This window comes from Hypanus sabinus, chromosome 21 (genome assembly GCF_030144855.1).
Source record: "Hypanus sabinus isolate sHypSab1 chromosome 21, sHypSab1.hap1, whole genome shotgun sequence".
Taxonomy (NCBI): domain Eukaryota; kingdom Metazoa; phylum Chordata; class Chondrichthyes; order Myliobatiformes; family Dasyatidae; genus Hypanus; species Hypanus sabinus.
In genome coordinates, this window is record NC_082726.1 from 57,782,001 (window position 1) to 57,838,832 (window position 56,832).

Below are 56,832 nucleotides of genomic sequence, written 5' to 3' on the forward strand. Positions count from 1 at the left end.
CCCCATCCCAGAGTGTTTCCTAGTCGATCTTTGAAATGTGGTCACGGTTACGATGCTGGAACTGCAATAGGCAAACAAACTCCTGCACAGAAAGATCTCACAAGGTGATAATGACCCGGTAGACACAAGAAACTCTGCAGATGCTGTAAATCCAGAGTAATATACACACAATACTGGTAACTCTGCGTGTTATGATGATTTGATCATCTGTACAATAACTATCTGTTTTTTAACAATAACTATTGGGGGATTTTAATGTTGTCCTTGCTCTTTCTGAATATAGTAAGTATTTATCTTAGTCTTTGCTGCTGAAAGTCCTCCGGTTGACGCCTCTTGTCCCAGAAGCGACAGCTTCGACAATGCAACACCCCTGTGCTGCATCAGAGTAGCGACTTGGTTTTTTAAAACTCAAGTCCCTGTAGTGTACCTTAAACTCGGCACTTTCTAACTCGAGTTCAGCCATTGGGTTGTTGAATCAACCGTCACAACCCTAATCACTAGTCTTGCATCAGTTTGATCTCTTTGCACTAAAGTGGACTTTTTGTTCTAAACATATACTGTATTATAAAAATTATTTATGTTTTTCTTTTGAATGTTGCTTAGATGATGTTACGTGCCTGTGATGCAGCAGCCACTGAGCCCCCCCCCCCCCCATGGTCCACTCTCTTCTCTTATCGGATTGCTTCTTCTTTTCTGGCCTATACCGCTAACACCTTTCACATCTCACCTTCCCCCTCACCTATCATCTGCTAGCTTGTATTCCACCCCTTCGCCCCACCTTCTTACTCCGGCTTCTTTCTCTTTCCTGTCCAGTCATGATGAAGGGTCTGGGTCCGAAACGGCGAATGTTTTTTTTCACCCTTCGTATATGTTGCCTGACCAGCTGATTTCCTCCAACATCTTGTGTATTTTGTTCCAGTTTCCATTGCCCCTGTGCAAACATGAGATAGTAAGCTCGACTTTGACTTTAATCTTTGAGAGAGCTGAGTCTATCCACGAAGCAACAGAAGAAGGAAGTGGTGGTGCGGAGCCTGGGCCTGTCCAATAGCATCAAGAGGAGATAGAGACGGGACAGTCTTGAAAGAATTTGAGGAAGTCGAAGGCCATTGGTATTGCTGGAAATTCAGCAGGCCAGGCAACATCTGTGGGAAGAGTTGGAACATTAGTTGTTTCTCTACACAACTGTTTGGCTTTTCCGCCATATTCTGCTTGATTTCGGATCATTGGTTTTGTTTTAATTTCTAGTTGTATTACAGTTATCAGTATAGTGGGTGGGGGCAATTGTCACTCTGGAGGAAGGGCGTAAAACACTCGAGGGCTTTAATGCTAAAATTTAAACAGAGCCAAAATAAATGCAGGCTAATCGGGCTGGAGCAGTGAGAGCACAGCGGAGACAGAGTCAGTTTGGGATGACTCTTCCTTAGAGGGAAGGACTCACATTGACAGCTCTGGTGGTGCCTGTACGGGACTGTGGATGGTCAGGTGGACGGGGATAAGGGTCCGTGAAGCTCGGGGAATATGTGCCAGTGACGTGGATAAGAGTTCAACCTCGAAAGTGCAGACAAAATGTTTAGTCCTGGAGTGGGCTGGTCTGGTCAAGGATGGAACTGGTGACATGGGATTGGGAGGACTTGCACTGATGTCCCATCCGGGAAATCCGGCGCAAGGTGCTGCAGGAACTCAGCAGATCGGGTAGCATATATGGAGGGGAATAAAGAGTTGTGATGGACTATTTATTTCTCTGGGAAGTTGCTGCCTGGCCTGCCAAGTTCATGGGCATTTCGCAAAGTCGCCATTGCAGAGCTTCATTTGGCACCATGGTTGGCACAGACATGGTGGGCCGAAGGGCCTGCTCCTGTGCTGTACTGTTGTCCATGCCAGGCGGGCACAGCAAGAGCCCATATGGAACTATGTGATGACGCAACAAGGTAAGAGCAAAGAGTATGGGGCTTGTCTTGCTGCCCATGCTTTGTCATGTACCCTGTTTGTTCTGTTGAGCATTGTGAGTAGGTTGGGCCGCTCCAGCTCATCTTCCGGTGTTTGTGAACGGAAACGACCGTTTCATTCAATGTTTCCATATATTCACCTGAATCTGAAGTTCACTTACCAACTGATTTTAGTAAAGGAATGAAAAATTGTGCACGTTAACTGCTGTTTGGAGCATTTCACTACATATTAAAACTCAAATTAGTGATGTTGTTTCTGGATAATTACAGGCGGAACACCACGGGGGTAAAAATAACCCTGCTTCACCGTCACAGCCCCCGTTGCAGCTTTGTGGGCAAGACTATGGGAAGTCCGTCTAACAAAAGTATCTGGAGCGGGACTTTCTGATGCACGGAAACGACTGCAGGTGCTGGTACCCGGAACAACAAAATATCTGCAGGAGGTATTCAGCAGATCGAACAGCATCTGTGGGAGTGCGGGAATTGTCAACGCTTTCAGGTCAAAACTCTATCGGGACTAGTTTTGACCCGAAAGGTCGACAATTCCTTCAGGAGTGCGAGGAGACACCGCGGGTCAGGCAGCGTCTGCGGGGGGAAATGGGCAAAATGACGTTCCAGGTTGAGATCCTTCATCCGGACTGGAAAGAAAGGGGGAGGTAACCTGTATTTAAAAAAAGGCTGATGGCGGGGGTGGAGTGAGTTGTCAACTGGTCATCCCCCTTTTTCTTTCCTGTCCAAATGAAAGGTCTGGACCTACAGATGTTGCCTCAACCGCTGTTTCCCCAGCGCTTCTCGTTTCGCACCAGATTCCAGCATCTGCAGCCTCCACCACCCCTACCCCCTTCCAACCACTCAGAGATGATGCTCGACCCAGTGAATGCCAGCAATTGCGAGATCTGATGTGAAAAGTAGGGAATGAGATGGGGCAACGATTCTCGTAGTGAGGCAATGCACTGCCGAGACGGAACGCCAGACGTGCGGCTCGATAACGGGACAATGGAGTGAAATGTGTCGGTGGGGGCGGGAGTATCTGATAGCCCGCGCGGACAGCGGCGAGGTGGGGAGAAAAAGAAGCAAAATGCAAAACCAATACGAAACCGTTACCCGGATTTATTTCCAAAATGCATTAGCTGTAAAACCATAAATAAAGGCAAAATGTGTACCATCCTTTATACAAAAAAAATCGTACAAATCTACAAGCTTTCCCCACCGTGGGTCCCACCTCAAAATCCACGTTTTAAAATCAACTTGAACCAACTGTACACGAAATTCCGGTTTTTTTTTGGTTAGATTTTGAATCGAGCCAAATCCCAGGGTCGATGTGAAGACGACTTATATGCTTTAAAAAAAATCGGTCGGCGAGTGAGGCCGAAATGGTAAATAATTAGATCTCACTCGTTCTGGTCAGCCTCGGCCGCTGCTTTGTAAACAATGAATTGCCGTGAGTGCGTGCGGAGAGAGAAGAGAGCAGAGATTGGAAACAAAACAAACAAACCTGCAAATAATTGTTTGCACAAAGTATTATAGAAACCACAAGCCCGGGAGCACGACGAGGAGCAGAGAGCAGCACGTGTGCGCCGCGGAGAGGTTGGACGCCGGGTCAGTTTGTTGAGGCTTCAGGTCCGTTCTGTTTATTTCATAATCGTCATATTCATAATTCTCATCGGAGTCCGGCGTGGCCGTCAAAAGCGAGTGGCCGTTGATGGAACAGAACTTCTGGATGTTCTCCTTAACCACCTCACAGAAAGGTCTCTCCACCCCGTCGCAGACGCAGGTGTTGAGTAGAATTCCGTTGGGGATGGAGAGGAGGTACTCTATGGTATTCCTGCACACCGGCGTGCACCTCCTCCCGTTGAACAGCTGCCCGCAGTTGGACAGGTAGTCCTTCATGGCGCCGTGACACACCGACTCCTCTTCGCAACGCTGCCTGGCTTTGGTGCAGCCCAGATCCGACTCGCCCCTGTACCTTCTCGGCATGCAAGGCTCGATCGCCCGCTTGGCCCGCCTGCACTGCAGGTCCTGGTCGCAATCACAGTTCTCCAGGTCCGGCCCGTTCTGGGTCTGGTTGAGTTTGACCAGGGCGCCGATGCAGTGACTGGGGCAATGCCTCCTGAAGCCCTTCAGGAAGGGTTCGCAGGCCGCGCTGTACTGGCTGTAAGCCCATTTGCAGTCCTTCTCCTGTTGACAACGGAGCAGAGCTTCCCAGCACACAGGCTGGGCCCCGGCCACCGACCTAAAGCAAGCCAGTATCGCCAACGAGTACCAACTTAGTCTGACTGTCCGGTGCATTCTTCAGGGAAGAGACCATCCGCACCCTCGTTTAAAGCGACCGGATTGAACGCATCCTGCAAAGGGGCTCCCAATCGGCCGGTTCTCTGGCTTTGCAAAGACCCCTCGCAGTTGCATAACAGCGAGGTTGGTGCACGGGTTAAAAAATATCTCCCCCCCCCCTCTCTCTCGCTCCCCTCTTCAATTCCCGGCGGTGTTAGTGATGAAGCGAGAAGAGGGGGGCGAAAAGACGCCGCATTTAAAGTTTCCTCCAAATTGTGCACTAGGTGGATCCTGCATACGAGTCTTCCAGTTGAAGTCAATATCTTCCCTTTGTTCTGAAGGCTCCGAATCCCAACATACAGCTGGGAACAGAGATTTGCCGCGGTTTTTATGAGATGCAAAGGGTTTCTCACAGCCCTTCTCCTTCTCCCCTTCTTTCTAAAGTACCAACTGTTCCACTTCACGCTTGATTTAACTTTCTTTTTCTGCCAAAAAAGGCTCAACTCGCCGAGACTCTCGCCCTCCCTCCCCAAACAGGGGTGATGGGAGAGAGAGAGAGAGAGTGTTAAGACTTAGAGAGAGAGAAAGAATCTTAGTTTCATCCCGAAATGGGATTGGTCGATTTTTTTGGGGATTGTATTGCCTGGGATTCGTTTCCATAGTAACCCTCAATTTTTTTGGCAAGCTACACGTCACATTCTGGATCAAATGTTTATATAAATTTATCAAAACGCAACATGTGTGGTCTTAATTTTATTTAAAAAAGCCGTGTGTAAAACACTAGGGGGAGCAGAGAGCTGGCGAGCGAAGGAGAATGCGGCGATTATATTCCTACATGTGAAACTCATTCGATCTGACACTCATAACAATCCCCCCAGCCACCTCCTCTTTACCCCGCCGCGGAAGTGTAACTGTAATTTTTAATTTGCCGACTGGTGTGAGCTTGCACAGTTCAACATTTCGAAGGACCGAGAAACAGCGACGCCCTCCCTTGGCACGGAATCTCTCCTACCCAGCCCCTCCACCCCCCCCCCCCCACCCCCGGAGGCTGTGAATAGCATTTTCTGGCCGGTTTGATCCCTTTGTGGACGAGCTCTGCGGCACCAAGTTTGTGCGCGGCTCGCCAGAGGGAATTGTTTACGCCTAGCGAGCTATGAATGGAGGCTGGCCGCGTGTGTTTTCCAACGAGGCCCCCTATTTAATAGCTGCCCGGCTCCTGCCATTCAACGGCACTTGAGAGTCGCGATTTGGAAAGCGCTTACAGTAGATTCCTTTCTTTCTTGCGATCAACCCCCACGTCTCTCTGCCATTGAGATGCAAAGTGCCTGAACTCAGGAGTAAATCGCGCGACACCATGACCAGGCGAGAAAGGGTGGGAGGGAGGGGGGTATTTTATAAACTTTTCCCTCCTCAACACCCCCCCCCCCGCCCCTATTGGCGATTTGTTACTGGAAAGACTTTTTTTCTTGACATACGTTTTCAATCACTTTAACAATTTATCCATACAGCTTTGTATTGTGACCTCTTTCTTAACTTTTAATAAACTTTAAAACAATTTCTCCCGCTAACCCAGTTAAGCTCTTGATTGTAATAAATAAATTATCGTTATGAAATAAATTACGAAAAATGCGAGGGAAACTCTGCAAGTCCAGCAGCGTCCGTGGAAAGAGAGACAGAACAACTTAAAATGCTGGAGGAATATAGACAAAAGAGATTCAACAGGTGCTGGAAATGTTGAGAACGCACAAAATGTTGGGGGATCTCGGCCCTTCAGGCAGCATCGATGGTGGGAAATGGACAGTCAACGTTTCGGGTCAGACTCCATTTACTGGAATTTACATTTCAGGTCCACGTGTGAGACAAGTTAAAAGGAGATGTGAGGGGCAAGTTTTTTTTACAAAGGGAATGTCGGGGTAGTGGTGGGAAGCAGTTCTGATAGTGGTGTTCCAAGAGGCTTCTTTTAGATAGACACGTGAAAATACTGGGACTGGAGAGATACGGATAGGTTGGTTTAAGCCGGCATCCTGTTGGGTGCCGACATTGTGGGCTGAAGGTAACGTTCGTGCGCTGTACTGCCCTATAACTTGGAAAGAACAATCTGAATAAAGAAGTAACAGTATTAGCTTTACCTGCTCGTCGCGTGTACATTAAAACATATAGCGAAATGCGTCAATTGCGTCAACGACCCACCACAGTGCGCGGGTTGTGCTGGGGGCAGCCCGCAATGTTTCTGGCGCCAACATATCATGCCCACAACTCACTGACCCTAATCCTTACGTGTTTGGAGTTTGGGAGAGTACCGGAGAACCGGGAGGAAACGCACGCGGTCACGGGGAGAACAGACGAACTCCTTACAGACCGCCGCGCTGTAAAGTGACTGCGCTAGCTGGGACGCTACTTTTAAAGTTCAAAATTTTGAGCACTTTACATGGTCACGGAGAGAATGTGTGAACTCACTAGAAAAGTAGCGGTGAAATTTGAACCCCTACTTTAGGCGCCGTAATGCATTACGCTAAGCATTCTGCTCCCGTGGCGTGCGGTACCACACCACGTTAAGTAACGTGCGACTTTGATGCAAAGCAAGGGAATGGTCAGTATATTTAAATTATCCAGCGTTGAATTACTAATTGCTTTACTTATTTGTGGTCTGTGTGTGTTCTTAAAGTAAAATACACATATTTTCTGAAAGTAGTGAGCTGTTTATCAAAGGTATTACATTGGGGCGTTCAGGGTATTTAACAAAACAATGATACGGATTTGAATACTTGAGCAATGCGCTGTGCCAGTGAGTGATACTCCACTGGGCTCGTTACTCTTTGGCAGCACTTCTCTTGGTCCAGGGTTTTGTTGGAGTTCAGGCTAATTTGCTTTTCTGCTTTGCAAAATGAATATTATCCCATTTGCTTGCAATATCTTTTGCCAAGTTAGTACAAATGACACCTCAGTTGTTTATAATTACACTGCCTGAATTACTTGTGGAATTTTCCCAGTGAGTGACTTTTTTTTAATAAACAAGCTCCAGTTCATGTTACAGAGTGGGAGCGGCGATAGGCCATTCAGCCCAGGAATCTGTTCTAGCCTAAAACCATAAGACATTTGAGCAGAATTAGCCCATTCAACCCGTCGAGTCTGCTCCAGCACGGCTGATTTATTATCCCTCTTGCCTTCTCCCGGTAACCCTTGATGCCAGTACCAAAAAGAACTACCAACAACATTTACAATTCCCTGAGCATAAATGTTGCTTCTTACTTCGTTTGCTTTTTAATTATTCATTTCCCGATATAACGCGGAGTAGGTTCTTCGAGCCACGCTGCTCTGGCATTCCGTGACAAACCCGATTAACCCTAACCTAATCACAGGACGGGACAATTTACGAATAGGTCTGTGGACTGTGGGAGGAAACCGGACGACTCGGGGAGAACGGCGCATTCAACGGCGATTCTTAAGTCCAGATCGCCCCGAGCCGATGCACTACGGAAGTGCCCTTGTAGCTGACCTCTCATTCTCAGACCACATCTTCCAGTCCGAAAGCTCACTGACAGTATACATTCTCATAGCATTTAACTTTCAAGCCCTCTCAGAACTTTTCAGATCTCAAAATCAAGTTTAATAACAATGGCATGCGTCGTGAAAAAATATATATCACACTGTATCTCTAAATAAAATTGTATACTATATAATTTATATTATTATATTATCATTATATAAGCTTTTTATTTATTTGATGCAGCACAGTACAGGCACTTCCGTTCCAATAAGCCCACGCTATCCAATCACACACACACGCACAGACACACACACAGACTGTGTGTGTATAAATAAATGAGTTGGCTCGTTGTCCATTCAGAAATCTAATGTCTGATGACGGTCGGGAAGAAGCTGTTCCTAAAACACTCTGAGTGTGCGTCTTCAGGCTCCCGTACCCCCTCGCTAATGAAAGCAATGGGAAGAGGACACGTCCTGGACGATGAGTGTCCTTAATGACAGATGCCGCCATTTGAAGATGTCCTCGATGCTGGGGAGGCTAGTGGACATGACAGCGCTGGCCGAGTTGCCAGCTTCTGCAGCATTTTCCCATCCTGGGCTGTGGCCCCTCCAGACCAGATGATGATGCAGCCAGTCAGATTGGTCCCTGCTGTGCATCTGTGGAAATTTGCTAAATCCACTCCAACTCCTAGTGAAATATGACCTCCACCGTGCCTCAGAGAGCTTACTAATTGCTCTTGGAAACTCTACAGACTGGAGACTGATAAGAGTGTTGGAAGAGTGTTTATCACTCCAGATTCCAACATCTGCATTATCTTGTGGCTCCAGATTGTAGGCTGAGCCTCTTCAACAGGTCAATCCATTGGATGTCTGTTGCCTGTCTCCAAGGTAAATACACTCAATGGCCACTTTATTAGGTACACCTGCTCATTAATGCAAATATCTAATCAGCCAATCATGTGGCGGCATTTCAATGCATAAACGCATGCAGACATGGTCAAGAGGTTCAGTTGTTGTTGTTCAGACCAAACTTCAGAATGGGGAAGAAATGTGATCTAAGTCACTTTGACCATGAAATGATTGTTGGTGCCAGACCGGGTGGTTTGAGTATCTCAGAAACTGTTGGTCTTCTGGGATTTTCACGCACAGCTGTCTCTGGAGTTTACAGAGAATGATGAAAAAAAAACCATCCAGTGAGCAGCAGTTCTGTGAGCGAAAACTCCTTATTAATGAGAGAGGTCTGAGGAGAACAGCCAGACTGGTTCAAACCAACAGTAACTCAACTAACCACACGTTACAACAGTTGTGTGCCTAATAAAGTACATATCCTTCCTTGAATAAATATGCTCCAAAGCCCTGTGCTCTGCAGCAAGACGATCTTACTTAAGTATTCACTCCCTGTGCTATAAACACCAACATTGCACTTATCTTTGAGCAGCAGATGTCAAATATGCAGTTTTGGAAATTTGCAGACCTCAGAAAATAAACTGCTGGAGGAGCTCAGGGGGTCAGTCACCATCTGTAGAGACATGCAAAACAAAATGCTTAAGGAACTCAGCAGGTCAGGCAAAAGAATAAAGAGTAAACGTTCTGGGCCGTGACCCTTGATCGTGACTGGAAAGGAAGGGGGTAGAAGCCAGAATAAGAAGGTGGTGGGAGGGGAAGGAGTACAGAGAGTCAGAGAGCAGTAGAGACCAGGGAGGGGGAGCAGTGAGAAAGGGTGTCACCGAACTCTTATCAAAGAGAAAACTTAAATTCCTTCGGGGTAGGCATCCCTCGAGGAGACTTTACAGTGGAATAGTAAGTCATAAAAACAAGAGATCATGCAGTTGCTGGAAATCCAGGGTAACACACACACAAAATGCTGGAGGAACTCAGCAGGTCAGGTAGCATTGATGGAAAAGAATAAAGAGCCAACACACTGGGCTGAGACCTTTCATCAGGACTGAAAGGAAAGCGGGAAGAAGCCAGAATAAGAAAGAAGGGGAGGAGAAGGAGACCCTCTCTTGCTGCTCCCCCTCTGTGATCTCTGCTGTCCCCTAACTCTTTGCCAGCTTGTACACCTTCTGCACCCCCACACCTAACAAAGTTGTTATACTTGCCTACTATAATTCTGTGTTTCTTGGAGAATTACACCTAGTCCATGGTCTCACACAGCTTCCTCCCCTTTGCCATCTGATTTTTGAACAGTTCAAGATGACGCTGGAGTGTAGTGGCAAATTGCAAACTTCTCTATGCAGCTCTACTTATTAATTCTATTAAAATGTTCTACTCTTTTAAACCTAAATTCTACATCTCTCAGAGTTACTAATATCATTCTTTTAAATCTTCCTACAGATCTGGATGTTCTTGCAGCTTATTGATTACCTGGATTGCACTTTTTCTGCAGCAGTTGCACTTTTATTCTGAATTCTGTTATTGTTACCACTTTACATTGAACTACCTCAACGCACTGAGTAGTGATTTGATCTGTAGGAATACTATGCAATAAGCCCAAAGACAGCCACTCAGTGTTTTAGGAACAACTTCTTCCCCTCCACCTTCTGAACAGACCATAAGCCCAAGTGCACTGCACTACTTATTTAATTTATATATGTACCTTATGGTAGTTTATAGTATATTTTAAGTATTGTACCATATTGTTGCCACACATCAACACTTTTCACAACATGTGTTAGTGATATTAAGCCTGATTCTAATTCTAAAACATTTTCACTGATATACTGTGGAGAGCATTCGAAATGGCTGCATCACCGCATCTGGTATGGGGGTGTGCGGGGGGGGGGGGGGAAGCTATAGCACAGGATCAAAATAAGTTGCACAGAGTTGTAAGATTAGTCAGCTCCGTCAAGGGCATGGGCCTCTATAGTACCACGACTTCTTCAAGGAGCAATGCCTCCAAAGGTTGGCATCCATCATTAAATACTTCCATCACCCTCTTCTCATTGCTACCACCAGGAAGGAGATACAGAAGCCTGAAGGCGCACACTCTACGATTCAAGAACAGCTTCTTTCCCTCTGCCATCTACTTTCTGAATTGACTTTGAACCCATCAACACTACCTCACTACTTTCTATTTTTATTTTTTTCCCCTGCTTATTTAATTTAGTAGTAGGGAGCCATCGATCACAGGGGATCGTGGGTTTGTGCCCCTGGTGGACTGTGCCCTCTCCAGGGTGCAAGCCTGGGTGGGAAGAATTGAAGAACCGGCTGTTGCCCATGCAGCGGGTTCCCCCTCTCCACGTCACTGATGTTGTCCAAGGGAAGGGCAAGCACCGATACAGCTTGGCACCAGTGTCGCCACAGAGGTTGCCAGAGTGAAGTTGTAAACAACGTCAAACTGCCTTAGTCAAGTCAAGTCATTTTAATTGACATTTCGACCATAACTGCTGGTACAGTACAGAGTAAAAATGAGACAACGTTTTTCAGGACCATGGTGTTACATGACACAGTACAAAAACTAGACTGAACTACATAAAAAAAAACAACAACACAGAGAAAGCTACACTAGACTACAGACCTACACTGGACTGCATAAAGTGCACAAAAACAGTGCAGGCATTACAATAAATAATAAACAGGACGGTAGGGCAAGGTGTCAGTTCAGGCTTCGGGTATTCAGGAGTCTGATAGCTTGGGGGAAGAAACTGTTACTTAGTCTGGCCGTGAGAGCCCGAATGCTTTGGAGCCTTTTCCCAGATGGCAAAAGGGAGAAGAGATTGTTTGAGGGATGCATGGGGTCCTTCATAATGCTGTTTCCTTTGCGGATGCAGCTTGTAGTGTAAATGTCCGTGATGGCGGAAAGAGAGATCCCGATGATCTTTTCAGCTGATCTCACTATTCAGGAGTTAGACTTGGCTGTCAGAGGCTGTTAGAGTCACACGCCATTTGGAGCACTTTATAGGTCGTGGGAGCTTATCCCCACTACCATCCCCGGCTATGACAACCTTAGGAACCTATTTAATTTAACTATTAAAAATACACTCGGTGTAAATCACTGTTTTTTTTTCTCATATTATATATTGCATTGTACTGGCGCCACAAAGACAACAAATTTTGTGACATATGCTGGTGATATTAAACCTGATTCAGAACTTTGATAACATATGACATTAGGAAACAAATTCCAATTCCACTTCCACCTCATTGACCTTGTTGCTAAACTATTTATTTATCTTTGTAATTTATAGTAATTTTTATGCCTTGCACTGAAAATATCACTGAAAAACAAATTTCACATCATATAAATAACTCTGATTCTGACTTAACTAATATTCTGCTTTTCAAGTCTTCCTATTGGAGTGGATGACTTCACATTCCAACCCCCCCCCCCCGCAATCTTCATTCATCATTTAAACTGTAAGTATCACGTTATCTTCCTGCCCAGCTTCATATCATCAGCAAACTTGAATGCATTGCACTCACTTCCATCATCTAAATTGTCACTATATGTATAAATTATTAACATTGGATGAACCTCAGAAGTTATAGATATCCAGTTTGAAAGTGGCCTGTTCAACCCCGTGCATTTTGTCTGTTTACCAGTCCAATATCCATTGTTTGTTGACATGTATGCATAGGTGCAATGAAAAGCTTCCTTGCAGAAATATTACAGGCATGTAGCATCATATAAGCAAAATCCACAAGAAAGTATAAAAATTAAATATAAATTACACATAATTTTTACAAGTAGAATATTAGAACAAAAAGAAGACAAAGTTCACCTTAGTGCAAAGTGAAATTTAAAAAAATGCATATGCATATAACTATGTGCATAATAATGTGCTGGTTTTGTAAGGCTGTCATATTGGGGGTAAGCTCCCGTGGCCTGTTAAATCTCCCAATGACATGCATCTCAAATAGCCTCTGACAACCAAGTACAGCTCCTCGCATTCATACGTGGCTTAACTACTAAGCCCAGCTGTGGAAGAGGCAATGGTGGGTTACTGGCGCCTTAAAACCAGTTGCTTCAGGCAGATTGGGTTCGTCAGCTGTGATTGAGCTCATTTCGGGGAAGGAAAATTCTGACTTTAAGCCTGTACTGCTTTGTGTTTTATCCTATCATGAGGAAGACTTTTGGAGTAATCCCTGAGAAGAAATCCAGAGCTGGAGACCTTAAGGTAGTTCTACTAAGCCTTCAACACTGACTGGTGATTCCTGTGACGCCACTGACGCCAAGCTGTATCGGTCTCTGCCGTTCCTTTGGTTTTACCAGCTGCCTGGAGAGGGGGAGCCTACTGCATGGGAAACATTTGTTCTTCATATTGTACTGCCCTGGCTTGTGTAGACAACTTGAAGCAACATCTACGGTTGACCCTGATGAAAGGAGGGCCTACAATATTGTACACATCTTATTATGCTCATAAGACCATAACACATAGGAGCAGAATTAGGTCATTCGCCCATCGAGTTTGCTCCCCCATTTCATCATGGCTGATCCTGGACCCAATCAACCCCACACACCTGCCTTCTCGCCATATCCTCTGATGCCCTGACTGATCAAGAAATGATCAACTTCCACCTTAAATATACGCACGGACTTGGCCTCCACTGCAGTCTGTGGCAGAGCATTCCACAGATTCATTACTCTCTGGCTGAAAAAAATTCCTCCTTACCTCTTGCCCCTCAATTTTGAGGCTGTGCTTTCTAGTTCTGGAAACCCCTTCCATAGGAAATACCCTCTCCACATCCGCCCTATCTAGTCCTTTCAACATTTGGTAGGCTTCAAAGAGATCCCTCAACATTCTTCTAAATTCCAGTGAGTACAGGCCCCAAACCGTCAAATGCTACTCACATGTTAACCCCTTCATTTCCAGAATCATCATAATGAACCTCCTCTGGACTCTCTCTAATGACTACACATTCTTTCTGAGAAATGGGACCCAAAACGGTTGACAATACTCCAAGTGCAGCCTGACTAGTGTCTTATAAAACCTCAGCATTATCTCCTTGGTTTTATATTCTGTTCCCCTTGAAATAAATGACAACATTACATTTGCCTTCTTTACCACAGACTCAACCTGTAAATTAACATTCTGGGAGTCTTGCACAAAGACTCCCAAGTCCTTCTGCACCTCTGATGTTTGAACCGTCTCCCCATTTAGATGATAGTCCACACTATTGTTCCTTTTACCAAAATTATTACCATACATTTCCCAACACTGTCTTCCATCTGCCACTTTTTTGCCCATTCTTCCAATTTTTTCAAGTCCTACTGCAATTGCAATGATTCCTCAGCACTGCCTACCCCTTCACCTATCTTAGTAACAAACTTTGCCACAAAGCCATCAATTCCATTATCCAAATCACCGAAAACAATGTGAAAAGTAGTGGTCCCAATACTGACCGCTGAGGAACACCACTAGTCAAAGGCCCCTTTTATTCCCACTCGCTGCCTCCTGCCTGTCAGCCATTCCTCTATCCATGCCAGAATATTTCCTGTAATACCATCGGATTTTATCTTGTTAAACAGCCTCATGTGTGACACTTTATCAAATGCCTTCTGAAAATCTAAGTAAATGACATCCACTGCCTTTACTTTGCCCTCCCTGCTTTTCACTTCCTCAAAGAACTCTAACAGATTTGTCAGACAAGATTTCCCTTCACAGAAATCATGCTGACTTTGACTTATTTTATCATTAGTTTTCAAGTACCTTGAAACCTCATTCTTAATAATAGACTCCAACACTTTCCCAACCACTGAGTTTAGGCTAACTGGCCTATAATTTTCTTTCTTTTGCCTTCTTAAAGAGTGGAGTGACATTTGCAATTTTCCAGTCCTCCAGGACCATGCTAGAATCAAGATTTTCTTGAAAGATCATGACTTAAGTATCTGTAATCTCTTCAGCAAACTCTCTCAGGACTCTGGGATGTGTAGTCCATGTGGTCCAGGTGACTTATCCACCTGAAAACCTTTCGATTTGCCTAGGACTTTTTCCTTTGTCATAGCAACGGCACTCACTCCTGCTCCCCAACACTCACAGACCTCTGGCACACTGCTAGTGTCTTCCACAGTGAACACTGATGCGAAGTACCCAAAAAGTTCATCTGCCATTTCTTTGTCCCCCATTGCTACCTCACCAGCATCATTTTCCAGTGGCCCAAAATCAATTCTCACCTCCCTTTTACTCTTTATCCAACTGAAAAAACTTATGGCATCCTGCTTTATATTATTGACTAGTCTGACCTCATACTTTATCTTTTCCCTTCTTATAACTTTTTAGTTGTTTTTTTGTTGGATTTTAAAAGCTTCCCAATCATCCAACTTCACATTCACTTTTGCTACCTTATACGCCCTTTCCTTAGCTTTTATGCAGTCCTTAACTTCCTTTGTCACAGCCACAGTTGCCTACCCCTGCAATTTGAGAACTTCTTTGTCTGTTGCACATATATTATCTATGCAAACACGAGGAAATCTGCAGATGCTGGAAATTCAAGCAACACACAAAAAATGCTGGTGAAACGCAGCAGGCCAGGTAGCATCTATAGGGAGACGTTTTGGGCTGAGACCCTTCGTCAGGACTAACTGAAAGAAGAGGTAGTAAGAGTTTTGAAAGTGGGAGGGGGAGGGGGAGTGTTGCTTCACCTTGACAATAGAGGAGGCCATGGATAGACAAATCAGAATGGGAACAGGACATGGAATTAAAATGTGTTGCCACTGGGAGATCCTGCTTTCTCTGGAAGACAGAGCATAGGTGTACAGCGAAATGGTCTCCCAGTCTGCGTCGGGTCTCACCAATATATAAAAGGCCACACCAGGAGCACCAGACGCAGTATACCACACCAGCCGACACACAGGTGAAGTGTCGCCTCACCTGGAAGGACTGTTTGGGGCCCTGAATGGTGGTGAGGGAGGAAGGGCAAGGGCAGGTGTTGCACTTGATCCATTTGCAAAGATAAGTGCCGGGGGGGAGATCGGTGGGAAGGGATGGGGGGGGGGACAAATGGACAAGGGAGTCGCGTAGGGAGCGATCCCTGTGGAAAGCAAAAAGGGGGGGAGGGAAAGATGTGCTTGACGGTGGCATCCCATTGGAAGTTACGGAGAATTATACATTGGACCCCGAGGCTGGTGGAGTGAACCCTATCCCGAGTGGGGTGGCGAGAGGATGTGGTGAGAGCAGAGTTAATGGTGGAAGAAGGGAATCCCCTTTCTTTAAAAAGGGAAGACATCTTCTTTGTTTTAAAAATGGCAGAAATCTCCTTCCCTTTAAAAAAGGAAGACATCTCCTCTGTTCCTCTCACAATCACTCCTTGCCTGCTCTCCATCTTCCTTTGATGCTCCCGTCTCCCTTGGCCTCCTTCCCATGATCCTCTCCCTTCTCTAGCTCTGGGTTATTACACAACACCCAATCTCAGAGAGCTTCCCCCGAGCAGGCTCAAGCACAAGCTGTTCTAAAAAGCTATCTTTTAGATAGTCCTGTATGTGATTCCCATAATGTTTTCTTTATCCTTGCAGTTTCTTAACTCCACCCACAAAGCTTCAACATTCTCTGACCCTATGTCACCTCTTTCTAAAGATGTAACTCCATCTCTTACCAACAGAGCCACACCACCGCCTATGCCTTCCTGCCTGTCCTTTCACTACAAGTATATCCTTTGATGTGAAGTCCTAACTATGGCCTTCTTTCAGCCTCAACTCAGTGACGCCCACAACGTCATACTGACCAATCTCTAATTGCGTCTCGGGTTCGTCCATCTTATTCTGAATGCTATGCGCATTTAAATACAGCACCTTCAGTCCTGCATTCATTGCCCTTTTAAATTTTGCCTCTGTTTAACTCTTTGCTCTGTCTGCATTTATACTCAATCATTGGCTTGTCCTTCCTTACATTCATGTTACACCCACCAACTACTTGTAAACCTGCTGGCTCATCCTCAGCTCTATTGTACTAGTTCCCACCTCCCTGCCATTTTAACTTAAACCACTCCCAACAGCTCTAGTAAACCTGTCCCCAAGAATATTGGTCCCCCTCAGATTCAAATGCAATCTGTCCCTTTTGTGCAAGTTTCACCTGCCCCAGAAGAGGTCCCAATTATCCGGAAATCTGAACCCTTGCCCTCTGCTTCAATTCTTCAGCAATGCATTTATCTGCCATCTCATTCTATTCCTATCCTCACTGTCGCTTGGCACAGGCAGCAATCCCAAGATTACTACCCTTGAGCTCCTGCTTCTCAGCTCCCTTCTTAACTCTGTATTCTCTTTTTCAGGACCTCCCCGCTCTTTCTTCCTTCGTCATTGGTACCAATATGTACTACAATTTCTGGCTGCTCACCTTTCCTTTTCAGGATATTGCGGATGGGTCCAGAAAAGTTGCTGACCCTGGGACCCAGAAGGCAAACTACCATCCGTGTTTCCTTTTCACGTCCACAGAATAATGTGCATTTGCATTCTATAAAGTGTAGTAACTCAGATCAATTCATTACACGCTACATAGAGATAGTTCTAGGTAAAGTGTCACCCTTAGGCCCAGATGTGGTACCTTAGTTATCTGAATGGGACTGAATTTGACATGGCAACTGCTCTGTCCACGATTGCGAGAAACAGCAGTGCGTTCCCACCCCCTCTCTCTTCTTTCCCCTACCATCAAGCAAAATATACAAAAGACTGAAAGCATCCACCACCATCTTCTCTCCTGATGTTATATGACTATTGGAAGGTCTTCTAGTGCAATAAGTATTTTGTGATCATGGACAGATCATATCAAACCATGATGCATCCAGTTCAGATAATTAAGGTACTAAATCTGGGCTTAAAGGTGACACATTACCTAGAGCTATCTCAATGTATGGTGTAATGAATTGATCTGAATTACTACACTTTATAGAATGCATATGCTTGTAATTATGAGAATAATATTATTATGCACATAATCATATGCATTAAAAATCACTTTGCAGTAAAATGGATTTCATCTTCATGATCTTTTTTTCTTGTAAAAATTGTGTATAATTTTTATCCTTTCTTGTGAATTTTACTTTTATGATGCTACTGTGATGTTGCTGCAAGGATAGCTTTTCATAACACCAACTGTGTGCTAATATAGACTTAAGCATATGTCTCTTTAACTACCTTGTTATGACGTTGCACTTTATTGTCTACCTGCACTGCACTTTCTCTGTAACTGTAACACTTCATTCTGCACTCTGTTGTTGTTTTACCTAGAAATATGTGACCACAATGTACCATTGTTAAGTACTAATGGTGTACAAGAATTTTTTTCACTATACCTTGGTTCATGTAACAATAACAAACCAATTTAATAAACACCTTTGAAACTCCAAATATGCTACATTCAAATGGTTCCCCTTTATCTGTCCTCCTGGTTACGTTGTGTGGCGGGGTGGTGATACGTCTCTATTAAAGGAGGTGTAAGGTGCTCCTTCCCTCTGCTAGCCTGCAGGTCACCCTTGGGCAAGGTGTGGCACCTGCTTAGCCCCCCGATCAGGGTCATGTGAAGTAATGGGAGCAGGTGGTGGATGGTCGTATGAGCAGCCGGTGCATATCAAAAGTCCTGGTTATGCGGCCAGGCAGACAATCCCTGAGGGGTATTGGTAATGGCTGGGATCACCCGTCTTGTAAGGACACTACCCAAAAGAAGGCAATGGCAAACCACTTAGCCAAGAACAACCATGGTCCATGAGTGGAAACGCAATGTTTATTTATTTGTTTGTTTGTTGAGATGTAGCACAGAATAGGCCCTTCCGGCCCTTTGAGCCGTGCTGCCCAGCAATCCGAGCCTAATTACGGAACAATTTACAATGACCAATTGATCTACCAGCCGGCAAATCTTTGGGAGGAAACCCATACAGACACTGGGAGAACGCAATAACTCCTTACTGGCAGCGGCAGGAATTGAACCTGGGTCGCGGGTACCGTAAAGCATTATGCTAACCACTACACTACCGAGCACATAACGAATGACCAAACTGATTACGTCGTAAAGTAAAATACAAAATAAAATCCGACTTGATTTCCTCTTATCACCTCAGCTCAATGAAATTAAGAATGAACACTAAATACTGGCCACACAAGTGACTTTACATCCCAAAAAGTAATGACGAGCAGAAAAGCAATAGGAGCTAAGGGAGTCAGTAATTCACACTCTCTAGCTGTCTCAATAAGATCAAAGCTCATTCACAAAGTACAGATAGCCAATAAAATAGACAAGAAACAGCCCAAAATGCAGTAATAAGTATTGACTAAGCACTTAATCTGGTATGAAATTTAATTTTTCATTTGCATATTAGCAGTCACAATTCCAAGTGATGTGATGGTAATTAGATCAATTTAAATGTATTATGGATGGAAATCATATATGAGAACAATTTTCTCAACAGGAGCAGCACGGCTGATTTTTTATAATGAGATCTCCAGGGTTCATTTTAATAGCTACTTTCTGCAGATTGATGAGGAGGAGGATCAGGCAATAAGTAATTGTGTCTGAACTTTCCATAAGAAATCATTGTGTTGTCAAGGTTATCTAAACTTACATTGACTGCACTTACAGGTTCTTTCTGCAATTTGCCATTTTCCCCCCTTTTACTGAAAGTACTGATTCTTGCTGTTAAGCCATAAGATGTAGCAAAAGAATCAGGGTGTTTGTCCCATCAAGTCTGCTCTGCCACAGAATTGGATGTGTGCTTTTTATCAGCTCAATTCTCCTGCCTTCTCCCTACAACCAATGAAGGATCTCAACCCAAAACTTTGACTCTTTATTCCTTTCCATTGATGCTGCCTGACCTACTGATTTCCTGTAGCATTTTGTGTGTGTTACTCTGGATTTGCAGAATCTCGTGTCCCTACAACCCTTAACTTATTTACCAGTCAAGAACCCCATGAACCTCTACAACCCCCATTCTCCTCATTATTTATTTTTAAAATTTTATTTAGAGATACAAGCTCACCGCTGCACCATCCAGAAACCCACTGATTTAACCCTAGTTTCATCACAGGAAAATTTACAGTGACCAATTAGCCTACTAAACAGTACATTGTTGGACTGTGGGAGGGAACTGGAGCACCAGGAGGAAACCCACATTCACACAAGAAGGAACATACGAACTTTCTTACAGAGGATTCTGAAAATGAACTCTGAACTCTGACGCGCTGAGATGCACTAACCGTTACACTACTGTGGAACACTTAGTCTGTTGCAAATTGGTTTTCTGCCAATCTGTGTTAATGTATAGTTTTTTTTTATAAATTCCACTGTATTTCTTTTGTATTTCTTCATTTTCCTGTAAATGCCTGCAAGGAAATCAATTTCAGGGTAGTATATGGTGAAATATATGTGTCTTTATAATAAATTTACTTTGACTTTGAATCTCTGCCTTAAATGCACCCAATGACTTGGCCTACACTCCCCTCCGAGGCAAGAAATTCCACAGATTCACCACTGTGTGGCTAAAGAAATTCTTCCTCATCTCAGTTCTAAAGAGTGACCCTCTATTTTGAGGCTGTGCCCGTGGATTCTAGACTTTCCTACTAACCGGAACATCTCCCTACTTCCACTCTGTCCAGGCATTTCTGTATTCAGGAGCCATCAAACACGTCTCATACATTAAACCTTTCATTCCCAGGATCATTCTCTTAAACCTCCTCTGGATTCGGGCAGCACACTGCATAAAACTTCACAGTAATGCTTTTGTAGGGCGCAAAGCAGAATGAATCGGAATTTGTGTGGTACATTTCATTTTGCAGAGTTTTGAATGCTAACAGCAACACCAATAACTTGGACACAAAGACAAACAGCAGAAAAGCTTTTCTTTCAGATAGTCCTGACGAAGGGTCCCAGCCTGAAACGTCAACTGAACTTCTTCCTATAGATGCTGTCTGGCCTGCTGCGTTCCACCAGCATTTTGTGTGTGTTGAGCAGAAAAGGATTTTCATTTCTTTCCCTTTATAACATTTGTTTAAAATTCAACTTCTACCCTATCCCAACTCCTCTCAAAGGATCGCATTGGGCAGTGTACCTACAATTACTGCTGATCTCTCTGGTACCCAGCCGAAACAGGCATTGACGCATGATTTTGGGTGCCACTGGGCTGTTTTTCATGAAGGACATGAATACTAAGGCATTCCAAAGATGCCTTAAGACGTCAAGACAATGATACTTCCATCATCGAAGACATTAAAAAAACTATCAGAGCACTTGGAGCTCAAGCAAACTTCCAGCTCTGTTATCATTGTGCTGTGGCCAATAGTGCTATTGCCAACCCAGTCAACGTCAGCATTAGAAAAAGCAACAGAAAATGCTGCAAAAATTTGGCAAGTCAGTCAGCATCAGTGAAAAAAGGATCAATAGGAAGGATTGACATTCGCCATTTATATTTGCATATACTAGGAATTTTTTGTGGTGTGTGGGTGCGTCATGCGACAAAAATCAAAAAGATTTAATGATTATAAAGAAGAAAGAATTAAAATAAGTTAGACAATAAAGAGAATAATATAGAATAAAATATGTGGAAACACATAAATACCAACAATTATTTACAATGTGAACAACATTATAAAAAGTGGTTTAAAGTGCAGTACAGTGACTGAGGTATAAATGGCGGGCATGAAAAGAAAACACAGGCTAGGAGATGAGGAAGAAAAAGATGAGTGAAATGCATCATTTGCGCAAAATCAAATCAGCGCAGATTGTGCTGGGCAAGTGTCACCATGCTTCCGTGCTAACCTAGCACGTCCACAACTTACTAACCCTAACCCATACATCTTTGGAATGTGGGAGGGAACGGGAGTATTCGGAGGAACCCCACCCCCACCCCCTGGTCACAGGGTGAACGTACAAACCCCTTACAGACAGCAGTGTGAATTGAACCCCAGTCTTACAGCTGGCTCTGTAAAGCCTTGCCCTAATGTTATGCGACCATGCTGAGTGCAGGAATAAGAGAAACCAGCAGCTGTAAGTGCTCAGCAAGTCAGTCAGCATCAGTTAAAAAAGAAACAGAAGTTAATGTTTCAAGTTCATGATCTTCCTTTGGAATTAATTAAAACTGCTGATTGAAGGATGAAGTGAAAAAGTGGGTTATCCTTTTGCAGTGTTTCCATGGGGATTGATGATGCAATGCTTAAGAAAAAAGAGGTTTTGTGGGTAAGAATAACCATAATGCATGTAATTTAAATTTATTTAATCAGTAAAAAGGCCTTTTGTTGTAAAGAGATTCTTCCAGCAGCTCCATCAGACACAGATCTTTCCCTCATCCTGTAACATCAGAATCAGAACCCAATTTAATATCACTGGCATATATTGAGATAGTTGTTGTTTTTCGGTAATGCTACATTGGAGTACATAATAATAAAAATACTATGACTTACAATAAAAATTATATAAAAAATTATATATAAAATTAAATAAATGAGAAGTGTAAAAACAGAGCAAAAAAAAGGAATAAAATAGTGAGGTAGTGTACATGAATTAATTGTCCATTCAGAAATCTGATAGGAGAGGGGAAGAAGCTGTTCCTAAAATGCTGCGAGTGTCTTTTGGCTCCTGTGCCTCCCTCTTTGATGGCAGAAATGAGAAGCTGGCATGTCCTGTGTGATGGGGGCTGTAATGATGAATGTTGCTTTTTTGAGGCATTGCTGTTTGAAGATGTCCTCAATGCTGGGCAGGCTAGTGCCCTTGATGGAGCTGGCTGTGTTTGCAACTTTCTGCAGCTTTTCCCGATCCTGTCCACTCCATACCAGAAAGTAATGCAACCAGTTAGAATGCTCTCTGTAGAAATTTGTGAGTGACTCTTACCAAGTCTCCTCAAACTTCTAATGAAATGTAGCCACTGTCATGCCTTCTTTGTAATTGCCCAGGAGGATCTTCAGGAGGAACCTGAAACCCCTCACCTTTTCCAATTGATGAGGACTCTTGATGATGATGAAGAAGAAAGCCCTTATCTCCGAGTGGAGTTATCCGGACCCCGTTGGGACGGCATTTCTTTTTAGCAGGCTTTCTAATGAGGCCGAGTTGCTAGCTTGACGCTCAACCCAGCATGGATGGAGTCTTCGCTCCAAAGTCTGGCACTGATGCCATTACGCCACCAATTGGCCACTGGTGTGTGTGTTCCCTTGATTTTCCCTTCCTGAAGTTCCCAATCAATTGCTTGGTTCTCTACTGTTACTCCAGGAAGTCTCAATTAGGAATGTTAGTACAATAGGCAGAGGTGTCGCCATCAGAGTAAAAAGAACCTGGATACCCTCAGGGATAGAAGAGCTTGGCACAGGATATTTGAAAATGGGAGTAGAAACTAGACTAAAGAGAGGAGTAATTAGGATCTGAGTATGGGCAATAGGAGAGATAAAATGGTTGCAAGGACCAGTTTTATTGGCTTTGTTTTAAATCTCATGTTCTCAGTATTATCTATCTATCTAATTAATTAATTAATTAATTAATTAATTAATACAATTAATTCATCTGTATATTTATTTATCTGCTATTAGTTTTCTTTGTACAATATTTGCACAGATTGTCTTCTCTAGCATGCTGGTTGCTTGTCAGTCTTTGTGTGTATTTTTTCATGGATTTAGTTGCATTTTGTTGTTCCCCTGAGAAAATGAATCTCGGGGTAGTGTGTGCATACTTGGATAATAAATTTACTTTGAACTTCAGACTTTGAAATCCCCCAGAGCTGAATGTTTGGCTGAGTCTTTTCAAAGGGCAGTTAGTGCCAAGGGAAGTAGATTTCCTTCTCCGCGTGTCATTAGCGAAGCAGACAAGGTGCTAAACACAATCAGATTGCCTCCTGGTGTCCACTGGTAAAGACAATTACAGATTAATTTTATTTGTCGCTGATGCACCATCAATAACTCACACTGAGACGTAAGGCGAGATATCGGCTTTTATTGACTGGAAGAAAGAACCAGGCGTGAGTGTCTATCATACAATATCCTGGAGACTGAGGCCGAGCGTCAGGCCTCAGATCTCCTTTATACAGGGGCCTGTGGGAGGAGCCACAGGAGCAGTCAGCAGGGGGCCGACAGGCACATAGTTCACCACAGTCGCATAACTCAGCCATGACAATGAAAGGAGGAGGGTTGGGCATGGGGCTAGCAAGACCCAGAGCTACAGAAACACGAACAGAAGCTCCAAAGATCTCATCCCTGGGAGAGGTCAGACTGGCTTACGACAGAGGTCTCTGGCAAACTGCTGTCCGTGGCCTGTGCCCCAGTAGGGGTGATGGGGCTAAGTAAGTGAAGTTATTTGTCACATGTACATCGAAACAATGAAATATAGAGTGAAATGCATCATCTGAGTTAACTCAAATCAGTGAGGAGTGTACTTGGGCCAGCCCACAAGTTTTGCCATGCTTCTAGGCCAACATAGCAAGTATTGAACTTACTAACCCTAGCTGCCCGTCTTTGGAGGAAATTGGAGCATCTGGAGGAAGCCCACATGGGCACGGGGAGAATGTACAGACTCCTTACAGACAGCAGCAGCAGTCAAAGCCCAGTCGATAATTACTGACATGTGAAGTGCAGTCAATGTGCGGGTTCTCATCGAAGACCCTCACCTTCTAGCTCATGCCCTCTTCTCATTGCTACCACTGAGTGTTTGGTCTCACACCACCAGGTTCAGAAACAGTCTACAGTATCAGCAGGCATCCCACCTCACCCGGAAGTTCTGGGAGTCTCCCACATATTGACAGTGACTCCCTGACACCAGCAATATCCTGGAAATTGATTGTTTAGAGAGATAGGGAGAGAGATAGAGATAGATAGATACAGAGGTGGGGGGAAAGATAGAGGGGGGAGAGGAGGGAGAGAGAGAGAGAGAGAGAGAGAGAGAGAGAGAGAGAGAGAAAGAAAGAAAGACTGCTATGAGGTCGATACTTCTGTCAAAATGCTCAAATTTGCCAAGTAAACCACATCACAGTACGAAAGTTTGAAAAATAAATAAAGGCTATTTGCATTAGCATTTAGCTATTAGCATTGAGACTGCCAACAAAATACTCTCAACAAGGAATGTGTGTATGTGTAGTTTCCATGTGATCAAATAAATTGTTCTAATGTAATCAAATACATACACACTTAGAGGTCGACGGGGGGGGGGGGGGTGGGGTGGGGGGGGGGTTGCGGGGGGCGGGGTAGTGCTACCTCCTTGAAATGTTTTTGCAGGGTGGGATGTCTGTATCAGGCACCTGAACCGGTGTAGATAACTTCACTTGCCATGACTCTGAACTGAGTCTACAATCTACAGACTCACATTCAAAGGACTCTTGTTCTCAGTATTATTTTTATTTGCTGTTTGTCTTCTTTTGCACATTGGTGTTTGTCGATCTTACAGTTTTCGTAAAGTTCTATTGTATTTCTTTTTTCCCTGTAAATGTCTGTAAGAAAATGAATCCCAAGGTAGTATACAGTAACATAAACTTGCGTACTTAGAAAATTGAACTTTGAGGTACCAGCTTGCACAACAATGAGTCAGTCCAGGCAATCTGCGCTGCCAATGTTGGGTTAGAGATAAATATTGACCAATTTGGAAGTAGTTCTCAAGCCCAGGAACTCTAACACCAAGGATAAAAGGGGCAAATGGGTAGTAACTAGAAAAGAGAAGACGAGCCACCAACTTCCGCCCCACAGTGGCACAGTGCGGGCACTTCCGCCACTCTTCAGATATTTCCGCCTGTTAGCGGAGGTTCTGACGTGACTTCCGCTTTTTGCGGCCCAGCTGAAGAAACCCGGAGCCGCGGATTCGTCGGTTATGGATGTTGCCGAGCCGAGGAGCCACAGCTCGGTGCTGAACGATGTGGCCGAGGTGGTGGAGCGGGTGCTCTCCTTCCTGCCCACGAAGTCACTGCAGAGGAGCGCCAGGTACTTCCTGCCCCCTCCCTCTGCGGCCCCTGGCCTCAGGCCACATTCCCCTCCTCTGGTAAGCGGTCCAGCTGCCCCTCATTCACTTGGCAGCCGGTGTCCTGTGTGCTGCCGCTAGTTGGTGCCCCATACTGGTGTTCCCGACCTCCTGGGAGCTGGTGCCCGTCTGCTCGACGGTCGTACTCACCCATTCCAGAATCAGGCTTAATGTCACTGGCATATTTCGTGAAATTTCTTGTTTTGTGGCAGCTGTACATTGCAATACATAAAATAACTATAATTTACAATAATAGCTATCAACCAACCGCGGGTCGGGGTCGTAAAAATCTCGGAAGTTTTCTTTCCAGCACTTGTTGTCTGAGCATGTGCAGACATTTTTTCTTGTCATTATTCCCTAAATAATACAGTGTAACAACTATTTGCACAGCATGTACACTGCATTAGGTATTATAAGTAATCTAGATTAAAAGAGACGATTTAAAGTATACGGGAGGATGTGCGTAGGTTATATGCAAATACTGCGCCATTTTATAGAAACATAGAAAACCTACAACTTCGGCCCACAAAGCTGTGCCGAACTACATATAACTGTCTAGACACGCCCCTCTGCTGACTGCACCTGTGGCTCCTCCCGCAGACCCCCTGTACAAAGGCGATTGGAGGCACTGCTCCTCCCTCAGTCTCCAGGATGTTGTGTGGTGGTCTCTTGCAGCTAATAAAAGCCTATCGTTTGCCTCCCGTCTCGGAGAGTTATTGATGGTGCATCAATGTCCCTACCTGAGAATTTACCTAGGGTTACCGATAGCCCTCTGTTTTACTAAGCTCCATGTACCTATCTAAAAGTCTCTTAAAACACCCTATTGTATCCACTTCCACCACCGTCGCCAGCAGCCCATTCCACGCACTCCCCACTCTCTGAGTAAAATACTTAGAACCATATAACCATCACAGCACGGAAACAGGCCATCTCGGCCCTCCTAGTCCGTGCCGAACTCTTAATCTCACCTAGTCCCACCTACCCGCACTCAGCCCATAACCCTCCACTCCTTTCCTGTCCATATACCTATCCAATTTTACCTTAAATGACACAACTGAACTGGCCTCTACTACTTCTACAGGAAGCTCATTCCACACAGCTATCACGCTCTGAGTAAAGAAATACCCCCTCGTGTTTCCCTTAAACTTCTGCCCCCTAACTCTCAAATCATGTCCTCTCGTTTGAATCTCCCCTACTCTCAATGGAAACAGCCTATTCATGTCAACTCTATCTATCCCTCTCAAAATTTTAAATACCTCGATCAAATCCCCCCCTCAACCTTCTATGCTCCAATGAATAGAGACCTAACTTGTTCAACCTTTCTCTGTAACTTAAGTGCAGAAACCCAGGTAACATCCTAGTAAATCGTCTCTGCACTCTCTCTAATTTATTGATATCTTTTCTATAATTCGGTGACCAGAACTGCACACAATATTCTAAATTTGGCCTTGCCAATGCCTTGTACAATTTTAACATTACATCCCCACTTCTGTACTCAATGCTTTGATTTATAAAGGCCAGTGTTCCAAAAGCCGCCTTCACCACCCTATCTACATGAGACTCCACCTTCAGGGAACTATGCACTGTTATTCCTAGATCCCTCTGTTCCTCTGCATTCCTCAATGCCCTACCATTTACCCTGTATGTTCTATTTGGATTATTCCTGCCAATATGTAGAACCTCACACTTCTCAGCATTAAACTCCATCTGCCAACGTTCAGCCCATTCTTCTAACCGGCATAAATCTCCCTGCAAGCTTTGAAAACCCACCTCATTATCCACAACACATCCTACCTTAGTATCATCGGCATACTTACTAATCCAATTTACCACCCGATAATCCAGATCATTTATGTATATTACAAACAACATTGGGCCCAAAACAGATCCCTGAGGCACCCCGCTAGTCACCGGCCTCCATCCCGATAAACAATTATCCACCACTACTCTCTGGCATCTCCCATCTAGTCACTGTTGAATCCATTTTATTACTCCAGCATTAATACCTAATGACTGAACCTTCTTAACTAACCTTCCATGTGGAGCTTTACCCCTGGCATTCCCCCTACTTCCAAGCACCTATACGGGACTTGAATTTGGTATCCGCTAATGGTGTTCCTGGAACCAAACCCCGATGGATACGGAGGGCCGACTGTAAATGAGTAGTGCAAAAAGAGAGGAAAAATAATGAGGTGGTGTCCACGGACTCATTCTCATGCCAGCAGCCACAAGTGCCCTGACAGTTTACCCATCTACAGCTAATCAGGATGCCTCTGGTGAGTGATACCACCCTATCCTGGTCCCTCAGCAATCTCACCTTTGTTCCATACCGTCATTACTCCTCCCCTGCTGTAGGTACTACCTTTCCAATGCTCACAAGTGTGGCAGTAAGCCCGGGCCCCTTCCTGACTTCAGTTAACACATACACAATCACCACACACCCCTTGGCCCTGCTTAGCACCAAGCCTGATGGTAAATAGACTCCTCCTCACTCTCTATTTGCCATTTGTGTTGCAGTGTGTGCAGGCTTTGGAGAGATTGTGCGCGAAGGGTTCAGCGGAGACGCCAGCGGCTGTCATGGATTGCAACAAAGGGCTGTGCCTACATAGACGAGTCTGATGGTCAACATTTCCTGGTGAAGAAGATGGTTGTTGAGCTCGAGGTCAGTGCTGGGGGGAAATAAAGAATTGCAGATGCTGGAAACCTGAAATTGAGACACATGCTGGAAATGTTCAGTAGCAGTGGGTAGAGGAAATGGCATTAATATTTCAGGTCAAACATCCATTCTAAGGATCAGAATCAAGTTCACTGACATATGTTGTGAAATTTGCTGTTTTGTGGTAGCAGTGCAGGGCAATCCATAAAAACACGATGGATCCCAGTTAATTGGGACCATTGCATTTTGGCTTAGTTAAGCTGCTGTCCCAATTAGCCAAAGTTTCATGGAAATAGTTAAAAAGGTATAAAAAAGACAAACAAATTTTAACCGAGTAACGTATTGTGTATTTAAATGGAATACAGAACAAATTCAAACACATTTACAGACATTTAGAGCCAGAGGGGCCATGAGAAATACTTGCGGACAGGATTAAGGAAAACCCCAAGGCATTCTACAAGTATGTGAAGAGCAATAGGATAAGATGTGAGAGAATAGGACCAATTAAGTGTGACAGTGGAAAAGTATGTATGAAACCGGAGGAGATGGCAGAGGTACTTAATGAATACTTTGCTTTAGTATTCACTACGGAAAAGGATCTTGACAATTGTAGGGATGACTTGCAGTGGACTGAAAAGCTTGAACATGTAGATATTAAGGCAGAGGATGTGCTGGAGCTTTTGGAAAGCATTAAGTTGGATAAGTTACCGGGACCGGATGGGATGTACCCCAGGCTACTGTGGGAAGAGAGGGAGGAGATTGCGGAGCCTCTGGCGATAATCTTTCCATCATTAATGAGGACGGGAGAGGTTCTGGAGGATTGGAGGGTTGTGGCTGTTGTTCCTTTCTTCAAGAAATGGAGTAGGGATAGCCCAGGAAATTATAGACCAGTGAGTCTTGCTTCAGTGGTTAGTAAGTTGATGGAGAAGATCCTGAGAGGCAGGACTTATGGACATTTGTAGAGGCATAATATGATTAGGAATAGTCAGCATGGCCTTGTCAAAGGCAGGTCGTGCCTTACGATCCTGATTGAATTTTTTGAGGATGTGACTAAACACATTGTTGAAGGTAGAGCTGTAGATGTAGTGTATATGGATTTTAGCAAGGCATTTGATAAGTTACCCCATGCAAGGCTTGTTGATGATTGTTGATACCTTCAAATTCTTCGTAGTTCTTAACTTGCTGAAGATGTGAAGTCACTGCCGGCCATTTCTCACATCTCCAAGCCCGAATGCTTGAAACTGCAGTGAACAAAACAGTTCTGAATTGTCTTACTGCTTATTTTTCGCCAACCAATCAGTGACAAGAACCTCTGCTTTTCAAATACAAACACATGCAGTTTATGCTATTTAACAACTCTTGCTATTTATAATCAATAAATAAGCAGTACAAAATGGAAACAAAAATAGTGAGGTAGTATTCATAGGTGGGTTAATTGTCTGTTCAGAAATCTGATGGCAGAGGTGAAGAAGCTGTTTATAACGTTGAGTGTGTATCTTCAGGCTCCTGTACCTCCTCTCTGATGGTAGGTAGGAGAAGAGGACATGTCCTGGGTGAGGAGGGTCCTTAATGCCACCTTTTTGAAGGTTTTGTGAGACAGGGAAATTGAGGCAGGTTAACTCAGTATTATTAACCCAGCAGCTAAAAGAAAGTTAGAGAATGATTAAAAAGGACATGTTCAAGCTATTGGAGACAAAACTGTAGATGGTGGAGGGATTCTGTGGGTCAGGCTGCAGCAGTGGAGGGAAATGGACAGTTAATATCTCAGGTTGAGACCTTTATCCATCCAGATAAACGTGAATCCGAATCGGGTTTATTGCCACTGGCATAATGTGTTGATTTCTGGTTCCGACACCCCCCCCCCCCCCCCCCCCAACCACCACCATTTCTCCTCACGTGCCTGTCACCTTCCACTGGTGCTCCTTCTCCTTCTCCCATGGTCCACTCCTCTCCTACCAGATTCCCTTTTTCCCAGCTGTTATACTTATCACCTCTCATTTCACCCCCTACCCCATCCACCCACCTATTACATTCTATTACCTCCTTCCCCTCCTCCCCACCTTCTTTCCCTGGCATCTGCCCCTTTGCAGGGATGAAGGGCCTTGGCCCGAAACCTCATCTGTTCATTCATTTCCGTAGATGCTGCCTGACTTGCTGAGACCCTCCAGCATTGTGTATCTGTACATAAGGAAAACACAAAACTGGAATGCTGTAAATAGTGTTACAGTTACAGGAACGTGCAATAAAATTCTGTAAGAGAAGATGCTTTCAAAATAATGAAATGAAAAATTCCTGAATATCAAAAAAAATGACTATAAAGAGCAGTGAACAGTAAAACTAAATCAAACCAATATTTGGTGTGACAACCCTTTGCCTTTAAAACTGCATCAATTCTCTGTTGTGCAGTTTTATAAGAAAATCTGCTGGTAGGTTGTTCCATGCCTCTTGTACAATTTGCTACAGTTCTTCTGAAGACTTTGGCTGTCTTGTTTGCTTCTGATAATTCCAGACAACCTCGACGATGTTGAGATTAGGGCTGTGTGGGGACCATACCATCTGAAATCATATAAAAATCTAGAGTGCCTAAGACTTTAGCACAATATGGTATACATTTGCAAGATTTTGTATCTACAGCCTGATGGAAAGGGGAGAGGAGAGATTGGGGAGGGCTCTTTTACTTATGTTGGCTGCTTTCCCCAGGTAGTGGGGAGCTTAGGACAAGATGCATGGAGGCGAAGCTGGTTTCTGTGATGTACTGAGCCATGTCCACAATTCTGCTAATTTCTTGTGATCTTGATAACAGTATCACCCTAGGGGACAATCAGATGCTTTTGTACACGTAAGGAATCAACTGGGCCTCACCCTACCAGGAATATTCCTTTGTCTGGGCCATCCATCTGTACCTTCTCTGCAACTTTAAAAGAATCAGCTTTCTCGCTTTCCCAGTTCTGACAAAGTTGAACTTTGACAGTGTCTTTGACCTGAGGTGTTAACTCCAATTCTTTTTTCACAGTTACTGGCCGACTTGCTGAGAGATTCTAGTACTTTTTGTTCTTATTTCAGATTTCCAGCAGTTTCAGCTTTTTTAAAAAAAAATCTTGTTCTGGGTTTAGACTATTTCTGTTAATGTTACTCTTCTTTTGAACAGGAGGTCTATGTACTGCCTGAAGTAGCCCTTTACATGGCTGGCACTGATACCTTCTGCACACAGAGTTCTAGTAGACGGAAAAAAGGTGAACTTTTTTTTGGATATAATATAAGCAAAATGTTAGTGTTAGGAGTTTATTATCACCTCTGTGTTGGGGGAGGTGCTAGAAGCTATGTTAATTCAGTCAAACTTTAAAAGTTCGTTCTAAATTACTTTTGGATTTGTAATTACATCTCTGAGTTTGGAGCAGTGACTTTATCTTGATAGAAGTTGCTTTTGGTTTTTTTAAGCATTCATGTTAGTTTGGGCCTGAAATCCATAGCTGAATATACATGTTTTTAATGTCTAAAATATCTAGCGCCTGTGCTTGCTTTCTATTACGAAAGCTTTAACTGCATTGTTACAGAAATTCTCTGGTACTGCCCCAAGTTTGCAGCTAGCTCAAGGGATCCAGTCATTGTTTTTGTGAGGACTTTTGCCCTTTTTTGATCCAAGATTTAAGATTGTTTAATGTCATTTCCTGTACGTCAGTGCAAAGGAGAACGTAATAAATAACACTCTGGACCCAATGCAGCACAAAAAACCCCCACAAAAGATAAAGAACACTAATTAAAATATACAATATGCATAAATACTTAAGATAATTCATATATTTATTGATTGTTTTTCCATAAAGTGATGCTAGACAATACGTAAGGTGATTGACAGGAAATAAAATATTGGTGGGTGGGATCCTTCATGAAATGTTACTGGCCCTTTTACTGCACATCTTCTGTAAGTATGTCCTTGGTGGCGGGTAGGCTTAATGGTTGGTTTCATGGACCACTGACACCCAGCAGTTTTAATGCACTGCTGGCTGAGGAGGCAATTAAATTTCAGTATTCTCATAAGCAGCAAGCGAGAAAGCAAAAGGTATGGTTATCGATCACCTTTTAATCTGATAAACTGAACTATGTGATTGAAGTAAACATTGAGGTATCATAAATGTGTTATTACTATCTGCTGTACTTTGAACTGTTATGTCAGGTTACTTAATTCCAACAGGTACTGATCGGACAATATTAATCGATGTTGAAAAAATCAGGAGTGAATTTGAAAACCAAATTTCATTGACCTTTCTATTGTATTCCAAAAATTGCTTTTTTTCAGGTGATCATAATGACATTCAGAAGAGTATTAATAAGTTAATGAGTGACAGGAAATAAAATTATTTAAAGTGTTGGGTTTCAAAATTTCAAGTGTACTTGTCATTCAACACACACATGGTTGGCCCCAGAGAAGCTGCTGCATCTGAGGTGTCACCCTCTTACTGTTTTGAGCACACACAAAAAAATTGGTCGGAATATTTTTTTTAAAAGTCCACTTACAGTTTGAAGGGTGAATGGATTGGAAAGTTATGGGCCAAATTCTAGCAAACAGAACCAGCTTGGATGGGAGCCTTGGTCAGTGTGGATCAGCTGGGCCATTTTCATGAAACTGTTTCTCTATAATGCCAGTTTATTTTAACAAGCCAGGTAGTTAGTCCAAGCAATAAATATGGTTTGATGTATGATTGAAATCTCAATTAGATCCAGGCAACAAATTGTGAGGTTTTCAGGGTATTTTGCAGTGAGACTAATTTGTAAGTAGTTTAGTTTCACAGTGATTCAGGTCATTTCAATAGAGTGCAATAGAGAAGGATGAAAACAATGCCAATTGTCAAGGAGTCCTGATTGCCTTCAGTATCGAGGATTTCTGCAAGTTCTTTTGAGTTCCTTAGTGCAGCTAATGGTACCAAGCTCCAGTGGTTTAGCCATCATTGTGACTGCAAAATCCTGCAGCTGGCCTTGCCATTGGCTCTCTTCACATATCAATTTTGGACAGGCAGTTTCCATTGGAGTGCGCAGGTTAAGATTATGATAGTTCAGTCCCTCTCATCTGTAAATGATTTTGATGCTCACAAGCCACCTGTCACTTCACATCATCCAAACATTGAAGATGGATCTTAGTATTCTTCATTACATGCCCTCTGTCTCCTGTTGTTTCCCCTGAGACTCCATCAGTGACTGAGACTTGCACCATTGCTCCTGCACTTAAAGCTACATCATGACTTTGCCAAATGTCTCTGTAATGCCTTTTAATGACATTCTGAGAGATGTTAGTGCTTGTATCTTACTTTGATCATGGGGGGGGGGGGGGGGGGTCTGTTGGAGTTATACCAGCAACTGGACTAAAGCTTTGTGTTTTCATTTCAATAAGTGACCTTGGCCTTTAATATTTTCCTTGTAGTTTAACTTTTATAGGCTTGTTTATAATTATGTAATCAATCATATATACTGTATGTACGGTGTGTGGTTCATTGAAATTTCTCATAATTGTAGCATAGTTGATTCTGTATTTTCTAGAAGCTCAGTTTTTCTGCAGCACGAGTCACACCACTTGAATCTGGCTATTTCTTTTGTTACATATTATCAGTGGAATATGTTTTGCCTCTAAGTATCAGACAACCAGAATCAGAATCAGGTTTATTATCACCGGCATGTGACGTGAAATTTGTTAACTTAGCAGCAACAGTTCAATGCGATACATAATCTAACAGAGAGAAATAAACAAATAAAATAAAAATAATAATAAATAAACAAGTAAATCAATTATGCATATTGAATAGATTTTTAAAAAGTGCAGAACAGAAATACTGTATATTAAAAAAAAGTGAGTTAGTGTCCAAAGATTCAGCGTCCATTTAGAAATCAGATTCTTCTTTGTTCTTACAACTCATGTCCTCAGTATTATTTATTTACTTGTTCATTTATTATATTTTTATTTTTTTTGTATTTGCAGTTTGTCATTTTCACATTGGTTGCTTGTCAGAGACTTTGTAGTTTTTCAATGATTCTGTTGAGTTTCTTTCTTCTTCTGTGTCTGCCTGCGAGAATATGAATCTCAGTGTAATATATGGTGACATGTATGTACTTCGATAATAAACATTACTTTTACTCAATAAAGTGGCAGTCACCACGAAGTTTTATACTTCATTCTTGACTTCTGAAGAACCTCTACATCAATATAACCAAATCCAACAGACAATTAGCCCTTTGCTGTTTGTGTCTTGTGTGCACACACTGGCTGCTGTATTTTCTGCACTAACAGTAATAACTGCTCTTCAAGGAGTATTTCAGTGTTGTAAGTTACTCTGAAGCATCCTGCAGTTGTTATGAACTATATTAAAAATTAAATTATTTTTCAGTGTTTACCTTGGTGTTCATGCTTCACACAAACTATTTTCCACCCTCCTTGGTCTCATCCTTTTACCTTTTGTCCTTCAAGCTTACTTTTAAATATACCTTTATTACTCTCTAATACTACTAATCATACCTTCTAAATTCTAACCACTTCAATTCTCTTTAGTGTGATTCAGATCCCTTACCCAATGGAAATTGCATGTTATTCCCCAGTGTGACCCTTAGCCAAGTTCTGGGTATGCGATGTTCTCTAAAATATGATAGACAGAAAATCAAACAAAATAATATTTTTTACTCTTGAAAGAAATGTTTGACCCATCATTTAACTCTCCAAGGCAAAGCTGGAAAATATTATGTTCCAAATGATTGCTTATAGAAATATTATTCCCACCTCTAACTCAAACATCCTGGTTAACCAAAAATTTGTAAAACAGTCCAGCTGCCAATTGCCACATGATTACTTTTTTTGTACTTTGCTTTTATGGATGTACATTTGATGATGTTATTGGTCATTTCCTTTCCTATAATGTTATTGTTACAGAGAGAAGAGAGGAGTCCGGATCTAAAAGTAAAGATGCAGAAGCTGCTACGAAGTTTGAGAATCTGCTGCCTGCAGATTGCAAGGTGTTGGGAGTCAGCTGCCCTGGCATTGTGTGTAAGTGGCTTCACCTAGGATAGCTTGTAGCTTCAGTATTGAACAGATTGGTGATTACTGGCGTTGTAAAGCAGTTACACTGACTGCTATGTCCCTGTGCTGCTCAATATATTAAATATTCATAATAACTTACCAATATGTTGTTCCAGCTTTTGTTGCTCAGTTGATGAATGCTTTTGCATTGTAGGCGTGCTGTGTTGGTGCCAGAATGTGTGGAGACACTTGCAGGCTGCCCCCGCACATCCTTCCGACTCATTTTACTGTACATTTTGATGCACATGTGATAAGTAAATAAATCCAAATCTGAATCAGGTGCAAATTTATTAACACAAGAGATTATACAGATGCTGGAAATCCAGAGTAACACTCACAAAATGCTTTGCAGGTCAGGCAGCATCTATGGAGAGGGACAAATAGTTGACTTTTGTGCGGAGACATGTCATCAGTACTTTAGCAGCAAGGACTCCAAAAACCACAGCTCAGAGCAGTATATTAATCAGAACTTCTGTATTATTGTACTTCATGTTATGTAAAAGTTTTTCATTTTGGAGTGGTCAAAGTTCGATCTTTTTTAAGAGTTTGGTTAAATTAATTAGTTTTTGTGATATCAAACCCACATTACTAAAGTATCTTGTATTTCAGACACTCCTATGGGAAGTGGCAAGCAGAGACCTCTCGAGGTAGAAGATGGAATTGCAGGATTTGCCTTGCTCCTGCCCAAAGCTGAGGGGGTGACAATCAGATGCTTCCACTTGTCGAACAAAGACTTCAACAATAACACTTTTGATCAAAGGAAACTCCAAGCAGCAGGCAAGTACTCTCTCCCTTTAGTGCTACTGACTGAGATAATATAAAATCATGGCGGGAAAATTGGGAGTGAATTTGAAGGACAATAGTATTAACACTTCTTCTATAAATCAAGAATTGTTTTTGTTTAGCTGCTGATACTTAAGTTCAGAAGGGGAACAATGAATTAGTGAGCAGCAAGGAAAATAACATTATTTAAAGTTCTTGGTACCTTTTTATGTATTGCATGTTCATAGGTCAGAAGTCTTGAGCACAATAATTTAGTCTGTAGAAATAAGTTAGTCACATTGCAGGTACTAAAACAACTTTTGAAAGGTGGTTGTTATTTGAAAGGAAGCATGTAGACGGTGATGGGCCATCTTGGTGAGCTGAAGGGGTCTTTTTCCCTATTGTGTAACATTGAGTGCTGAGAGAGCAGAGTCATCGATGATCTCATTTTCAATCTACTCACGCTGTAAAAAGATTCCATCATCATTTTGGAGAGGAATCAGACGCTATCCTCAGTGATCTTCCATCAAACAAAGTTGCAGTAATCAGATTGCTTGGCTTTATGACATTTCTCTACTTGTGGTCTTGTAGTACAATATTTCTTAATTACAAAAGTGCCCTTCCTTTCTGCTCTCCCTACCTCCTGTCCATTATTCTACGTTCCACCTTCTCTCCTACAAGAGTCCATCATCTTCAGCCCTTTGTCACATCCACTTATCTCCGGCCAGCTTTGTTTATTTATTTATTCATTCATTCAGACACAGTGGGGAAAAAGGCAGTTCCGGCTCTTTGAGCCACGCCGCCCAGCAATCCCCAGATTTAATTCCCAGATTAATCACAGGGCAATTTATAGTGACCAGTTAACCTACCAACTGGTATGTCTTTGGACTGTGGGAGGAGACTGGAGCACTCTGAGGAAACCCATGCTGTCACAGGAAGAATATACCAACTTCTTACAGGCAGTGGTGGAAATTGAACCCTTTTACCTGTACTGTAAGATGTTGTGTTAACCACTACACTACCATGCTGCCTCAATAGCTTCTGGTGCTATTCCCACTCTCCCATCCTCCATCACCTGCTGACTCTTGAATCAACTTTTTTATTCTGGCCATCTCCCCTTTATCTTTCAGATGAAGGATCTCAAGCTGAAACATCAACTATCTGTTTCCCTTCATAGTTGCTGCCTGACCTGCTGAGATCCAGTTTTTAGTGTGTGGCTTCAGGTTCCAGCATTTGCAGTCTCTTGTGTCTCCAACTAGTGGTCTTTGTCTTCAATAAATATACACCATTACTGAGCATTCCAGGTGGGGGAGTGTGAGGGGAATTTGCAGTGCGTTGAATGAAGATGTTTCTCCTTATTTACATTGTTGTCTTCCTGGTTACTTCTGGAAAAGTCTAAAAAGGAATAGAAAAAGAGGGGGGCATATTAGCGTTGGGGGCAGCATGGTGGTGTAGTGGTTAGCACAACACTTTGCAGTAGAGGTGCCCCAGGTTCAATTTCTGCCACTGCCTGTAAGGAGTTTGTACATTCTCCCCGTGACCAGGCGGGTTTCTTCCAGGTGCTCTGGTTTCCTTCCGCAGTCCAAAGACTGGATGGTAGGTTAATTAGTCATTGTAAAACTGCCCCATGATTAGGCTAGGATAAAATCAGGGGATTGAATGCTGGATGGCATGGCTAGAATGGCCAGTTCTGTGCTGTATCTCAATAAATAGCATGAATACACAATTGTGTTTGTCTAATAAAAATGGAGTTAATACCATTGACATTTATTTTGTGTACATGTTGGTATATTGCTTGTTCTATGTTCTTGTGCTAGGTTCTTGATTAATAAGAGCTTCAAAGGTTATGGGAAGAAGGCAGGAAAATGGAGTTAAGAGAGAAAATTAATCGTTGGAGCAGAGGCGATGGGCTGAATGGCCTAATTCTGTTCTTATATTATGATCTTAAAGCAATGACATTTTAAAAAATAAATATAGTACATTATTAACTGCATAATTGGGGTTTGATTTTTCTTTTATTTAGCGAAACAGCACAGAGTAGGCCCTTCTGGTCCTTTGAGCCGTGCTACCCCCTAACCCTGATAAAACCTAACCTAATCGTGTGATGACTTACAATGACCAATTAACCTACCCCGTTCTCCGGACTGGAGCACCCAGGGAAAACCCACGTATTCCACAAGGAGAGTGTATAGAGACTCCTTACAGAATGGCACCGAAATTGAATTCTGAACTCCAAAGTGCTCTGAGTTGTAATAGCACTGTGCTAACTTCTACACTACCATGGTGCCAGTTTTGTTTTTTTGTTCATGATTAATCTAATCCTTAACGGGATAAAGGGGAATGCATGTCAAGTCCCGGAAAGGTGATCCCCTAAGTTAAACTTTGAAGAAATGGAGCAACTTGTACACTGTGCATATTTCTAAAAACTAATAAATAATTTCACAACTTCCTAATTTTTTTTTCAGTATAGAAAGTGTACTGTGTTCCCACAGCAGTATAAGAATTTTGCTATCAACATGCTGGTAAATTGGTTTAAGTCTTTTTATAATCACTTGCAGTTTAATATTTGTATGTCTGTCACATTTTACTTGCAGTATACTTAGGCTTGGTGTGTTTACCCCATGTGGGTGGTTCGAAGGGAAAAGGTTAACAGTGGAATATTGGTCTTCTTTGAGTGCACAAGCATGCTATAACTCATCCATCATAGAGACACAGCTTCCATTTCCTGGCAGCATGGCCCATGAAACTCTCTGCAGGAACAGATATAGCAATGATATTTGCAAATAAAGATGTTGAAGTTTAAACACAGTATCCACATTTCTGCCAAAAGCAACAAATCTTGAAATGAAAATTGGCCTTAGTACTGGATAGAGCGATATGCAGAAAAGTTCATGCTCGATATCTGCACGTATGTACTCTGCAGTAGCAGCTGTACATTGTAATCCTCATTGACAGAGTATGGCAGTCATTGGTATTTAATGGTTATGCAAACAACTGAACCTTGAACTTGCTGACCGTGTGTCTACATTAAAGCAGTGTAGAAGCAAATATACATTTTGACTGCAGTCTACTTGTGTGCACTTTTATTGCCATTCATAATACTGAAATGAGGGAAGCAAATGAATCCAAACAAACTAATTATTGTCTCGATTTGCCCAATGTAAACAACACTGCCTCTTCCAACTTCCTGCCCTCTTGACTCAACATATTTCAGATAAGCAGTCATTTCTGATGTTTTTCTTTCAGATTCCCAGTATTCTGTCCATATATTCATTTGTAAGCCACTGGCCAAACATTTTAATTCTGATTCCCGTTCCTGTTCTGATATGTTGATCCATGAGCTCCTCTTGTGCCAAGATAAGGCCACCCTCTGTGGAGGAGCAGCACCTAGTCTTCCATCTAGCCACCCTCCAACCTGATGGCATGAATATTGATTTCTTCTTCCAATGACAAAATTCCCCCACCCCATTTCCCACTTTGACCTTTCACTTCTTCTCACTTGCCTATTACTTCCCCCTAGGTTCACTTCTCTTTCTCCTATTGTCCACTCTCCTCTCCTATCAAATTATTTCTTCTCCAGCCCTTAACCATTCCCACCCACCTGGCTTCACCTATCACCTTCCAGTTAGCCTCTTTCCCCTCCCTCCACCTTTTTATTCTGGCATCTTTTCCTTTTCTGTCTTGAAGAAGGATCTTGACCTGAAATGTTGACTGTTTTGTCTTTTCTATAGATGCTGCCTGACCTGTTGAGTTCCTCCAGCATTTTGTGTGTCCTCCTTTGTATACCTGCACTTTTATTTCCTCTTCCCTTTCCACCTCATCAACTTGCTTTATCTCTAAGTATTTGCAATTTTGTTGAAAGATCATCCACCTGAAACTTGAGGTGTATTTTCTCTCTCCAGTAATTCTAGGCTGCCTGAGGATTCTTTTCAATTTCTGTCTCATTTCTGATTTCAGATTGTATTTTGCTATTGTATTTTCCTCTTACTGTTTCTGAGGAAGTACTGAATATTGTGCAAACATGAGGAAATCTGCAGATGCTGGAAATTAAAACAACACACACAAAATGCTGGTGGAACACAGCAGACCAGGCAGCATTTATAAGGAGAAGCACTGTCAACGTTTTGGGCTAAGACCCTTCGTCAGGAATAGTCCTGACATTTTGTGTGTGTTGTACTGAATATTGTGTTGTGCATGCAGTTTGTTTCTGTACTAACCATGATATATAGAACAGGTATTGCATCCAGAGTAAGATTTAAAAGGTATCTTACTGTTTGATGCCTCATAGCCTTTCTACCTTTCTGGATGAATGAAACTCCAATAATACTGATAAATCTCAAAACCCACTTGATTGACATTCCCTTCTTAAATAGTGCTTTGGATCCTTTCCCTTCTCCAGCTCTGTATCACTTTCGCCAAATACTTTTCCAGCTCTTGGCTTCGTCCCACCCCCTCCGGTCTTCTCCTATCATTTTGCATTTCCCCCTCCCCCCACTACTTTCAAATCTCCTACTATCTTTCCTTTCAGTTAGTCCTGACGAAGGGTCTCGACCCGAAACATCGACAGTGCTTCTCCCTATAGATGCTGCCTGGCCTGCTGTGTTCCACCAGCATTTTGTGTGTGTTTGAATTTCCAGCATCTGCAGATTTCCTCGTGTTTGTATCTACATTGATCACTTTCTTCAAAATGGACTACAGATAGCCGCCCGGGCTTCTTGGGGAACTTGGCGGCATGGTAATATAAGAGTTATGATTGGGGTTCAATTCCCACTGCTGTCTGTAAGGAGTTTGCATGTTCTCTCTGTGACCATGTGGCTTCTACTCGGTGCTCCAGTTTCCTCCCATTCCAAAGATGTACGGGTTAGGGTTAGTGAGTTGTGGCTGTGCTCTGTTTGCACTGTGATCATGGCAACACTTGCAGGGTTCTCCCAGCAGATGCTTGATGCAAACAACATATTTCACTGTATATTTCTAAGTATACGTAACCGATAAAACTAATATTTAATCTTTAACCTTCTAAAATCTGCAGCCTTTACCAACTTTTTTTTGTAGCTGTGCAGACCAACCATTGCTCCGAGTAGGAAATTTTTACACGGCCCGAAAACTGTGTGGCACTTTCAGTGTGTTTTTTTGTAATATGCGTACTATGAATATTTAGAATGAAAATTACATTGGCTTTCAGTGGGCCGGTGGTTTATTAACAATGAGCTACTGACTTCCATTCTGTGTTTATTGTTACAATTTGTTACAATGTGGAAACACTGACAATGTACATATATGAAGCTCTAAAATATTTCAAAGTAAAGTTGTGGTACACTTATTATTTGGAAAATGTATAGATTATTTTCATTGACACATTTAATTACAGGGTATTTCAGAATTATATTAACATACAGTAGATTTTGAAATTATGTTAATGTAATCTCAAACTTGTATTAATATTATATAAAAGAAAATCCCAGCTGCATGGCAGCAAAGACTACCTGCACGGGAGCATTTCAGCTACTCTTTTGTGCAACTTAGAGGGAACAGTGGTCTCTACCATCAAAGACAATGGCATGCAAACCCCCTCAGATTCCCCCTTCAGCTTTCCACTCCCTCGCCTCACCACCTCAACTTTCACATCACCCTGCCTTGGAAGCGCATCATGTTTCCTTGTCCTTGGGTCTAAATCCTGGAAAGCTCTACCCAAAGGGCAGTATGGTAGCTAAGTGGTTTGTGTAATGCTCTGACAGTGCTAGCTATAAGATTGGGGTTTGATGCTTGCTGCTGTCTGTGAGGAGTTTGTATGTTCTCCCTGTGACCGTATGGGTTTCCCCTGATTGGTCAGGTTTCCTCCATATTCCAAAGATGGCTGTTAGTGAGCTGTGTGCATTCTGGAAGCATGGCGGCACTTGCCTGTTGCCTAGCACAGTCCTTGCTGATTTGATTTGACGCAACTAGCACATTTTACTGTCTGTTTTCGATTAACGTGCAACAAACATAACTCACCTTTATAAGTTTTGTGGGAGTGACTTTCACCAGAAGGTTACTGCAGTGGTTATAGATGGCAGCTCACCACAGTCAGTTTCTCAAGAGCAAGAATGGACAGGCAGTTGGTGCTGGCCTTTCCAGTGACACCCATGTCCCAAAACTGGGCCAAGGATGGCCAACCTGAGAAGAAAAATGATTGCTTCAAGAGTAAATGTTGGTTGATGGTCCAGCGATTGAGGCTGACCTGGCCGTCCACACTGTACAGATTTTTCAGTAAGGATCATAGAAGCACTGACTCTTGCTGATCTTCACCCTGACTTGAACTATATTTGAAGGCAATTGCCTCTGGACTTGAAGAGGTTGTTTCCTTAAGTTGTGGTAGGTAACCTCATCAAATCAGGAGAACTGAAATTATAGTATTTAACCATGCAGTTTTTTTCATAAAAGAAAATAAGGATGCATTTGTTAATTTTATACCAAATAATGTTTAATAATTGCTCCTCCTTTCCATCTATTTGCAAAAAGTAGCTTCTTATAACCCTGAAGAGCTAATTACAGCAAATCAACCCTGATATCCCTGTTGAGAAAATTGTTGCTGTATCTGATTTCCATTTATAATACATTTAAATAGATCTAATTGCATTCTTGTCTCTCCAAGAATGATAACCAGTGGAATGCAAATACATATAAGAATTTCACAAAGACTCTGCATAGCAAGTGCTGGTGTTGAATATTGTGCTGGATTTTGTCAGAGTTAATGTAGGAAAAGTCCAATTTATTAAGCAGCTCTTGAGCCTTTTTTTCTGGGTGTTGTGCAGTCAAGATCAAAACCTTGTTGGGGCCTGCACTTCTCATAACGTCTTAGATGGGCAGGTTGGAAACGTCTTGCTTTTGCTTTCTTGACAGCTGCTTTATGTGTTGTGGAAATATTTGGACAGTTTTAAATTATTCCCTGGGGACTGCTCAATTGGAATCCCATCTGGCCCATAACCGACTTGACAGTCTTGCTGTATAATGTGGAGTCATTAAGTATTTTGACCAGCAAATTAAAGTTTGACTGCTTTTTGGAACTATTTAGCAAGTCGTTGAACAGAAGCCAATGTTTGTTGTAGGTCGATCTCTGTGCAAACATGTACGTGGAGCATATGTTCAAAGAGGCAGACACGTGTATGACAAAGGGTTATCATGCTAGGTTTTTTCCAAAGTGCTTCACTCTTCCACTGTTGTACACTTAACACTGGGATGGCAATTCTTATACACTCTGTGGCGACTTTAATAGGTACCTCGTGTACCTTATAAAGTGGCCACTGATTGTATTCTTGTGGTCTTCTGCTGCTTTAGCTCATCCACTTCAAGACTGACGTGTTACTCTTCTGCACACCACTGTGTTGTAACACATGGTTATCTGAGTTACTGTTGCCTTCCTGTCAGACTGAGCCAGTCCGGCTGTTCTCCTCTGACCTCTTTCATTAACAAGGTATTTTCACCTACACAACTGCCACTTACTGGACATATTTTTGTTTTTAGCACTATTCTCTGTAAAGTGTTGTGCATGAAAATCTCGAGACATCAGCAGTGTTTGACATACTCAAACCACCCAGTCTGCTACCAACAATTATTCCACGATCAAAGTCGCGTAGATCACATTTCTTCCCCTTTCAGATGTTTGGTTTGAACGGCAATTGAACCCCTTAACTGATTAGATATTTTCATTAATGAGTAAGTTAGCCTTATAAAGTGGTCACTGAGTGCACATCCTGCGTCTTACAGCACAAAACTGCACAGTCAGCTGTTTGCATTTAAGTCTGAATGAGATGTTAGGGTGACTGGCTGAACCATCAAATAAAATAAGCTCAACCATCACCCTGATGTTAGGGGAGTTCAGGTAATGTAGTTATACAACAAACCTCGCAGATTCGACATCGAGTTTAACTGGTTCAAGTGGTCAGCATTTCCAGCTTCGTCTATTTTTCCCCACATTCTCATCCAGTGCAGTATTGACCTACAAAGTTTGGATAATGATTTGCTTCTCCACATTTCCTCTAGACTAAGCTCGTTATTTTCTTTTCTCCTATCCCTTTCACTATCCTGTTTAACTTGGCTCCATTATCCCTTCCTCCACTTAATCTCTCTTGCTTTCCAATTTATTGTAAATGTTTGTTCTCATCACCCTCCACTATCCTTTTACTACTTGCTTAGAACTTGTTATGGAAAATCATTGACCTGATACCTCTTTTTTGTTTTCCTCCATTGCTGCTGCTAATCAGCTGAGTACCATCAGCAACATTAATTTTTAGTTATATAGTCTTTTGGAAACATTCAAAGCTAATTTTAAAATTACATAGACAACGAAGCATAATCTGATCCCAGCTGCTGTTCTTTTGGAGACATGAGGCTGAGGATGCTGACCGTGAATGCAGGGATGAAAGGGTTAATGCATGCGTAGCATTTGATGGCTCTGGGCCTGTACTTGCTAGAGTTTAGAAAGATGAGGGGTATCTCATTAAAATCTATAGCATATTGAAATCCCAGGATAGAGTGGACGTGGGAGAGTCTAGGACCAGAGGGCACAATCTCAGAATATAAGAATGTCCCTTTAGAACAGAGATGAGGAGAAATTTCTTTAGCCAGGGAGTAGTGAATCTGTGGAATTCATTGCTGCAGATGGCTGTGGAGCCAAGTCATTGTGTATATCTAAAAGGTGGGGGGGGTTGATAGATTTTTCATTATAGGTGGCAGAGGTTACAGGGAGAACACTGGAGATTGGGGTTGAGAGAGAAAATGAAATCAGCTATTATGGAATGGCAGATCATACTCAATGGACCGAATGGCAAAATGCTGTCCCTTTGCCTTATTATTTGAAAGGCAGCAGTGTATCTACATCTCACCTGTTGGTGTGATCTGTCTTGAATCACTGCAGCCTTTAGCATGTTGCAGGTTCCATGAATGGATCTCTGGGAATTTAACTCAGTGATTAAGGAGGGGTCTGCCCATGTTTGTGACACAGTTGTGATGGTGTGCCCATGACATTGTTGCCTTGTACCTTGTGGGGGCAAAGAAAGTAGAATATTTTTTAACATCAGTCATTCCTGCTACATGGGTATCACTCTTGGATCCTTTTAATGAAGTGGTTTGTCAATCTGTTCGAAGAGTAACCACTCTGCTAGATTCACATTCAGGTAAGGACAGAAGCTTATAAACTGGATGAGTTTTTAAGACAAGTCTCTAATAATGGTGTTACCCATAATAGCATCATATTACAGAATTACTTAATTAACTGAATTTAATTTCCCCAGCTACCACGGTAGGAATTAAACTTGTCTCTCTGCTGGCCTACTGTACTCAGCTAGGAACTGACCTTGTTGCTTTGCAGACAAATGCAGACTAGTAGGGAACCTCTTGGTGAGCAGCACAGTTGTCTGCTGCCTCCCAGCTCCAATGGCTTCGATTTGGTCCTGACTGTTAGTCTCTGTCTGTGTGGGGTTTATGAATCCCCAGGATTTCTTTAAGTTGTCTGATTTCTTATCACGTTGCAATCTCATATTAGTTGGTAAGTTAATTGACCAAATTGTAAGTTGCGAGTGGAGTTAATGGACATGTGAGAGAATGAGTTCAGGGAAATAAGGAGGGGATGGTATTTTCTATGAGCTGGCATTGACTAGATGGGGCAAATGGCCCTCTACATTCTAAGGAAATATGAGGAGGAGTAAAAAGAAAATGTTTCCTGTCTTTCACTGATTAATACACATTTGTGTCTTTTCAGTATCTAATCTGTTGCCACTGGATGGTGCTGCAGGGAAGCTCGCACTGCATTGTTTTATACCACTCTCTGCATAGACTGCAGATTATGTTGCATAGAATTTACAGTGAAATTATGATCAAAGTACGTAAATAACCCTAGCATTTAATGCAGTATGGAAATTTGCTAGAGTGCTGCTCATCACCACAGTTTAGAGACCACAGCAAACTATAATCATTGTCTTGGGCTTCCTGCTTATAATAAAACTTACCTTTATCTATAGGAAAGTTGGTCACTAGTTTTTTTTTCGCTCTGTTCTATGCTGCAGAGAAAAGAAGGGTTGTATTCCTATATTACCACCCATTTCAAAGGCTTTTGCAAAGTCTGTACACTGCGCTGTGATGTGTTGGTCATCTGGCATTCTCTTAGAAACTTAATTCATAATGAATATGAAAGGTATGGCACAATTGTTATCTATACCCTGCAGTGCATAATGGAAGAAAGATGGGACTCGACAAAACGCTGCAAATTGGCAGCAGCCCCGGTGGAGAGAGAACCAGGCCAGTGTCAACTGAGATATGGCTCTGTATCTTTCTCAATGGGTGTTGCCTGGCCTGCTCGGTAAAACCAATATTTTCTGTTTTCGTTTCAGTTTTCCACTTCCATTGCTTTGCTTTTACACATTGATGCACATCCTTGAATATAGACTGAACATATTGCTTCTAATTGCAACAAAAGAATATTATTTAGAGATACTGCATGGTAGCAGGCCCTCCTGGCTCAGTGAGCCCGCACTGCCTAATTACACACACGTGACCATGTGCCTTTGGGTGCAGTAAGATATAGGAGCGGAGTTAGGCCATTCAGGCCATCAAGTCTGCTCCACCATTCCATCATAACTGATTTATTATCCCTCTCAACCCCATTCTCCTGGCTTCTCCCCCATACCGTTTGACGCCCTTATGGGAATGTGGGAGGAAACCAGAGCATCTGGAAGAAACCCACACAGTAATGGTGAGAACGCACGAGCTTCTCCTTAGCAGAGGAAATTGGACCCGGGTCACTGCTACTGTAATAGCGTTATGCTAACTGCTCTACTACCATGCTGCCCCAATTCCCCATCAGCACGTTTTAGTTTTGCTGTCCATCTGAATGGGTTAACACTAGGTAGTTAACATCCCTGCCAAGAGTTTTCCAGGTATTTTGAGCACCATTACTAGAGAGCTGATCGACTTTGCTACCAAACCTTTGAAAGAATGCTTTAGGCCCCATAGCATACGGAGAATTCCTGTTGAGTTTTATTGCTTACTGTACTTTTCCTGTCTTAGGTCTTCAAGACAACCCAGACCTGCGCACAGTTCTCCTGTTCGGATACAATACTTACAAGCCTGCAGCAGCGGACTTCATTCAGCGACTCACCAGGCCTTTCAACGTGAGGAACACCATTGTAATAGGGGGCCATATTGATCGCGTCTTTTCACCCAGTTCTGAAAGGTGGGTTTAATGTTAACACCTCGGTTTTTAATCTGTTTATGTAGCTTGTAAGAAAGAAACTGTTTCTTTTCCATCGTAATGCAGTTTATTAATTTCATCACTGCAATGAACTCTGTGTATTTCCTCTTGGGGTAATTAAGCTCATCTTCTGACTCTTATGGAACCCAGAATACTCGTTCCCAAAGGCTTGGGGAACACTTCATGTATTAGGCAGCCCTAATGAGTAGGAAAGACCTGGGATTGGTTTCTGATCCGTACAGACCTCATTTGTTCTGGGGGAGATGTGTTGCCCATGGTCTCATCATCACTCAGTCAGAAAGAGGATAAAATATTCAAGGAATTCCTTTTGTACATGATGTATAGAGGAATTAATTCAGAAATTTCACGTCCTTCAGAGCTGTAACAAGTGCATTGTTTGTTTTCAGAAGGAATTAAGTAAGTGATATGACTTCTGAGAAGTGTAGATTAAGCATTTACTCATCTGAACAGATTGGAGAGTTACATTAATCTTTGAAATTACCTTGGCAGTGGATATTTGATAGGCAGACCATCTTCCTCTTGTAGGTCCCAAGTGCTTTAATAAGCAATTCTTGCAATTTTGATAATCCTCTGTGATTTGAGAAGAGTTAGTGTATGGATCTTCACTGTGCTAAGATGATATGTAATTTCTGAATGTACATCCAAACCTACAAATTTAGGCATTGGACAAAGCCACTTAACATGGGAGTCTGCTCCAGCATTTGATCATGGCTGATTTGATCATAACCTCATTTCCACATCACTGTCTGCTTGTAGTATCTTTCACGAACTGGCTTAACAAGAATATCCACTTCTGATTAAAACTATTCCCTGCCTTTTCAGGAGGAGATTCACAACACTCTTGGAGAAAAAACTGAGTCTTGTCTCCCTTAAACAGTGACCCCTAGTTCTTTATTCTCACCCAAAAGGAAACATCTAAAAATTGACCATGTCAAAATGCTCACTCTGCTAAATGGACTTAATTCTAATGAATATAAACCTAGCCTGTCCAATCTTTCCTTGTAAGACAATGCAAATGTTTCAAATATTGATCTAGTCATTGTACAGGGGTTTGAGCTGAAAAGTTAGCAATTCTTAACACACATGAACATGCACAGCTTAACCTGCTAAATTCCAAGCAGATTTTATGTTGCTTAATCAGTTTGCAAATGTTTGAACTGCTTCCAGCATCACAAATGTCTCATTTGTTTGATGTGATTGATAGCATTTGTGACAGTTTTATAGTTGCCTGTACAAAAGGGAGGGGTTCTGAGCTTGAGGGGCCTTATGGGCAGGTTTGCTTGAGTGATTGGCTAGGTTTAAACTAGGCTGGCAGGGGGATGGGAACCAGAGTGACAGGACAGAGGAATGAGCAGTTGGTGTAAAGGTAGATGCAGTGTGTAGAGGAAGCATAGGCAACAGGTAGAGCAAAAATGCAGCCATTTGGATGGGTTGAAATGTGTTTACTTTAATGGATGAAGTATCCATAATTTTGAGTATGGATCTGTACTTGGAGCTACGATGTTATGGCCATTACAGGGACCTGCCGGTCACAAGGGCAGGAATTCCAGGGTTTAGATGTTTCAAAGGGGACAGGAAGGGAGGTAAAAGAAGTGAGGGAGTGGCATAACTATTCAGGGATTGTAATACGGTTGCAGAAAGGGAGGATGTCATGGAAGGACCATCTGCCGATTCAGTATGGGCAGAAGTCAGAAACAGGAATGTTCGAACATTTTGTCAAGAGGAAGAAGGAAACAGACTTATGGTTAGGAATCAAATATCAGACAGGATATTTGAGAGTTGTAAGGTAGCCAAGAAGAAGCACAAGAAGGGATTTATGAGGGCGACATTGGGAAGTAGGATTATGGAAGACCCTGAAGTGTTCAACATTTGTGAAGAACTGAAGGATGACTAGAGTGAGGGTAGGACTGATCAGGGATAAAAAAATGAAATGTGCTTGGAGTTGGAGGAAGTTGGGAAGTCCTTAACACTATTCACTAGTGAGAGGGACCTTGACACAACCTCTACCTTGTCAGCGTAGAACAGGTTAATGAGCTTGAACTTGTCGAGATTAATAGAGGCAATAACATTAGGATTGATATCCCAGGGGACAGACGGAAAATGCCCCAGATTACTACAGGAAGGAAGGGAAGATATTGCTGCATGGTCTTTACAACCGCACTGACTACCAGTAGTACCAGAAGATTGGAGAATCACAAATGTTATTTCTTTGTTCAAAAAAAGGTAATAGGATAACCCTGGGGATTAATGACTAGAGAGTCTTATGTCAGTGGTGGGCAAACAATTGGAGAGGATTTTTAGAGACAGGAATTATGAGCATTTTGAGAAGTATAGTCTGACTAGGAATGGTTAGCATGGTTTCCTGAGAGGCAGCTTGTGCCATAAGAGTCTGATAGACTTTTTTGACGAAGTGACAAAACAAATTGATGGGGGTAGAGCAATGGATGTGGTGTAAATGGATTTTAGTAAGGTGTTTAACAAAGTTCCCTATGTCAGGCTCATTTAGAAAATTAGGAAGCCTGATATCCAGGGAAACTTGGCTTTTTAAATTTGGAATTGGTAACGGAGTATGTTGTACCTGGAGGTCTGTGACTAGTGGTATTCTGCAGAGATCTGTGCTAGGTCCTCAGCTCTTTGTGACTTTTTATAAATGACTTATTACTTTAACTTTGCCTTTGAGGAAGTGGGAGGGTGGGTTTGTAAGTTAGCTGATGACATGAAGATTAGTGGTTTCGTGAATAGTGGAGAGGGCTGCCGTAAGTTGCGATGGGACATTGACAAGATGCAGAGCTGGGCTGAGGAGTGGCAAAATTAATTCAGTCTGGGAAAAGTGTGAATTGATACTCTTTGGAAGGTCAAACTTAATGGCAGGGTACAAAGTTAGTGGTAGGATTCTGATCTGTGTGGAGGAACAGAGGGATCCTGAGGTCCAAGTGTATCGAACCCTGAAAGTTGATAGGATGGTTAAGAAGGTAAATACTGTGTTGATCTTTATTATTCAGAGGATTGATTTCAAGAGCCATGAGGTAATGCTGTAACTCTATAAAACTCTGGTTAGATCACACTTGGAGTAATGTGTTCAGTTCTGGTTGCCACATTATAGGAAAGATATGTAGACTTTAGAAAGGGTGCAGAAGAGATTTACCAGGATGCTGCTTGGATTAGAGAGCATGTCTTAATGAGGAAAGGTTGAGCAAGCTCGGGCTTTTCTCTTCAGCGTAAGAGAGGGTTATGTTGAGACTTGATAGAGGCAAGTAGAATGATGAGACATAGAAAGAGCAGACAGCCAGCACCTTTTTCCCAGGATAGCAAAGGCTAATACAAGAGGACATACTTTTAATGTGATTGGAGGAAAATAGAGGTTCAGTGGTCCTGGGAAGTTTGTGAACCCTGTAGAATTTTCTCTATTTCTGCATAAGTGACCTAAATTGGGATTAGATCTTCATGTAAATCCTAAAGCTAGGTAACAAGAACCCAATTAAATAAATAATAGAAAAACATTATACTTGTTCATTTATTTATTGAGAAAAATGATTCAATAGTACATGTATTTGTTGGAAAAAGTATGTGAATCTTTGCTTTCAGTGAGTGGTGTGACCCCCCCCCCGTACTGCAATAACTTCAACTAAACGTTTCCAGAAACTGTTGAGCAGTCCTGCACATTGGCTTGGAAGAGTTTTAAACAATTCCTCCTTACCAAACTGCTTCAACTCTGGGAGGTTGGTGGGCTTCCTTGCATGAACTGCTTGCTTCAGGTCTTTCCACAATATTTCTATTGGATTAAGGTCATAACTTTGACTCGGCCATTCCAAAACACAAATGTTGTTCTTTTAAAACCATTCTGTTGTCAATTTACTTTTGTCTTTCAGATCATTGTCTTGTTGCATTATCCAACTTCTATTAAGCTTCAGGTGACAGACTGCTACCCTGACATTCTCCTGTAAAATGTCGATACAATTTTGAATATATTGTTCCCTCAACAATTGCAAGCTGTCCAGGCCCTGTGGCAGTAGAGCAGTCCCAAACTGCGATTCTCCTTCTACCATGCTTCACAGTTGGGATGAGGTTTTAGTGTTATTCCCTCCAAACATAGCAATGTGCATTTCTGCCAAAAAGTTCAACCTTTGTGTCGTCTGTCCACAGAATATTGTCCCAGAAGCATTGTAGAACTTCCAGGTGGTCTTTTGCAAACTTCAGACATGCAGCAATTTTTTTTTGTCTTTGGAGAGCAGTGGTTTCCTTCCACGAACACCATTCTTGTTCAGTGTTTTTCTTATAGTGGACACATGAACAGAGACTTTATCAAGTTCTAGAGATTTCTGCAGGTCTTTTGCTGTTACCCTTGGGTTCTTTTTCACTTCCTTCAGCATTGCAAGTTGTGTTCTTGGTGTGATCTTTGCAGGATGCCCACTCCTAGGGAGAGTAACAACAGTACTGAGTCTCCTCCATTTGTAGACAGTTTCTCTGTCGACTGATGAATACTCAGGTCTTTAGAAATGCTCTTGTAGACTTTTCCAGCTCATGCATCTTTGCAATTCTTCCAAGGTCCTTTGGAAGTTGTTTTGATTGAAGTATGGTATACTCAAACAGATCTTTCTTGAAAAGAGCAGGCTCTTGTCAGTCAGTAACCTGACTTTGAGTGCCTTTTTTAAAGGGCAAGGTACCTCCCCAACCCATACCTCCAATCTCTTCTCAGTGATTGGAGTACCTGACTGCAAAGAGTTTTTGTGGAAGGCATTACCCCAGTGATTCACATACTATTTCCAACAAATGCATGTAATATTATTTGTACACGGTTGTAAGTGCATGGAATACACTGATAGAGGCAGACACATTCGGCAGATTTAAGAGACTCTTTGATAGGCAGATGGATGAAAGAAAAAGGAAGTCTATATGAAGGGAAGGTCTAGATTGATGTTGGAGTAGGTCAAGTGGGTAGCATAAACTGTACTGTTCTATTTTATTCCCTGCAGAGCTTCATCTAATAGTGAATGACCTGTTACAGTTTGTCCTCTGAAGATGTTAACATGCACATTCAACCTTGGAATTCATGGTTACAATAACTTGGGTTACTGCCCCACCCAAAGACTTGATGTCATTCAAGTATCTGTTTATTTGGTTTAAATAGTTTTGATGTGTTTACTTGACAGCATGTTCTTGCCAGCCGAGAGCAGTGTACATGTTTATTGTGCGGCTAAAACTGATAATGTATACACTTCTTCATTGCCGGCATAGCCTTTAAAAGGCTTAAAGCTCCAAAGGGTTTCCTTTCAGGATGAGGTGCTCCCACAGCCTGTGTTCAAAAGCACTGCTCCCATTTCACAAGGGAAGCACTGTCATATTTTTTAAAAACGTAAATTGCTTGTTAGAACTCGTTAAAAATGAGTCAGTTAGAACTCGTTAAAAATGAGTCAGTGCACCTCACACCATATGAACTGGGATTTCCAGGTATTAAAGTGTGTTGCGGACACAGTGCAAGGCAGCAAGTCAGGGAGACGAAGGTTTAGAGAGGAACATTTTTTTTGTAGGTGGAATTTCTTTCTTGGCACTAAGCAGTAGAATATCTAGATATTTAGTTTTTTTTTCAATGGCACACATTCTTGTGGTTACGTCCTCCAAGTTTGTTGTGGATGGAGGATGCCTCTTTTCAGGTTTGTTTTAGAGTCCTACCTGCCTGGCCTCAGCGCTTTACTTTCTTCCACTTTATCAATTTGATGCAATTGTTGTCTCAGACAGGAGGGGTTATTATAAGTTATTCTCAGATCTTTCTGCTTGTGAAATGACTTGAGTTCAGCAGGTAGCACATGATATGGAAGTGGTGTAAGAAAGGAGATGGCATAGGAATTGGAGGAGAGAGATTCTGATGATGTTGAATGGGATTTCAGTTTCAGAAGGACCACAGTCACCATTAAGCAGCTTAGATTCCATACATTTAGGTGAGGATGACTCTCAGCTGCTCTCTCCAAACATGAGCTTCTTCTCTTAAAAGCACACCTTTTATCTCTGAAGTGGGCAGTAACCTTGAAAGATGGTGTAAGCTATTCTGTGAATTGCTCTAGTTAGGCGCATTCAGCTAGCTGACAGAAGAGCTTTTCATTCCTTAGACTCAGTTGGTCTCTGAAAGATAAGTCTCTTGATTGCCAAGATCTTTTTTGTAATGCTTTTGCTCAGTGTAATCACTGTAAATCACCATAGAACCATTTTCCATCTCCACATATAAAGGGATGAACACCGCATCTGTTTCTTTAAAAGGTTTCCACTTGGCTTCCTAGGGATTGAGCTTTCATGATCTGTGTTTTCTACGTTTGTCCCCCACCCGCTTATAGGATTGATGCCTCGCACATGTATGGAATAGTGGGTCTGTCGTTGAGTGGCAGACCAATCCAAGCTGCATCTATTCTCCTTGATGAAGACGTGGAGACGCCCAAGAGCGTAGAAGCAGCGATGCAGCGCCTCAAGGCTGCCAACATTCCTGAGCACAACACTGTGGGCTTCATGTTCGCCTGTATTGGCCGTGGTCAGAACTACTACTGCAAGATGGAGAACGTGGAGGCTGACGCCTTCAGGAAGCAGTTCCCAAGCATTCCGCTGTTTGGGTTTTTTGGCAATGGAGAAATCGGCTGTGATCGTATTGTGACTGAAAACTTCTCGCTGAGAGAGTGCAGCAGCTCCTCAGAATGTGATGAATTAATTCATGGTTATACCACAGTAATGGCACTTATTCACTTCGGGCCACTGAAATAATTAAAAGGCCTGCTAAAGATTAGTGGTTGGTTTAGGCCTTTTGCAAGGTCAGGGAAGTTTTTGGGCAGGTCCTTGTTCCTCAGAATTTTGGATGGAATGATGCCAATTCTTAGCTCAGACCAAAGGCATCTCCAAAATTGGCCCATAGGGTGATCACTTACTAACAATTTGACAAAAAACTCTCTTTATACATTCAGAGCACAGCTTCAACATTTTTCTTTCAATTGTGTAAATTTTGATTCATTTTCATCTTTATTACAAATGTAAAGTTAATCAATACATACAATGATGATTATTTTGTGATGTGTTTTGAATTAAAACTACAAAGGAGTTGTGAGAGGTAATGTAGGAAAGTCATTTGAATGTTGGAAAATGCTCATCACCTGACTCCTGGACTTCTCTCCGTGTTGCTGTGGTTGGGTTGGTGTCAATAAGGCTTCAGTCAACCAAGACTAGGTGCAGTGCTCTGGTGACTCAGATTCAATCATGACTAAGGCTGCTGTCTGTGAGAAGTTTGCAAACTCTCTGTCCTCATGCTCCAAAACCATGCTGACCAGTTGGTTAATTGGCTACTGGAAATTAACCTGAGTGTGGGTTGTTGGGGAATAGGAAAGTCAGCAGTGGGCATGTGGCAAGGAATCAATTAAAGAGAATTTATAGAGAAATAACTGGTGGAAAGGAAAACCCTACAAAGCCTCAAGGACCAAATGACCACAGTGCTATACAAACATATGGAAGCAGAATATTTGAGACTGGGAGAAAGGTGAAAGAATGCTTAATACTTTTTTTTGTCTGGGTCCTTCTTCGTCCCTTTACCTCTTCTGCCAATCAATCTCCTCTCAGCTTCTTACTTCATCACTCCATTCCCACCCACCCACCCTTTTCCCTCACCTCGTTTCACTTATCACCTACAGCTTCAGATGATATCAGCCTTCCCCCCCCCTCCCCCCATCGAATTCTGGCATCTTCCGCCTTCCTTTCCAGTCCCAATGAAGTCTCAAATCAAAACATCAACTGTTTATTCATTTCCATAGATACAGCCTAACCTGAGTTCCTCCAGCATTTTGTGTGTGGCTCTGGATTTCCAGCATCAGCAGTATCTTGAATTTAATGCTGTGGACCATTTTTGTAATCCTGGGCATCACAAAGCCTTCTACAATCAGAGAAATACTTTTGAAAAGCAGTCAGTGTTTTCAGAATTCACAGTGGACTATTATGGAATGACACTATTAGGGTTAGCTTAGCTATGATTTTTAGGTGAAGAGTGATAAGCCACGGCACGGGAAAATCCACAGGAAGTTTGTAGAGCTGTTACCTCAGTCGATTGACATAGGTTCAATACTGATCTATGTGGAATTCAGATGTGCTTCCTGTTGCTGGTGAATTTCCCCTGTTCCTCTGAACCAAGAAGGGAGAAAGGGGAAATTTTGGAAGAAAAGGTTAAGGAAATGGATGGCTATCCATTTCAATTTGACTTCAGATTCTCACACTGATACGTCAGTCTGTGGCCGACTACTGCCTTGATGAGACCAAATGCATGTTGGAGAAGCACACCTCATATTCTGCCTGGGTAGTCTCCAACCTGATGGCATGAACATTGATTTCTCTAATTTTAAGTAACCACTGCCATTTGATCCCCCCCCCCCCCTCCCCACCGCCCTCCCATTCTGGTGACCCTCTCGCCCTTTTCCTTCTGCCCTCGTGTGATCTGCCTATTACCTCCCTCTGGTTCTCTACCTTCCCTTTATTCCACAGTCCACTGTCCTCTCCAACCAGATTCCTCCTTCAGCAATTCACCTCTTCCATCATTGTAGTTCAAGCCTCCTTCCCCACTCACCTGGTCTCTGGTTTCCTCCCAAAGCCCAGGCTGCATCTCGTCTCTAGTGTGTGGGTATACAGTGGAAAGTTGACAGGAGTGTGGAGGGAATAAAATGTGGTTTGTGTGAATGGTTTTGATGGCTGGCATGGTCTACGTGGGCAGAAAGGCCTGTTTCTGATCTATTTGACTCTAATATAATTATAGGACTATATAACTTAGCAATGATTCTATAAAGTTACTTTTATCTGTTAGTTATCATAAACACGAGATTGTGCAGATACTGGGAATCCAGAGACACGCACACACAGACACTTGCTGGTAGACTTGCACAGTCATACACGCAGACAAACACACTCTCACACAGACACACACAATCTGTGGAGAGGACTAAAGAGCCAGTGTTTTGGCCCAAAACATCGATGGTTATTCCTCTCCATAGATACTGCTTGAACTGCTGTGTTTGTCCTTCATTTTGTGTTCATCCATAAGCCGAAAGCCCAGTTGAAATTTTCATTTAGAGGTGACCTATAGAAATCCCTTCATACTGTTCTGCTGACATCAATATTGAGCTGCGGTCTCTGGTCTCTGTGAAACCCCGAGCATTCAAGTGCCTGAAGGTATTTTTTTAACCCACTGAAGTGTGGCTGACTTCCCTGCAGAAACTTTTCAATCTGACGTGGGAAATGTACAACCTGCTGGGCTGGTTCTGTCTTCACTCGTGTTCTATTAAATGCTCAGCAATATAGTTAGAATATTTTTTGCACTTTGGTAAGAGACTGGATACGTGCAGTAAGTACTGGTACAGTTGTCACTGACTAAAGCTTGGATTAATTCATCTTTTTAGTAAAGTGGGGTGATCAAAACAAGATAGAATTTTAGAGAAAGACTGAAAATCATACACTAGGTGGCCTCTTTATTAAGTACGTCCATACACCTGCTTGTTAATGCAAGTATCTAATCAGCCAATTATGAATAGCAACTCAATACATAAAAGCATGCAGAC

At 42.5% G+C, this 56,832-nt stretch overlaps 2 protein-coding genes and 1 long non-coding RNA gene across 3 annotated transcripts; 2 read left to right on the top strand and 1 right to left on the bottom strand.

The window, feature by feature from the left end:
- Window positions 1–653: 653 nt before the first annotated feature.
- On the bottom strand, window positions 654–4,918 carry si:ch1073-459b3.2 (growth arrest-specific protein 1). The gene is made up of 2 exons (XM_059946641.1): window positions 3,442–4,918; window positions 654–1,142 (listed from the first exon to the last, which is right to left on the bottom strand). Exon 1 carries the CDS (start codon window positions 4,233–4,235, stop codon window positions 3,468–3,470), a length of 768 nt encoding a protein of 255 aa, XP_059802624.1. The 5' UTR covers window positions 4,236–4,918; the 3' UTR covers window positions 654–1,142; window positions 3,442–3,467.
- On the top strand, window positions 1,150–3,111 carry LOC132379088 (uncharacterized). Its single transcript, XR_009507289.1, has 2 exons — window positions 1,150–1,928; window positions 2,217–3,111. It is a non-coding gene; the product is annotated as an uncharacterized LOC132379088 (long non-coding RNA).
- A 20,376-nt stretch (window positions 4,919–25,294) lies between the features above and the next one.
- Window positions 25,295–54,349, top strand: fbxo22 (F-box protein 22). The gene is made up of 7 exons (XM_059946642.1): window positions 25,295–25,509; window positions 28,064–28,208; window positions 31,351–31,435; window positions 35,113–35,226; window positions 35,869–36,036; window positions 47,062–47,227; window positions 53,593–54,349. The coding sequence occupies exons 1-7, from the start codon at window positions 25,400–25,402 to the stop codon at window positions 54,008–54,010; spliced, it is 1,206 nt and encodes a 401-aa protein (XP_059802625.1). The 5' UTR covers window positions 25,295–25,399; the 3' UTR covers window positions 54,011–54,349.
- The last annotated feature ends 2,483 nt before the right edge of the window (window positions 54,350–56,832 follow it).

Excerpts from the sequence above, each read along its gene's own strand:
- si:ch1073-459b3.2 (XM_059946641.1), bottom strand. The coding sequence starts at position 4,235 with ATGCACCGGACAGTCAGACTAAGTTGGTACTCGTTGGCGATACTGGCT.
- fbxo22 (XM_059946642.1), top strand. The coding sequence starts at position 25,400 with ATGGATGTTGCCGAGCCGAGGAGCCACAGCTCGGTGCTGAACGATGTG. Across the intron at positions 25,510-28,063 it reads TCACTGCAGAGGAGCGCCAG|TGTGTGCAGGCTTTGGAGAG; the intron begins GTACTTCCTGCC and ends TTTGTGTTGCAG. Across the intron at positions 35,227-35,868 it reads CAGCTGCCCTGGCATTGTGT|ACACTCCTATGGGAAGTGGC; the intron begins GTAAGTGGCTTC and ends CTTGTATTTCAG.